Raw genomic sequence first — 72,089 nt, forward strand, 5'->3', positions numbered from 1 at the left:
GTATTTCAAACGTTGTTAGTACTTAATATCTAATCAATTTTTCATCAATCTTAACTAATAAGCTATTATAGACATAAATCTTGGCTAGTAACTATATATTTTCATTTTCATTACTGAAAAACTATAATAAAAGCTGTTTGAGAGGACTTTTCTGATCTTGATTGTATCTAACACTAGTCCCCCCTTTCGTAAACACAATTATATCATGCATATGTCAAAAAATGGTTGCCACTTCATCAATCGGCTTTCTTCAGACCAGGTTTGTTAGTCTCGACATAGTGGCAAACTCGTGCAGTTTTGTAATCCATTCTGCTGAACATTCAACTTTTCTTTTGGGCATTTAGGTATGCATAAAATCATTCATGCATAATTTTGTTTAAAAGATATTGGGGGGAAATCCAAAGAGCTACTAAAAAGGTATCATTCAGGAATTTGGAACATCCAACTTTTTTGCTAAGGGGACATTTAGGTATGTGTCAGGCTGCTATCTCGGTTTCGTTATTGCCTCTGTCTCTGCGTTGTATTGTCTGCCCCCCAAGGTCGCATACCTAGGCCTGGGAACCCAGCTCCTGGGAAACTGTATTCAGCCTGTACGTGTAATCACCCGCTTTTCCTGCCTTATAATATCTCCCAGCTAGTGAGCCTCTCATAGCTGTCATTTTATTCGTTTGCACTGTATGCCTAATTGACCAGTAAAAGCCATCTGTTTGGACTCTATATGACTTTGTGGTGATTTCTGGTTCTGTGGGCCAAGGGCTGACATTATGACAGCTATCTCTTCACCATTCTACTAGCCAGGCTGGAGCCCAGGGGGGTTCGCCTGCCACTTGGATGGGAGCTATGCAGCTCTCCAGGTGATCTACACCCTGGAGCCCTTCTCTGAGGATCCTACTCTGTTACAAGACTTAATCGCTGAACTTTTCCGGACGACCCGAGAGGTTTGCCACTTGAGGGGACTGGTACAGAAACAGTGGCAATCTCTTAAAGGACGTCTCTGGATGTTAACGTCGGAGGATACTGATGCTCGTCTAGATCTTCAGGACTTGGATCAATTACTGGACGATGCCCGATTGGCGACTGAGGATTTACAAATATTAACTGGACTTTTGGATAATCTTATTTCTCGAGAAACTCTTTCTACCATGGCGGGAGCCCCACCGGAGGGTTTTTCCCTGATCCCGGATGCAGCCAGCTGTCAGGCTGAGGCCAAGCGAGTCGCTATTAGCACCGCTCTTCTCCTTGTGGAATGTACAAAGGACACCCCGGTAGCCACCTTGGCTCAAGTTTTGACCTCGACCTTCGGAGCCGAGGCACCCGCACTGGCGGTTCGAGTACAACCTCTGCTGGGCGGGGAACCCGACCCCATACTCTCACTCCTGGAGACAGAACTTTTGCCGCGCATTACGGCAGAGACTGCCCTGAGACTTGAGAACGCCAAAGTTCTTGCGGATCAGCAAGCCGCCGAAGCGGCTAAGGTCGCAAGAGAGAGAGAGGCTGCGGAAGCAGCCAGGGCGGCTGCAGCAAGGATTAGGAATCAGGCGAACGTGGACACGCGCCCTAAGGGCAATGTACTAGGGCTATCAGGTCTGTCCTTTTCCCCGGCGTTTGTCCCGCCGCGCGCGACTCAACGCGCACGCCGTTTGGCTGACCGACGTCGAGACTCAGAAGAGTCTGAAGACGAGGATTTATATGGGGATAGCTCTCAATGGGCCACAAGCTTCCGGACCAGTAAGCCTCATCTTACTGGTGGCCCAAGTGAGGAGGCTCATTTCTTAAGAGCCCAGAATCGGGAGCTCTCCGACCGTGTTGATCAACTCCAAGAAGTAATGGAATGTATGCTTCAGGAGAACAGGCAATTACAACAAACCCTGATAGCTCTGAGACAGCCCGTTCCGATACCGGGTCAGGGGGTACCCGTACAGCCACCCGCTAATGTGCCTGCTCCACCCTTGCCTCCTGGAGCTCCTGTTGCTCCTCCGCCCGGACCACCCGTGCAACCACCCGCTAATGTGCCTGCTCCACCCTTGCCTCCTGGAGCTCCTGTTGTCCCTCCGCCCGGACCACCCGTGCAACCGGGTCAACCTGCGCCCGGCCCTTGGAAGCAACTCAAATTGAGGACTACGTATGACGGATCTCTTGAGACTTTGCCTTGTTTCTTGCATCAAGTGGACAGTTATATGCGAGAACAAGGACAACTTTTCCCCACGGAAGACAGCCGGGTGCGTTACGTAGCTTCCCTTCTGACAGGTAAAGCGGCTGACTGGATGGTCCTCCAGTTTGACACCCGCTCTCGTGCTATTCGTTCCCTCAACAACTTCATGACTGCCCTGAGAAGGAGGTTTGAGGACCCCTTCCTGGGGGAAAGAGCCAAAACGGAACTCTTACAATTAAAACAAGGCTCTGCTACAGTTCGAGAATTTGCCGATGAATTTCAACGACTGGCAAGTAAAATTGTAGGTTGGCCCGAGACCACCCTGATCCATCATTTCAGGGAAGCCTTGCATCCTGACGTTCTGAACTGGTCTTACATGCGAGGCGATCCCGATACCCTCGAAGACTGGATCCTATTAGCCGAGGAAGTGGAAAGCCGCCGACGCTTCATTTCTCTCGTCCGTCAAAAGCACAAGGAAAAAGGCACCCAAAAGCCTCAACCCAAGACACCACTGCTCGTCCCACGAAATCCCCCACGTCCGCCCCAGGAACGTGAAGCCCGATTTCAGAGGGGTGCCTGTCTTACTTGCGGAGAAATGGGCCACTTTGCAGCCGTTTGCCCACGCCGCCAGGAAATATTTCGTCCCAGCACGACAACCCGCGCCCGAGGTCGTCCACCACGCAGAGGCACCGCGGCCACCCGCAGCGCAGCTCCGGGAAGACCCACACCCTCTGCACTCCATGCCGGGGACCCAGCCTCCCTGCCTACTACCAACGACCCCGCCGGGTCTCGGATTACAAGTGCCCCATTGGGGGACGATTTTCCCTCTTCGGATGAGGAAAATCCTTGGATTTCTCCAGCCTTAAACCTGGAATCTCCCCTCGACTTTTCAAAAAACGGCTCCGGTCTGTGGTGAATGGAGCGTCTCCACAGACCTCTCAGGATCTTCCTATCAAACCGAATGCTCCTACCAAAATTAAAGACGTGGACTCCACCGTCTACGTGGATGCAGTTTTACAGCAACTTAACGGTGGCCCACAAATCCCCGTCAAAGCACTAATTGACTTCGGTTGCTGTCGCACTCTCATAAGCGAAACCACTTTTGCTGCACTCAGAGCCGACTCTGAGGCTTTACCCGCCCCCGTCCAATTTGCCCAAATGGACGGAAGCCATTTCCAGGGGGGTCCAGTTGATCACCGCACCATAGGGGTGGCAATGGGAATTGGTTCCCACTGGGAACAAATAGACTTCACTATAGCCCCTATCCGATTTGAAGTGGTCTTGGGAATTAACTGGATTAAAGGACATAGTCCCAGTATTGATTGGGAAACAAACACTATCTCCTTCGCTAGTCCCACCTGCGGCCAGCATCGGCAAAACTTTGCTCTGCTATATCCGCCCGTTCCAGCATTAACCTCTACTGCCCCAGCACCACCGGCTCTACCCGCTGTGTACCGGGACTTTGAAGATGTCTTCGACCTTAAGGAATGTGATGCCTTACCCCCCCACCGGGCCTCTGACTGTGCGATTGAAGTGGTAAAGGACTGCACATTAACCAAGAGTAAGATTTACCCTATGAGCGCTTCTGAGCGCACTGTCCTCCGGGACTTTTTGGACAAAAACCTCGCCAGAGGGTTCATTCGCCCTTCGAATGCCCCAAACTCGGCCCCCGCGTTTTTCGTCCGGAAAAAAGAGGGCGACCTTCGCCTGTGCATTGACTTCAGAAAGCTCAATGCGGTTACCCAGACCAATGCCTATCCTATCCCATTAATATCCGATATTTTGGGACAATTACAGGAAGGCCGTGTGTTCTCTAAATTAGACTTGGTGGAAGCTTACTACCGAGTCCGTATCCGCGAAGGGGATGAGCACCTCACTGCCTTCTCTAGCTGTTTCGGAATGTATGAATTCCTTGTGATGCCGTTCGGATTAAAAGGGGCCCCGGGGGTCTTCATGCAACTCATCAATGAAATCCTACATGACCTTCTATATCGTGGGGTGGTGGTCTACTTAGATGACATTCTCATTTATTCGAAAACTATGGACGAGCATGTGGCTCTAGTCAGGGAAGTTCTGCAACGCCTGCGCAACCATCAACTTTTCGCAAAACTTGCTAAGTGCGAATTTCACCAAAGCAAACTCACGTTTTTGGGATACATCATCTCCCACCAAGGTCTTCGCATGGACCCCGCCAAAGTCCAAGCCGTCCTCGATTGGACTCCCCCCACCAACCGGAAGCAAGTACAGCAATTTCTGGGATTTGCAAACTTCTATCGAGGATTCATCCCTAACTTCGCCCAGGTGGCTCTACCCATTACGGACCTACTGAAAACTAAGGGAAAAGTAAGCTCGGCTGCCTTGCCCTCCGCGAAAATCCTATGGACTGAGCAATGCCAAGCCGCCTTTCTGGCCCTCAAACGCCTCTTCACTTCGGAGCCGGTGCTACAGCACCCAGACCCAAATCAAATGTTCATTGTGCAAGTCGATGCTTCCGATGTAGCCATGGGAGGGGCTCTCCTCCAGCAAGGACCGGATGGTCTTCTTCACCCTTGCGCTTACTTTTCAAAAAAATTTGCGCACGCTCAATTAAACTGGCCCATCTGGGAGAAAGAGGCCTCCGCAGTTCATCATGCTCTGACTCTATGGCGACAATTCTTGGAAGGGTCTAAAGTCCCCTTTGAGGTTTGGACCGATCACAAAAATCTAGCTGCCCTCACGGGGTCCCATAAGCTATCAGCGAAACAACAACGGTGGGCGGAGTTCTTTGCGCAGTTCCGTTTCACCCTGAAGCACGTCCCTGGGAAACAGAACGTTCTTGCGGATGCCCTCTCCCGTTTACCACAATATCCGGTAAAACTCGAAAGACCCACCAACTCTCTGTTCACCCCTATGCAACGTGGGGCTCTACCTATGCTGGCTGTACAAACTCGATCCCAGCATCAGCACACCTTACCCAACGTACAACTTCCGCCAGCTCAACCGGCTGCCCAGCCGCCACCGCAACAAACCGGAGTTCCCGCCCTTCCTACCCCTCCGACCGCCCAGCCGCCTGCAGTCTGCGCGCCGCCACACGTAAGCACTAGCCCCATAACTGTTTCTAAGATCTCCATGGCCGACGGGGGGGCCCCCTCCAAAATCCCCATCTCCGAGTCCTTTTTAACTGTCCTTCGGGACCAGTGCCTTTTAGAACGTTCCGCTCATACCCTACCCCCTGGTGTTTTGGAACAAGGAGGATCCTGGTACAAGGACTCGAAATTGTATGTCCCCAAGGCTCTCCGAAAGGACGTTTTACATTTAGCCCATGGAGCCAAAACAGCTGGGCACTTTGGGTTTCTGAAAACCCTTCACTTATTGCGCAGACAGTTCTGGTGGGGGGGAATGCGTTCCGACATTGACTCCTTCATCCGCAGCTGTCCCGTTTGTGCCGCTGCGAAACGATCGCAGGGCAAACCCCCGGGACTGCTACAACCTCTTGAAACGCCCAGCAAACCTTGGGAAGTGATTGCTATGGACTTCATGACTGATCTCCCTCTCAGTGGGGGTAAAACTGTGTTGTGGGTTGTTACTGATTTGTTTTCTAAGCAAATACATTTGATTCCATGCGCAGGGATTCCCTCTGCTCAGAAACTGGCCCGCCTCTTCGTGACGCATATCTTTCGTTTACATTCGTTTCCGCGTAAGATAATTTGTGACCGCGGCAGTGGTTTCGTTTCTAAGTTTTGGAAAGCTTTCCTCAAGTTGGTGGGAGTGGAACAAGGGTTGTCTAGTGCATACCATCCTCAAACTGATGGTCAAACTGAACGTGTCAATGCTGTACTTGAATGTTATTTACGCTGTTATGTTAACTACCACCAGGATAACTGGGTAGAACTGTTACCTTTAGCAGAATATGCCTACAATAATGCCATGCATCAATCCACAGGTTTTAGCCCATTTTTTGCTGTGTATGGACAAGATTTCAGTCCCATCGCTCCTACAGATGATATAGAGGGGGAGGGGAACCCCGACATTGCCTCCTGGGCACACGCCCTCCGTACCACTTGGCCCTGGCTCGTTAGCAACCTCGACCGAGCCAAACGTAAATACAAAGCACAAGCTGACAAACATCGCTCCCCCGGGGGTGATCTGCAAGTGGGTACTTTGGTTTACCTTTCCACCAAAAATCTCCGTTCCACCCAACCGTGCCATAAGCTCAGTGCTAAATACATTGGCCCTTTCCCCATCACCCGGGTCATAAACCCTGTCACGGTGGAACTGGCTCTCCCCAAATCCTTGAGGCGTGTGCATCCTGTTTTCCACATTAGCCTCCTCAAACCCCATGTTGCTTCTCCACGGTGGCATCCGGACCCACCTCCTGCGCAACCCATCATGGTGGGGGGGGAGGAACACTTCGAAGTCTCCAAGATCCTTGACTCCCGTGTTCACCATGGCAACCTGCAATACTTGGTCCGTTGGAAACATTTCCCCCCTGCCTATGACGAATGGGTACGCGCACGGGATGTCTCCGCCCCCGACCTCGTCGACGCCTTTCACATTGCTTACCCAGATCGGCCAGCCCCCTTGCGAACTGGGAGGGGGCCTTGAGGGGAGCAGAATGTCAGGCTGCTATCTCGGTTTCGTTATTGCCTCTGTCTCTGCGTTGTATTGTCTGCCCCCCAAGGTCGCATACCTAGGCCTGGGAACCCAGCTCCTGGGAAACTGTATTCAGCCTGTACGTGTAATCACCCGCTTTTCCTGCCTTATAATATCTCCCAGCTAGTGAGCCTCTCATAGCTGTCATTTTATTCGTTTGCACTGTATGCCTAATTGACCAGTAAAAGCCATCTGTTTGGACTCTATATGACTTTGTGGTGATTTCTGGTTCTGTGGGCCAAGGGCTGACATTATGCCTAAAATCATTCATGCATAATTTTGTTTAAAAGATATTGGGGGGAAATCCAAAGAGCTGCTTGTGTCTGTGCATGGGGTTATGAGAGCCCAATAGATTGTTTGGATTTTTGTTCTTTGAACAGCTGTTTCTACCTCATTACAGCTGGTAATTAAATTTAATCTCCGAGTTCAGAGGCAGTAACCCTCTGGAATAGCAGTTGCTGTTGGGCAGACATCACAGGAAGGCTGTTAATCATGCCTTGCTTACGGACTTCCCTGAAGAATCTCACTGGCCACCACTGGAAACAGAGTACCAGGCTAGATGTACTCTTATGGTTCTGAAGCATATGCTAATACCCTGATTCTTGTCCAATATCCAGATTTACGTGCAAAATTGAACACAGTATGCACACACAACACCACCCATCTGGTCAGTTCTCGCAATGGAGGGATGTGAGCAGTGGGGTGCCTCAGGAAACTGTGTTGTGACCGGTGCTTTTCAACCTGGTTATCAGTGACCTGGAGTTGGGGGTGAACAGCGAGGTGGCCAAGTTTGTAGATGACACCAAATTATAGGGTGATTAATAAAAACGGACTGTGAAGAGGTCCAAAAGAATCTCTCCAAACTGGAGGAGTGGGCATTAAAATGGCAAATGAGATTCAATGTGAGCAAGTGTAAAGTGATGTATACTAGGGCAAAAAATCTCAACTTCATATATACACTGATGGGATCTGTGTTGGGAGCGACAGACCAAGAAAGGGATCTTGGGGTGGTAGTGGATCACTCAATGAAGACGTCCACCCAGTGTGCGGCTGCTGTGAAAAAGGCAAATTCCATGTGGCCATAATTAGTCAAGGAATAGAGAATGAAACTGTTGCTATCATACTGCCCTTGTACAAATCTGTGGTGAGACCACACTTGGAATAATGTGTACAGTTCTGGTCACCACACCTAAAAAAGGATATTACAGAGCTTGAGAAGGTGCAGAAAAGAGCAACCAAAATGATTAGGGGGCTAGAGCAACAGCCCTATGAGGAGTGGCTGAAATGCTTAGGGCTGTTTAGCTTAGAAAGAAGATGGTTAAAGGGAGATACGATAGAGGTCTATAAAATTATGCCTGGTATGGAGAGTGGACAGGGAGAAGCTTTTCTTCCTCTCTCATAATACCAGAACATGGGGTCATCTGCTGAATCTGGAGCGTGAGAGATTAAAAAGAAATAAAAGGAAGTAATTCTTCGCACAACATATAGTTAAATTGTGGAACTCCCTGCCCCAGGAAGTGGTGATGGCTCGGCAGCCAACTTGGGAAGCCTTAAGAGGGGAATGGACATGTTCATGGAGGAGAGGGCTATCCATGGCTTTTAATCAAAATGGATATTGGTCATGATGCATACCTATTCTCTCCAGTACCAGAGGAGCATGCCTATTATATTGGGTGCTGTGGAACACAGGCAGGATGCTGCTGCAGTCATCTTGTTTGTGGGCTTCTTAGAAGCACCTGGTTGGCCACTGTGTGAACAGACTGCTGGACTTGATGGACCTTGGTCTGATCCAGCATGGCTTTTCTTATGTTCTTATGACAACTCCTTCAAGGCAACTGTCCATCACATCATCCTCTGAGCATATTTCCACAAGCTGTTGCTAGGCCTATGGAATCTTAAGGTTATTCTTCATGTTTTAGAAAATGGTATAATAATATTAAAATTTTAATTAGCATTTACAAATATACAAAACTAGCAGTTTCTGTGTGTATGATGGATAGAATTGCTAACTAAACTGAAAAAAAACTCCTGTCCCTTTAAGTATTCGAAATGAGTGGTATGCTCCCTGTCCTTATATGCTACAAAACACAATACTATCATGAACCCATGTGTGCACTCTGGTCATCTTTGCTCTCACTTTCTGAAGCTAGATGAGTGGCATCCCAAGAAAAGGCCTTCTTGGTCATGGCAATTAAACTTTGGAACACTCTCGAAGGAGATTTGTCTTTCTTCCCTTGTCATTGTCTTCTGCCCATGGGTGAAGACTTTTGTTTTGTTTTGGGTACCCTCATAGTAAACTCTTTTTTGGCCTTCTTCCCTGGTGTGTGTGTTCATATGTTTTTATTATATGTTTTATTGGATTGTTAAATGTTTTATATATGTTTTAAATGCTTTTTAATGTTTAAATGTTTAATGCCTGATGTTTGCCACCTGGAGATTATTTGGGTGGAAAGGCGGCATATAAATGTTTTAAATAAATATGTCCTAGGGATGTATACAACAGCCCATTCCTGAGCTTTGGGGCTGAAAGTGCTTAGGAGGCATGGAAGGGCCCACGCTGGCGTCCGTACCCATTGCACTGCCAAGACTGGCATGGACGCTGGAGTTGGGGCTCTAATGCTGGCCCCCTTGCACTGCCATGGCAGCACTGTCATGTGACACTGGTTTGGCCTCACACCGGTGTCCCGGGGGGGCATTCCCGGGGCATTTTGAGGGACAGAGCTGCCAGTAGGCAGCTTCCTGACCTCTTTCAGCCCGGGAATGCCCCCTTCAGCATAATTTTTTACCTGAAAAAAGCCCTTTTTTCTTCCCGTGGCAGCTGCCAAACGTCTTTGAAGGCGCCATGGAGCTGCCACAGCCACGCCATCCACGACTGTGGTAGTTTTGAGGAATGGGCCAAAAATGTTGTTCTTATTTTTCATTCCTTTTATTTCTACTTTCCCGCCTGTATGATAAATACTACATGTATTCTTTTTATTTATTCAATAACTTTTGGTTGCAAAGAGTAACCCCATGTACAGCTGTAACCCAATTAGGATGGAATTCTCAGGGTCTGTAATTCTCCTCAAAGGTATCTTTCATACAAAATGTCGGGAATTTGGAGGAAAGTGTCCCCATTTTCTAGGCAATATGGATAATCCTTGTGTATGAGTTTACTTAATTTCTGAATGGATGCTGGGGGTGGGTGTAGTGAGGACCTGCTCCCTCTTTTGTTTGATAGGAGCAAAGACGGCACATTGTAGTCTACCAGGCCACCCATGGAAGTTTCCCCCCCCCCCGTAAGGTTGGATATTTCTGACCAAAATAAGTGCTCACCATTTTTAAAAGGCCATTTAAACTGTAACTTATTTTTATCTTACAATAATTGTCTGAATTATTATGTTTAAATGTTTTACCAGCTTTGCTTGCTCTGACCTTCACTAAGTATTAATCTTCAAGAATCAACCTGGCACATTCCAGCAGCTCATCAATTTTAACATCCTCAAAAGGTTAGCCTCCAAAGCCTCTCCAGCTCCTTCTGCAAATCTGGCAATCTGGATTGTACCCTTTTGCTGTAGTATCAGTTGGTCTTATTCCACCCAAGCCTGAAAGAATCAGCTGGCTGCATATTCATTGTTGATGGTGCATAGCAAAAAAAAAAAAGTTATCTTTCCTTACAGATGCCTCGAATACAAACATAAAGAGAGGTGATGTGATCCTCCCTTACTCACCCAGAGACCCTACAACCTCTGCCCCACAGGTTCAAGGTTATAGGTAGGTCAGGCAGACACAGTTTTCCACCCATCTTGTCTCTTTTAAAATATAGAGTCCTGACCCTGTCACACACCAGGTCCGCCTTCTCACTCACAGAGACCCCACCAGACAGTCCTCTTTAACCCCTCACTCAGACACTTCACAGACTTATTGGGGCTGGGACTCAAAAGCTGCTGCAGTCACACGCTGCCAACACTTATTCATACCTGTATCTATGTGTCTCTGTGTGTGTAGAGAAAAAGACCGAGACTGACTGATATCTTTGTGTGTGTGTCTCTGTGTGTTTTCTTTCCCTGAGACCATACACACTCAGTCCCTTGGACTGAATGAGGTATGAATGAATGAATGGTTTTATTTGCATTTAGCCATAGGCCATTACAAACATGTCAAGGATACCACAGATATATAACTAGGTTAATAAAATTCTGGATTAATAATAAATATACACAGTAAAACTATGCTAAACAACAAAAAATAACAACTAAAAATTGTGGTGGTGTCCCAATCGGTCAATGGGACCACTGAATCAGGTAGAACAAAGGTTCTTCATGCTTGAGCTATTGACAAACAAACAACCAAACTATTGAACCATAGTTCTATTCTGGCATTTGAGATTCTTTGTTACAAGCTGGCTTTCTCCAAGTCAGCATCATGCTGTTGTTTTGCTACATGCTGGCTCAAGCTTATTGCTTCTTTCCCAAGCCAGGTCTGACTCTAATTGCACTAATGGGTTTTTAACTGTCAGCCTCTCATCAACACTCTGTCAGCTCCCATTGGTTGCTCTTAGGCAGAGGCAGAACTTAATCTGTCTGTCACAGATGGCTGTGAAACAATTTGAGGTGCCAGGTAACATTCTTAAGGTTGGATACCAGGACAAAATGACTTAAGCTGCAGTCAAACACTATTGGTCATTAGCGACAAAATACTATATGATTTAATTTTTAGCTTCTAAATCATCTTTTAAATTATATATTTACAAACATAAATTGGCCAATTCTGTGTGCTCTTAAATGTTTCCTCTCTTCCATGTGCACTGCATATTGGTATGTGCTGCCTGGTAATCAGGTGATTGCATTTAACCAGGATGCAATCTACCTTCATTTTCATATTTCATTCCATTTGCCAAAGAAGCCTTAGGCAAGGCTTCTGATGCGGCACACTGTCAAAACAGTGCTGTACGCCATGATGAAGTACAGTTCTTTATGTACTTTATGTACAGAGTAATCAGAGGAAAATTACATTTTTTTCAAAACCTTTCCTTAGTCACAATACCTGTGACTAGTAGAATAATTACTTTCATTAGAATACACGAAAATAGCTGGGCCACACATTTAAAATATACTGTGGCCATCAATAACAGAGACTGCACAAATAAGTCAGTTTTCTTCTAATCAGCACATAGTATGGTAGCAACGTAGACTGCAACTTTCATGGAAAATATGTATATAGACTTCTTAGAAGCAAACTAGGGGCATATCAACCTCACTTAAACACCATCTGGAACTGGTGAGGGTCCTGGCCTGGGGCTGGCCTACCGCGGCGCCCGTGGCCAGACAGCAGCCGGTCCTCCAGGGCTGCCTGGGCCACGGCCGCCTGGCCTGGGCTGCCGCCGCCTGGCCTGGGCTGCCCCCCTCCCAGCTGCCCTGCAAGGTTGGCCAGACTGTGCAGGGAGAGAGGGAGGCCACCCTCCCTCCTTGCATGTTGCCTGAGGGGGAGGGGGTGGCAGCGGTGAGTCCGGGCCCATTCCGGGCAGCGCTTTGGAGCATGCCCCCCCTCTCACCCGTGCGGGGGCTGGTTTCGGAGGGGGGGTGCAGGACAAGCCTCTCTCTCCAGGCCCCGGTGCGGGGAGCTGCTCTTGGCCCTCCCAGGGCTGCGGGTGGGGTGCCTGGGTGGTGCCTCCCCAGGGGAGCCCATAATGGCTGGGGGGGCTTCAGGTGCGGTCCTTCTGGTCCCGCCTCGCAGCCCTCGTCTGAGCTGGGCCTGGGGATGGAAACTCCCCTCCACAGCCCCTGTTTGGTTTGGCTCTTGAGGTGGGTGGGGGTGGGGCTCTTGAGTGGCTGGCCTCACCTGTGGGGTTCCAGTTCCCAGAAGGGAAACAGCTGGGAAGGGGGCCGTGGCTCAGTGGCAGAGCCTCTGCTTGGCACGCAGAAGATCCCAGGTTCAATCCCCAGCATCTCCAGTTAAAGGGACTAGGCGAGTAGGTGATGGGAAAGACCCTGGAGAGCTGCTGCCGGTCTGAGTAGACAATACTGATTTTCATGGACCAAGGGTCTGATTCAGTATAAGGCAGCTTCATGTGTTCATGCGAAGCCATGTGAACAAGTGTAAAGTGATGTAATAATTAGTGTAATTATGCTTTTGGCCTAGTAAAGTATTCAGGGCTGTGTGCAGATATTTAAATAAGGGAAACTGAAGTTCCTGTTCTTAAAGTTCCTTTAATATGTGATGGATTGTAATGCAATAATTTCTTTCTTTGGAGATTTTTTGGGTAATAAACATTTGCAAGGTAAAAGAATAATATTGCTGATTGAAATTCAGTGGTATTGTGCACCTCCCCATATGAGCACCTCCCCATTTAGGTAAAAATCCATTCACTTTCTCCAAGTGCCCCACAGTTTGTGGAATCTCTGGAATCATTTCTCAGTTTTGCATTGTGTCTCTAATGTGAAATTTGGAGGATATGCAGTTGAGGACAAAATACTGTAAAAAACTGAAATTAGGAAGAGAATTAAACACAGTGGACAGGCATTCAAAATATTAAGAAATAAAATAACTGCAATGGTGTCATACAAATGTTCTCCAGCCCCATGTGCTGGTAATGCTCATTCAGATAGGAATGGAACCACCAGAGCATAGGGCCTCAGTTCTCAACCTATCCAAGCAATTCAGAAGGACAGCAAAGCTGATGTTATTTGAAACCTCTGCAAAGTTCAGAAGAAGTTTTAGCAATGCACTGTCCCTGTCTAGGCCTCTGTGAATGACATCCATGAGGGTGAATAAGATAGTTTCTAAGCTGGTTTCCATTTCATAACCAGGTCTGAAACCTAATAGAAATGGGCTTAGATAATCCATTTCATCCCACCTAGAGTTATATAGCTGCCACCTGCTCATCACTTGGAGGGCAAGCAACCAGCCCATAATCATTCAATTCTCAGGATTTTCCAAAGTATTTTATTTATGTATTTGGACAATTTATATGCCAAAACACTGCCTGCTTGAGTAGCTTAGGGACCACTTCCCCACTGATCATCTCCATGCTCATTTCCTTGTAAGCCAAGAGGAGCAAGAGTTGAGCAAAGATGTGGTAGGCCATGCCTCTCTTTTGACATCCTTAAACTACAGTAGTTGAGAAGTCACCCAACAGAACCCGGCCAGACTATGCTATAGAAGCCTTCTCAGATTGAGCTGTCACAACTATGTAGTCTAATTCAGCACTGCACAATTTTCAGTGCATTCCTGAGGTTGGGGTCCAAATTGCCCTAGGAGGCGGCATGAACCCTATGCCGGTGTCTGTGCCACTTGCACCATGCAAACTGTGCCACTTGCACCATGCGTAGAGACACGCTGGCCTCCCTGGATTGCGGCTGCCAGTGCATCCTCCTGCCGGTGTACTCCCGACTTAAGTCTTCATGCCGGTGTCCCGGGAGGTGTTCCTGGGGCGTTCTGGGTGGCAGAGCTGCATTTAGGCAGCTTCCTAACCCCTTTCAGCCTAGGAACACCCCCTAGCACAGGGGTGGGGAACGTCAGGCCCGGGGGCCATTTAAGGCTCGCACAATCATTTGGTCTGGCTCTTTGTGGGTCCTGGCAGATCTCTAGCTCAGAAGGATCTAAGACTGGTGATCTGCACCCTCCCGCGGACAGGAATAGCCTCTGTTCAAGGCAGATGTGAGTGTGTTTTGCTGAGAAAAGGAACCTTCCCCCCCTTGCAGAAGAGTCATTAGCTATGAAGTTGCTAGGACCACCCAAGAAACTGTGTTAACCCTTTCCCACCCGGGCCATGTAGAAACATATTGGCTAATTTTTAAGCTGATAATTTTGTATGGCCTGCGAATGATGTTATAAATATCCCAATGGCCCTTGGTGGAAAAAAGGTTCCCCACCCCTGTCCTAGCGCAACAGTGTTGCTGTGCCACTTTTTGCGTGGTACAGCATCACTGTTCACAATGGGGCATCCCCCCCATTTTGGGGTTTTAATTCATAACCCCCTTTTTTTTCTCCCACTCATTGGAGGCACCGTGGTGGTACCATGGCCACGCCATCCCCAGCCACTGCTGCTCCCAGGAATGGGCTGAGTGTCTTCAAAATACATCACAAACTTGTCAGATTAAGCTATTGAAACTTCTCTGGAAACACTGCCAAGAATCACATTCAAAAACTCCTTCATTACCTAGAATAACTCAGCTGGACAGCTATCTGCAGACTCACAGTGGTGGTGAACAAAGAGTATTTCACTGCCACTGAATAGAAACAATAGTAATATTTGTATGGATGGAGTCATCTCACGTATATCTGTGTTACTGTTATCTGTGTTACTGTTATCTGTGTTACCGTTACAGGCCCATATGTCCTACTGTCAACCATCCATTATTTTCTAATGGCTTGGCCAGGCTGGCTGTAGGAGTGGCAGCCCTCACACCAATGCAAGCCCAGACTGGGAGGAAGAGGAGTAAGAGAAGAAGAGAAACAAATATAAGCATAAAACAAACGGGATTAATGTTGAAATAAAAAAATGAATTTTAAAAAATAACTGACAGCATTTTTGTGCACATGCCTAAAAACATTTTGCTTTTTGGGAAAGGCTTCAAGCTTTGATTTGTTTAACCAATAGATCAATCAGCTAGCTGCCTTAAGATGTGCGCCTTGGCCAAGCCGTCCCTGGCCGCCTAAGGCTCAGGAATGAGATGAAATTCCCTGAGACTTTAGGCATACCTGTTCCCTTGTTATCTATTCCTGCCTCCCATTTGAGCTCTTTATTTTTATCTAAGTGGTGTGTCTGCATATCCCTTTGCCTCAACAACATTTGTCTGTTAAATAAGGATTATTTTCTGACAGTATTTTTATTTTGCTGGTAAATCCTTTTTCAACCAGGAATAAAACTAGAGAAAAAGCTATTAGAATGACAACAATGTTTTTTAGAGATGAAAGCAATTCAGGCCCTACTCCAATGGGTGTTTATTAAATTTTTTAACCAAATGCTCAAGTAAGTATGGTCAGGAATGCAACAGGGGGTATAGATTTATCTAACCCATTTACAGTTACCCCAACTGCTTTTAAAAGGTAATTGCAGAGAAAAAGCAACAGCATGAAATCTGACTCGGGAACAGGGAGGTCAGTCTCAGAGACTTTTGTCCCTGCTAGCAAGTGACTCAGATGATAAATTGCTAGCTGAAATTAGCAGAGTGGTGCCTGCTAGGAAGTGATGCTGTCTTGTTCAGTACATTTTAATTAAAGGAAAATATATATATATAAAATTCATTGTTAATGGAAGAGTGTTGTGGGTGAAAGTGTAAGGAGGTGCGAAGTTTGGCTGCAGGACTTTACAGAAGCTGTAAGGTTCTCTAGAACCTTTTCAGTCACAATTTTGTTAAAATTGCTTAATCTAGTTACAACCCACTTGTAACAATTCAAAATAACCTGTACTTAAACCTCCTTGGTTCTTGTAGGTTATCCGGGCTGTGTAACCGTGGTCTTGGAATTTTCTTTCCTGACGTTTCGCCAGCAACTGTGGCAGGCATCTTCAGAGTAGTAACACTGAAGGACAGTGTCTCTCAGTGTCAAGGGTGTAGGAAGAGTAATATATAGTCAGAAAGGGGTTGGGTTTGAGCTGAGTATTGTCCTGCAAAAGTATTGTCCTGTAAGTATCAAGATAATGTGCTAATGAGGGTATGGTATGTTAATATGGAACCATTGTATCCTGAAGTGATCTGTTAATGTGTGTAATCCAAAACTAATCTGTATGGCTATTGTTGAATGTTGTCTTTGTCTGGAGGTTTTTCAGGGCAGGAAGCCAAGCCTTATTCATTCTTAAACTCTCCTCTTTTCTGTTAAAGTTGTGCTGATGTTTATGAATTTCAATGGCTTCTCTGTGCAATCTGACAAAATAGTTGGTAGAATTGTCCAGTCTTTCAGTGTCTTGGAATAAGACCCTGTGTCCTGTTTGTGTCAGTCCATGTTCAGCCACTGCTGATTTCTCAGGTTGGCCCAGTCTGCAGTATCTTTCATGTTCTTTTAGTAACACTGTCCTTCAGTGTTACTACTCTGAAGATGCCTGCCACAGTTGCTGGCGAAACGTCAGGAAAGAAAATTCCAAGACCACGGTTACACAGCCCGGATAACCTACAAGAACCAATGAACTCTGACCGTGAAAGCCTTCGACAATATTTTAAACCTCCTTCTTTGGAGGTTTTTAAGCAGAGGCTAGGTGGCCATCTGTCAACAATGCTGATTCTATGACCTTAGGGGAGGGCAGGAAAATTTACATCAATGTTTGACTCTCATGGCCCTTTCTTGCATGCCCAGGGTAGTGCCGATCACCACTTATCTAACTATGAATACGCATGCCAGTCGGATTCATATATCAAAGATTCTAGAGAATTCATTAAATATATTGAACAGTTCTATACACCAGATAGATGTATTCTGGCAACAGATGATGTATCAGCCCTATACACCAATGTACCTCTAAATTTAGCACTCAATATTATTGAACAACTTTTGCAGGCACACCAGGACCAACACCCTACCTCACATTTTCTTCTGGACTTATTGGACATAGGTTTCTTGATCAAATATATGTTCAAGTTAAGGGTATTTTGATACGGTCATCATGTGCACCCTCAGGGGCCAATATTTTTCTGATTTATTTTGAACAGCCATTCATATATAACAACAATCATTTTGCTAAACATCTTATAGGGTATAAGAGATTTATTGATGACTTATACTGGATGATGTAATTTCTTTTGAGGCATTTATGAATTGGATGAATTCATGCATGACCTCTGTTCAATTCACGAGATAGTGCAGTTTCAAAGAGATAGCATTTTTAGACCCTTTGGTGTATAAACAATCAAACAATACATTGGCCATTCGAATATACAAGAAAAGCTTCCAATAGGAATTCCCTTCTCCATTATAAATCCCACCATCCAAATCACTTGAGATGTAATTTGCCCTATGGACAGTTTCTAAGATTGAAACATAATTCTACTACCCAGCAGGATTTTGAGACTCCAGCAAGAGAATTGACAAGAGCATTGGGATATAGAGAATACCCGGAGTCAGTAATCCAGTCAGCCAAACGAAAAGCCCTCCTTATGGAGAGGCATCTTTACTCATGCAGAAAATTAGGACCCAGACAAATTCGATGGTAACTACATTGTACTATACCCACTTGACACATCACATACAAAAAAAAATAATTAAAAGACACTGGCATATTATCCACGAAAGTATCCACGAAAATTGGTTCAAAATACTGCAAAGGTGGTATATAACACCTAATGATATACAGAACATGAACAAACAAGCATCCGGCTTATGTTGGAAGTGCCACAAGATTAGAGGCACCTTCTATCATTGTTGGTGGTCATGTGAGTCAATACAACATTTTTGGAAAAAAATCCATGCAAATATAGAAGGTATTGTAGGATAGCGTATAGAGTACGATCCCAAAATATTCCTTTTGAACAAAATACCAGACAAAATAAATAAGGATCAGCAAGATGTAATCTTACAACAGCTGCAAGAGTTGTGATAGCGACGATGTGGAGAACAAAAAATCTTCCAGAAGTTCAAACATGGATCGATAAAGCTCTGGAATACATAACGATGGCGCAGCTAACGGAAGCATTAAATGATAACTCAATAGAACAACAACAGGAAAAATGGAAATCCTTTTATGAATACATCAAAAACAAGAGGTAGTGTTTAGTTTATTTAAACAATAACTTATTTCAGTAAGAAATTAATTTCAATCTGTAAATAACCTGAAAATACAGTCCTACAACCTAAAGAGGGGTAGAAACAATTTAAGATAAATTGAATCCTAAATATTGTTCCCTTCCAGTTTTTTTCCCTGTATATCTATATATGATTTAAAAATTTTTTTAAAAAGACACTGGCATATTTTATGAGGGATCTCTGGCTGTGAAAATCCGCCGGTGATGGGGTGTCACACGTGTGTTGAGGCCAGTCAGCTGCTCTCAGAAGGTCTCATTGCTTCCATCCATGCAGGCTGTACTTCCACAGCCGTCATCTTCAAGAAGATGCTATTCTGCAGATGAAGCTGGGCCAGGAGCTGTTCCCTAAACTCAGGCAACTCAGGCTGTTACCGCACTTGTATTCCCAGCGATGTATTAAGAGTATTAAAACGATGTATTAAAATTTATAAAAAATACTGTTCGCACTTTGTTTGGCCCCTTTAGCTGTTAAGACGTCTTCCAACCATTTATAAGCCATGGTATCCAAAAACCCCTTTAAAGCGATGTTTTTAATAACATTTTCAAACTCTTAATACATCGCTGGGAATACGAAGTGCGGTAACCCCCTCAGATGGCATGCAGGACAAAGCTCTTGAGATATTCTTACCTAGTTTACACCTAGTTTATTAGATCCCTGTAGCACCTAATTTCTCCTTTGGCTCATAGTTATTTTAGGGAAATCTGCCACACTGATCCCAAGGAATGAGAAGAAGAAAGTAGGCATATTCATGCTGTTAGTGGGGTACCATCTATTGCAAGCTTTCAGGTTTTTGCAGTTTTTTCACACAGAGCATGTGCTGAACAGTGGGATCTGACACCATTTTCCAATGCGATTCCCCCACAAACTCCAAAATAATATTAATTATGTGTTCTTATGTAGATGATTACTTGTTATATACCTTGGATGGAGTTTTAATTCAAATAATCGCCTGTACGTAAAAAGCTCCCTGAAGTAATTTGGGTTTAGTATAATATCGTTAGGAATCCTGTTAGGGCAAAACTGTGCTCTAAGATGATGCCATTGATTTGTGTTAATTCTCACTTTGTTCAATTAAATCTTTCTGCCACATACTCTTCTGCAGTTCCAATGGGCACAATTACTTCTCATCTTGTGCTCATCTTGCCTATCTCTTATTCAGTTCCAGCTGCTGAGAAATCATTGCTCTATTTAATCTTTAGTGTCTAGTCCACATCTGGGAGCTTAGGATCTCACAGTGTGCTAAAAATCTATATGAAGGTAAAATTCTGACTATCTAGAAAATTGCAATGTTCAGCCTCTGAACAGTGAAGAATCTAAATGTATTCAAGGCTTCCTTTGGAGGATCCACATCTGGATCTTGTCATAATGAAATAGACAATTTTGTTTACTTGGGAAATGCATGCCTCCTTTAAATGTGCTTGATTCTCTATTTAGTGAAGAAAAAGAGTAAAGAAAGACCAATTTCCCTTTCGTTCATATTTAAAACTCCTGAACTGTATATTTATGCTGCCTGCTGTTCATACCCCAACCAATGCCTCCATTCACACCAGATTGTTTTTGTATCTCCTGCACATGTTCAATGAATATTCATCAACTCTATTTTATAGCTTGCAGCTTTTGCACCTAGCTGAACCAAGCAAATTGCCATTGAACCAGACAGAAAGTTTCAAAGGGGAGAAGGGTGGCAAAGAGTCATGAACATGCCAATGAAGAAAACAGTTTGTGCAAAGTAAGAAACAAGTGCAATGCTTTCTTTCCTCTTTCCTGGAAATATGAGAAAGGAAAATGATGTGTTAATTATTTGGTGTCAGGAAACAACCAACAGTTGATGGCCCAGAGGGCTGTGCTCCAGGTGATTGCAGAATGGATGGGTCAGTGTGGTTCATTTGGCATCCATTTCAGTAGAAGGTGATTAGCAAATCTACATAAGATAGAGTCAATCTGGGGAAGCAATCCATATGTGGAGAGAGTCAGCAGCACAGCAGAGATTGGGAGTCTGGACCAGAGCCAATAGCTTCAATTTTGTATATTGTCCAGCTGCATCAACCCCATTGACTTCAATGGCATTTAAGGAGCCCAATAATATAAAGATTGCAGCTGCAATCTGTGGAGAAAATGCTGGTTTCATAGGTCGCCTCCATTTTTAGCTGCTGTTAAATATTAACTTCAACACAGAGATTAAAAGTAAAACTTTTTGAAAAATATGTGTCCATTGAAAATCTGTGATTTTGGTTACCATCACTACCAGACAATATGATAAAAGAAACATAAACAGATTATTTTAAAAAAATCAGAATCCTGTTATATCTGTGAAGGAAGGATAATACATAAGAAAATACAAAAGTTAGCATTACTAATAGTTTTTTTTAAAATTTAAAGTGCTACATGATATGATGTGACATTTGTAACGCTTATCTGAAAGCAGTGTTTCAGAGTTAAAGTTCTGAGCATGATAGAGCACTGTGTGATTTCTATCAAAAAGCTTATTCTAAACAGTGGTAATCATATTCTGTCTGACATAGGCTTTGTGTGCCTTGAAATTAAAGTAAGCCAGGTTTATTTGCCCCAGGTTTATTTGCCACTTAAAGTGAATATTCTCACACTGGCAGCAAATCTTATTCTTATTCAAAACCAAGAGTTCTTTTCACATTTCTCAAAACCAAGGTTCCATTTTTTGTCAGCGTGCCTCACTCTGGCCTACTTTTCCTTTGCAAAGATTTTTTACAGCAGTCTTTTTGCCAGTGACATCCATTAGTCAGTCTTCAGGTACACTAGAGGCTGTTTCATGGCCTTATTTGAACATGCAAATTATTAGAGCATTCCTTATCATATCAAAGAGGTCACCTGAAAGAGAACACTCCTCTTACATTTGGTGTAAAAAATGATTCAATTTGTTTCTAGTATATTTTGAAAATTCAATAACCAGTCAGTTCCCTGCAGTGCTGTCCTTTTCAGTGGCTTTTAAATTGTACTTTCCATTCCATTCCCATTAGGCAACATTTAGTATGATGTTTCCACTACCGCTGCTATACTAATGGGACACACTCCACATATTTTTATCTCTCCTGGAGTGACACCTGAAATAATGCAGGCAAAAATAGTAAATAAATAAGGTCTGCTGAAAGGATTAAAAAAATCATTTCTGGATATGTGGTAATTGCGATAACAGGAATCATTTTTGTAGGGCTATTTACTTCTTTCAGCTTCTTTGTTATTTCTCAGTTTATATCTTTTTTTAGTTCATTTCCTCTCTCTTTTAATATTCTGTGTCTTTTAGTAGCATATTCTTTCTGCCATGATGGTGTTGCTGTCAGTTTTTTAAACTTCTTTTAATGGCTTTTAAATTGATATTCAAGATTTCATTTCCCTCTGTGCAAAATGTATTTTGAAGAGCCTGAATAAACATTTGTGATAAGAATTTGATTATTGTTGTGATTTTTAAAAAGGCAGACTCTACAGTAATGAAAAAAATGAACAAAATTTTGCGGTACCTTGAAAATTAACAGATTAATGTGGCATAACTAGTGGACAGGCAGATTCATTTGTGGAAGAGGAGAATAGAATACAGTTTTATGATAAATTCTAGCTTGGCAATGTCATACACAGGTCTTGCTATGAAATCTTTTCCTAATGAAAATGAAAAAAGTAACTGCATTCTTCTTCCTTTTGTTTTTTGTTGAAGATTTAGCACTATGTTTTTTCATTCTTAGTAGCATTTGGGGCCTTTACTGTCATGGATTGAGATAAAGTTTTTAGTTTTATGGAAGAACACATTGACAAATAATGAGAGCCATCAATCCTATTGTTCAGCCTAAAAGAAAATACAGAGTATTGGGATGATTTTGTAAAGTGGATTTTAAGGAAGCTTAATAGACCTGCTGTTCTGCCCCCTTAGGTTGTTTCCCCTCATTTGGATGTGCCATACCCAGGGCCAGATCTAGGGAGGCAAGGGGAGGCAGGTGCCCCCGGTGGTGGGCAGAGAGGGGGTGGTAGCAGGAGGTGGGGGAGGCTCAATTGCACAGAAGAGATGGCTCGTTCTGCAGCTTGTGAGCCCCGTTCCCCCAATTAGGCTGCTGCTAGGAGGTGGGGGGAGTGAGAGGGAGACCTCAGGCCTCAGAAAAGAGTCACAGCCTTGGTACGGCAGGAGCTGCAGCTGTTAGGTGATACTATAGTGAACGAATAGGAGCGGGAGCTAAATGTTCCTGAGATGTTCAAAGATGTCAAGTTCTATGCAGTGGGAGACTTAGACCCCCCCCCCCAGGTAACCTTCCTTGGCTTCACTAATTTCCCTCCTTCCCTCGGCCAAGGCACCCTCTGCTCTTCCACCTGCAGGACCTTCCAATTCCTTGTTTCCCCCCTTCAAGGACTGAGTGTTGTCAGTAGCTGTGGTAGGCTTTGGGCACATGAGACTTTTTTGGGGGGTTAGGGCACGTTATAAAAACTCACAGGGATAGAAGAGTTTTGTAGGCTGGTGACCGTTAATGGTTTTGAATGCCTGATGCGCCCCTCTTTCCTGCCCCCCCCACCTTGTACTCTGCTGAAGAGCTGCAAGCCCTGGAGCAGCCTGGAGTTGAATGGGGTGGAGGGGAAGAGGACAGGCTCTTCTCTCCCCACCCCCTGCTGCTTTAAAACTGGGAATTGTGTTATGCTTGGCTTTGCCAAGGGCCACAGGTCAACCTACCCCCTCATCTTATAGGGTTGACCTTCCCCAAAGAAGCCTGATTTTATACCTTGGGAAAGGTGCGGGAACAATAATGGAGCGTTATGTGCCATCAAGTCACTTCTGATTTATTAATCATCATCATCAAGTCTTTATTGCATTAGCAAAAAAAAAAAAAAAGCAATAGTACAGAATAAGGTGAAAATTAAATATTTCCCATAAAATATTAAAATGCAAACACAAATTCATCATTAAAATATATATCAAATAATAGGAAGGAAAGATCTTACAATTCAGAGACAAATAAAAGATGACAAGTGACCCAGAGTAGAGCAATTATTGGTCAGAGATATTATGGTCTTTTTATGCTTCATGATGCCAGCAGCAAATCTTGCCATTTGAAAAGTAATGGATTTGTCTCTGTCTTTCAATAATATGACTAATTTTGTGGCGTTGCCCCGCATACCCAGCATTCCTGTCACCCATGAACCATTGTGAAGGACTGGAGCAGCATCATCCAGAAGGCATGCTGCACTGGAAAAAGACCCAGAGTTCCTGGCATACAGAACTGGACAAAGGGAAGTGTGCAGGACTGGAGCAGAACCTTTCCAAGGACATGCAGTGCTGGATGCCAAGGACAGGAAGTGACTTGGACTCCATCTTAGAAGAAGTTTCATGCCACTGGAGAAAAGAACCTCTTCTCTTCACCTTGTCTCCCCCAGACCTGTGGAAAAATGATGCCTCCTCAAACAATGGAAAGACTTTGCTATGTTTTGCATAGTCATCAATTCGGCCTCTCTATCAAGATCTACCTGAAACAATCTACCTGAAGACCAGAGCCAGAACAATGTCACACCCTGTCACACCCTGAATTCCTTTCTGGGATAGCCTGAAAGCTCGCTAATTCCATCTTGTAGGTCCTTTCCACCCCTTACTTACACGCAGATAATTAATGGCTGATATCAACTAGCCATCAAACCTCTATTCTTCTTGAACTGCCCCAGCTCCTGTCTTTTCTCTCTATAATATTCCAACACTTGAGAAGCAACCAAACCTTTGTCTGAGTGGCAATGACCAGTCATTCTCAGCCTTCACCAGGCATTGCCAACTGCAGGGAGACCATACCTCCTCCTCCTCCCTTCCTTGGGTATAAAATATCTCCTTTTGCCACAGTAGCTGGCTGCCATTTACGCAAGATGTGAGCCCTACACCTGGAGTGCAGTCCTTTCCCCCCATTCTGGAACTTCGCCGTTCTGTAGGAAGGTTATAGCCCGCTTAGGAATCTCAAACCTTTACTTTCTTAGCTCTGTGTGTTGGGAATTGTTTGTGTGTGTGTGTGTGTGTTTTTTACCCTACTTTTAATAAAACCTTAAAAATCAGAAAAGCCTCCTCATTATTGGGTTGCTCTCCATCTGGCATGCTGACCTAGGGGCAGAATTGGTTAAAAGTTCCCCACGCCAGCCTCTTGCATAGCTCTATCTCTCTCTGTGTGTAAAGTGCCATCAAGTTGCAGCCGACTCATGGCGACCCCTTTTTGGGGTTTTCATGGCAAGAGACTAACAGAGGTGGTTTGCCAGTGCCTTCCTCTGCACAGCAACCCTGGACTTCCTTGGTGGTCTCCCATCCAAATACTAACCAGGGCCGACCCTGCTTAGCTTCTGAGATCTGACGAGATCAGGCTAGCCTGGGCCAGCCAGGTCAGGACATAGCTCTATCTAGTCTCCAGCTAATTTCCCCCAATAAAAGGAGACCTCTGTGCTTGGAGTAACAATTTCTCCTGATCTGACTTTCCTGGAAAGCAGGATAATATGGTCTGCAAAAATCAGTTACGTTCATCCTCATATCTTAGACATTGGAATGTGATGTGGCATAGATCCTCAATGGACTTTTGATCACAGGAGCACTCTTTTCCTATATGGGATCCCACTGAAACAGCCTTCCAAGACTGTGAGCGGTAAAATATCTTAGCGTGCCCTGGTGAAGGCCTTTCTATGCTTGCAGTTCCTTAAACTGCAGAGTCAGGGGGGAGAGAGAGAGCTGTCTATAAAGTATTGATGTTCTCAAAGTGCCTACAAGACCTATACCTGTTTGAGCACTCTGATATAACAATCTTTGTTTTATGAGATGCATTTGAAGAAAGTTTGGCTGCATAGTATCCGAGGGTCCTCAAATATTCTAGTGAGAAGCCAAGACTAGCCACCAATCTCAACACAGAACTTTGCCATGAGTTATTCTTCATCTCTTCATACGCTTATTAATCAATGACTTCCAAAACATGCTCTTGTTAACAACCTTGGTCAGGTTATGCAAACCGAGAGCTGTGGCTTCCTTTAATGAGTCAATTGATCTCATCCTGAGTCTTCCTCTTTTCCCATTGTCTTCAATGTTTCCTAGCATTATTGTCATTTCTAGTGAGACTTTTCCAGTGACTAAAGTACAGTAGTTTCAGTTTAGTCATTTTAGCTTTTAGCAGCATATTTACCAGGTAAAGCTTTTCCTGAGCTATAGCTGCAAAGGAGTGTGAGGAGTGTTTGGTGTTTCCCATGTCAAAATTATGTGTGCTGTATTTTAAAAAATGTTTAGGAAAATGCTAGGCTGAAAAACTTTCCGCTTGGGTTGGGTTTTTAATGTGTGCAGAGGGATTGAGGGAATATTCAAACATTATAGATAGATAAAATAATGTAAAAGTGTAAATATTCATTAACAGTTCATAGAGGTCAACATAATTTATTCTATCATGTAAAAGAGTTGTTGATTATATATGTTAATTTTATAAATATATATATAAAGAAAAATATGTATATAATATACGGGGGTGTCATTTTTGCACTTTTGTCCCCCTTCAAAAAATGTAGATCTGGCCCTGGACATACCAAACAGAAGAACCAGACTGGTGTATTTCCTAATAAGATTATCGCATGGAGATGTCAGCACATGGATGCTATTTCCAGCTTCCTTCACACAAGTGTTGATGAGTTAACAAAGTATTGATGACTAATGTGCTAACAAACTCATAGAATGTGGTTCTACGTAACTTTAGTTTATTCAATTTTTCTTATTTTTGTTGTCTGATAAACAACAATGATAAACCTTGCCATTTCTACAGCAAAAACTGGTCCACTGAAGGATGTTGATTGAACTGAAGACTTATTTGCCTCATCAGTGAATGGTACATCGCAATCACTTTATCTTGTCAAGTAATTCCCACTTGTTGGTCAAATGATTATTTTTTTCTGTTTGCTTTTCTCTCTGGTCATAGTTTTAAACCCAGTCATCCCCATGTAAATGTTAGTTTTTACTGGTTTATAGGACACTCTTAAATATGATATTCAGATGGTTCTTTCTACAAAGAAGAAATATGGCTGTGTGTAAACATTTAAGGCCAGTTAGAGAGCTGTCATTCAGAGAATGCCTAGTTAGGTACAGCCTTTTAGGTCAGACACCAGTCATTAGTCAGATAATTATAACAATGTTCAACTGCAATTAGGAACGGTAAAATGACTCATGGGAGATGTAATCACCTTCATTTAGATGAATCCCATAACGTTAATATTAAAGGGCCATCCATAATTTGTTGTCCAACATGGACCTGCTCTTTCTGCTTCGCGTTCATGGCAAAAATTGAGTAACAAGCAACTACTGTAGCTTTCCCATCAGATTGGAGATGGCTGATGAAATCGAAGAGATGCTAGGCAAAGCCACGCTTTTCATCTGCATTCTGACAGTTCCAGCTGTGTAGCTCTCGGAGCCTGCTTAATGCTATATTTCCAGGTCTTTCTTCAAATGCATCTCAGACAATAAAGAAGCGATGATTTCAAGTGCAGCATGAATATTTACTATGGATACATTGTTTGAAACCTTCATTAAAGAAATGTCAGGAAGCCAATCCTTTAAGTACAAAGAAGATTTTTTTCAAGCAGTCTTGAGGAAGGATCAGCCAATGCTTGTACTTTAATAATCACGCAACACAGTCTCACAGCAAAAGGAATTCTGCTTTGTTCACCAACAAGCTTCCAACTTCAGCCTTTGATTAATACCCAGAATAGCCGTTCAAAACAGTGGTATGATAGATTGAAACTCCCTGTTTGTAGTCCAACATTCTAACTGCTACACCATACACAGCCTTTTGGTGTGGCTCAGGACTGTGATTCTATAGTTCAATATAAGTCATTTTAGCAAAAATGGCATAAGGCTGATGAAAAGGATGGCCATTCTCCCCCTTTTTGTCCCTCATATGTGGATACTGCATCTAAGCCTAATATAGGAAGAAGTTAAAAACACACACACACCCGTCTTGTTTTATATTTTATGATGAATGGAAGATCTACTCTTAATGATTAACTTAAAAACAACTTTAAATCAAACTGTACTCTGCTCCTCCTCCATTGATTTTTTAATCTCTGTGGGAAATTACTGACTCCTCTAATTGGCTGTTGAAGTAATTACTAGGCTCTGACATTGGTGTCCTTTTAATTAGGAGCTCTACTACATCAGTAAAGATATTATGTTGAAGGGGTAGTCTGAGTCTTTGATCTATGGAACCTCAGGCGGAGCCTGCTGTTGCGCTTGTGGAGCACACACCTTTCCATCCTGGTCCAGAATTAGTATCTATGGGGAGATCCTGGAGCTGATTGCTGAGCAACAGAGGATCAGAATGACTCCTGAGTTTCCGACTCCTGTGGGTCACATTCTTCCATGCACCCTCCTCCTGAATTGCTTGCGCCTCCATTTGTTAATATTCCTTACTCTCCTTCTCCTGTTGCCCCCTAAAGAGTGCTTCATGCATTCTGTCCATGAACTCTTCACCTTCCTTTATAAAATGGAATGTGGACAAACGTGCCTCAAGTCCCTGTATCTTCTCCTCCAGCAGGGCTACCAACTTCACTTGCTGCAAGTGTAATTATTGTTACCCTCAGCTAAGAATACAATCATGCCACAAGACCTTGTATGTTACAGCTTCAGCTCCCTCACTAACCACACTGCTGTGATCCATTGCTGAAGTTGTTCAGTGGCTTTCCTGCACTTCCGTGATAGCTCTCTTGACACACTGCCTCTCAAGACACCCTGCTTGAGAAGCAAAAATACTCAACAGATAGAAAATGTAGAGACTTGTCAGCTGCCTACAGGGCCCCCAGGCTGGGCCCCCAGGCTAAGAGCCACAGAGAAAGAGCCCTTGTGCTCTCGCCCTTCGGCTCATGCCTCTGGCAAGAGGAGCCTTCCTAATGAAGAGCTCTCAGTCCCACCCCTCAACAGGCAACAGCAGAGGGCGGAACCAGCAATTAACCCAAACACACTTGCCCTCCTCACTCAGGAAACAGCAACTAAACAAAAGAACAAAGGGAATTACTCAGAAACCCCTCTCTAAGCACCCCTGCCCACTCACTCTCACACACTACCCTCTCATACACACCAGCAGAGAACAAACCCCCTGCTTGCACTGGCCTCTTTAGAAGTCTGGGTCCTGTTCTCAGTCCCACCCCTCAACAGCCAACAGCAGAGGGTGGAGTCAGCAATTAACCCCAAACACACTTGCCCTTCTCACTCAGGAAACAGCAACTTTTTAGAACTCTGGGTCCTGCAGACTCTCAGCCAGGTGTACTTTGGTTTATTATTTATTTCTTTATTATGTTAGATTTCTATCCTGCCCTCCCTGGCCGAAGCCAGGCTCAGGGCGGGTAACAACATTAAAACCTGGCAACAGGCCCAATACATTCATTAAAACAAAAAAAAAACCATCAAATAAAACATTCATAACAATCAATTAAAACAACAAAACAACAGATGGCACAACAATGGTTACCGCTAAAACTAAGTGCAATCCGACAATCCTCCTCATACCTCACAACCTAATTGAATAACATGGGGGGGGGATAGGGAGGCCAGCACAGATGGCATCGTGGCTGTCTTCAGATGTTGCAGGCCTGGTAGAACAGTTCAATCTTGCAAGCCCTGCGGAACTCTTTAAGGTCCCACAGGGCTCCGATGTTACTCGGAAGGGTGTTCCACCAGGCCGGAGCCAGGGCTGAAAAAGCCCTGGCTCTTGTTGAGGACAGTCACACACTCTTGGGGCCAGGGAAAACCAGTAAATTATTATCCCATGAATGTAATGTTCTTTGGGGGTTGTTAGCCAAATTGCCCTTTAACTTGGGGAATTAGCAGGCAAGATGGCAAATTACAATATTATTTTTATAGCGGTATCGAAACCAGAGCCCGTAACTGTGACCTTTAAATAAAGACAGAAGCAATAGATTTCCAATTAAAAGTGTTTATGTCTCTCATTCAAATCAATGATGCAAACACACATACAGAGAATTCTAGGAAGTTTAAAGAGAGGAGTTCAAGCACAAATAGGAGTTGTTGAGGAGGGGTAATATCTACCTTCAGATGCGGTGTTGTCCAAGTTCACGTAGACTAAGACAGATTGAAAGTTAAAACCGAGATGGGGGCAGGGGTTCCCGTAGACTTGACCAGCAAGGCGGGAGGGAGCGTGGTTGGGCTGTGCAAAACCAAACCGACAGAGTAACGGCAAAGGTGCCAGGAAAGACCTAAGGTACCATAATGGGCTGGGGGCACCCCAGTTATACTGTTTTTCTGGGGGCGGGGGAGAGGTTTTTTTCCCTTCCTAGGTTCCCAGGTGACAAAAGGTGACAAAAGGATTAATCTGTGGGGTGGGGTAGTGAGAATTTGGAAATCTATTCTGATTCCAATGGCTTTTGCAACCCGGGAGGAACCAGGAGATCTTCTGCTGGTGAGTAACGTTCTGGAACAAAAGACGCAACCTCTGCAAACGTCTGAGAAGCTCTGCTGCATAGCTGGAGGAACGTCTCATCTTGATATCAGGATCGCTGTTGTCGGCCCATTAAGCTGTGGATGTTGCAATGGGGGGTGTTTGGCACTGACTACGTGACTGTCTACTTTCCATGACATGGCTGCAGCTGGAACAGACGTTGTACAGGAACATGGCTTCTCTCAGGTTCACCGGAGGCTGCCCTTGCATCTGCTTCCTAGCTGCTAGCTGCACGGCGCTCGCAGGAGCGGCCGAGTCCATTACAACGGAGCACGCAGTGACCGTCCCGTAGCATTTGGGGTGCGCGCGCGGCCAGAACAGTAGTCGAGTGCCCACATAGCGGGTTGCCAGGTCCAGTCCAGGAGTTTTAGGCGGCCCATATGCTATCAGGGTGTATCAGAAGAGGCGGTCCTAAAGATACGAGGGTCCCAGACTATGTAAGGCTTTAAAGGTCAAAACCAGCACCTTGAATCTGATTTGATATTCCAACTGGAGCCAGTACAGTTGATGTAGCACTGACTGTATGTGTTCCTGCAGCGAAGTCCCTGTAAGAAGTCTTGCAGCAGCATTTTGTACCAGCTGGAGCCTTCGGATCAGCATTAAGGGCAGCCCTACATAGGCCGAGTTATAGTAATCTAGCCTAGAGGTGACCGTTGCATGGATCACCATGGCTAGATCAGCGTGGGAGAGATAAGGCACCAACTGCCAGGCATTGACCACAGCTATGACCTGGGTCTCCATAGACAAGGAGGCATCCAGGATCACCCAAGCTCCTGACGGCAGGCACAGGTGTCAACTGCACACCATCAAGAGCCAGGAGTCAGCATCCCACCCCTAAGCCACCACGACCGAGCCACAGGACCTCCGTCTTCGATGGATTGAGCTACACCGGTTTTTCTGCAGCCATCCAGCCATGGCATCCAAGCACCTGGCCAGTGTGTCCAGGGCAGAATCCAGATGGCCGTCTATCAACAGGTAAAGTTGGATGTCATCAGTATACTGATGACAGCTCAGCCTGAAACTCCTTACCAGATGTGCAAGGGGGTGCATAAAGATGTTGAACAACATACTGGAGAGGATCGCACCTAGAGGCACCCCACACACCAAGGGGGATTGCATCTTGAGGCACCCACCACACAGATATCTATCTGTTTTGCCATGTAGTCAGTTTAGTGCTTTCCATCCTGTAGCAAAATATGTCTTTTCTATTATTTGTGTATGTGTATACATTCTATTATTTTTGTGTACACACACACACACACATATATATTCATTTTTTAAAATATGGTGGGACACCAAATAGTTAAAACTGGATATATTATAACACTTAAGGCTAAAGGGAAGATGACTGGGGAAGGCACTGGCAAACTACCCCGTAAACAAAGTCTGCCTAGTAAATGTCGGGATGTGACGTCACCCCATGGGTCAGGAATGACCCGGTGCTTGCACCTTACCTAAGGCTAAAGAATGATTTGCTGGGAACACAATAATTTACTTACTGGGGACTTCCGGGCGGAGACTGAGCTAGCCAGACACGAGTTCTCTCGCGGATCCCAATTGCTTCCGAGGAGACCCCCCCAGGCTTGGGGGGAGCGGGCTGAACAGGAGAGATTCTCCATGAAGCCCCCCCGGACCATCTCCGGGGCTCCAACTGCCAGCAAAACGCCTTGAGCGTCTGGTGAAGAAGGTCGCAGCTGGGGGTGAGTCTACTGAGACCATGGCGGCCATCCGCTCCACTTTTTCCTCCCCCCCACTTCCGTTTTTTAAAACAACCTTTTTACTATAACAAAAAACAAACTAATAAACCAAACCAATCCAGAACTCATCCTAATATTAAATCAAGTCAGATTACCTGCTGAGGGGTCGCGTTTTGAGCGAAGACAGCTAGACGGGAGAAGAGAGGAGGAGGAGGGGGGGAAAAACTCTCTGCGGCTGAATAAATCGGGCTGGAGGCTGGAGACGGCTTTAAATCTTCCTTTCCGTGATCGTTCCTGCAATCTTCCGCAGGTCTCTGCGCGGCTGCCCTGAATCTGTCGGCCCACCCGGGTGCGGGTGGACGGACGGGGCCAGGGCGGGCCGTAGGAGACCAGCCAGAGAGGCGGCGGTGGCGGTGGCGGCGCGGCGGTGGCGGTGGCGGCGCGGCGGTAGCAGCAACAACCCCAGCTGAACATCCCGACCTTCCTGTTTCATTTCTGATCCCCCCCTCACAGCAACATCGTTTTAACTGGATTTAGCTCCGCGCCCCAGCATCATCTTTTTTCTTCTCCTTTTTATTTTTATATTTTTTTTTTGCAAGGTTCTGATTACAAGAAGAAAAATGGCGCCTGACTGGTAAAATTAACTTTCGTTTCTCCTGTTGTGAATCTAATGAACGCTTTGCTGCCCTCTTGTGGACGCTGAATTAACTGCAGTTAACCCTTTTCATCCATCTCCACTTAATACAATACAGAGACATTGGTTCTATTTTTTTCTATTTGATTTTTACAATTTAATTTTCAAAAAAAAAATAACAATTAATTCTGACACAACTATAGCTAAGTTTTATGGAAGATAATCAATGAATTACCAGTGATACTCTACATGCTGTTTAATCTTACAACTGTAATGCAACATAATTAGCCTTATTTTTAAAACTACATGAATTAACTCTGTGATCTGATTTAATATACTGAACATAGTAAACCAATGAATTGTTAGACTAAACATATTATATTTTTAGGTTGTGGGGGTGGAAGTGGCTAGATTATCATAATTTTATAACGTGTGAAACAGGAATCGACAACTTTTTAGGCTTTTCTTAATCTACTATGAGGAAGAGATTTACAAGCTTCGCACACCGACAATCCCAGAAGCTGAAAGGTAAACAACAAAAAAAATTCTTAGAAGAATTTGTAGTCTCAGAAGAAGAAGAACAAGAGGTGCATGTTGCAAAATTCAAACCCACATTAGAGATTACTCAAGATACAAAAAACAAAAGTCTGGTCATGGCAAAAGAAACCCAAGGTTTTTTCTTACGTACACAAGAGATGATATCGGATTTGAAAACTTCTTTACAGAAATCAATACAAGACTCAGAACAAAAGGTTCTCCAAAGTATCTCCAAGGTCGAAGAGAAACTTGAACTCAATTCACAAGAAATTGCTAGAATTAAACAGAAGCAAGAGGAAATTGAGACATCAGTAACACATCATACCACAGAACTTTTGGAACAATCAAAAATAACTCAAGATCTTTCAACCAAAGTTGACGCTCATGAAGTGAGGCTTAGAGATAAGAACATTAAATTTCGTGGGCTCCCTGAACATTTCGGGAAAGAAACCCTAGAATCTGACATCAGGACACTTCTCCACGACAACTACGACTTTGAAGAAGACGATACTCTCTTGGAATACTGCTACAGAATAAACTCATTCTATGCCACCAAGTTTAAAAAACCAAGAGATATACTGGTGAGGTTCGCCCACAAAAGAACCAGAGACCTACTGTTGAAGACACAAAGAGACGACCCACTGATTTGGGAGGGGAATTCAATACAGATCCTAACCGATCTTCCGAGAAGTGTCCTAACAAAAAGGAAAGAATATAACGATTTGAAGCAAGAATTAGACAAGCGACAAATTAGGTTTCGTTGGCTTATTCCATATTCATTAGAAATTTCCCTGCCGCAAGGGAAAAGGATAATTCACGATCAACTCCAAGCCAAAGAATTACTTGAAGAATTAAAATCTCAAGGAGATATAGATCCAAAAGATTCTGAAGACTCCCCAGGAGAAGGTCCCAGCAAATCTCAACCAATTCAGAAGGGAAAAAAAAACAACCCCTTGAGAAGCGAGAATTAAGGAAAAACAAGAAGGCCTCCGAAGGAGATAAATCAAACCAAGCAGCTGCCTTATAGAATAGAATTCTAATTCCATTATGAATCATCTCCAGATAATATCACTAAACATCAATGGCCTCAACTCCCCCAACAAAAGAAAAAGAGTCTTTCATAGTTTAAAAAAGCAAAAAAAAGATATCATCTGTCTCCAGGAAACCCATATAAAAAAAAATCATGAAAAAATTCTACATACAAATCATCTTGGAACTTCTTATCTGGCATCGGCGAAAGTGAAGAAGAGAGGTCTTGTAACTTATATCAACGAGAAAGTTCTGACGGTAAGAACCCACATAGCAGACCCGGACGGACGTTACCAGATTTTAATTCTTTCTGGACCAGATGGTGTCTGTTTTACAATAGCACATATCTACTCTCCGAATACTGCCAAAGAAACTTTTTATGAAACACTGTTTAAGAATCTCGCTGAACACCATCAAGGAGAAATTATAATGATAGGAGATTTCAACGCAATCGTGAATCCTACGATTGACAAGACCCACAGCAGCACATCTGGGAAGTTTCCGAAGAGCGTTTTTAAATTTATGAAAGAATTTGATTTAATTGATATATGGAGAATGAAAAACCCGAAAACAAAAGATTACACTTTTTATTCAAATCGTCATAAATCTCACTCAAGAATTGACATGTGTTGGACCTCTAGATCAATGACAACAAGTGTGGAGAAGATACTTATCGCACCCAGGATATTGTCAGATCATAACCCAATCGAATTGACCTTAGCAAGAGGTAAAATTGGGATCAGAAGATGGCGGTTGAACGACCAATTACTTCGGAACAAACATATACTTGAACAATGTAAGCGTGATTTGAAAGAATTTTTTATTTTCAATAAAACAGAAGACATGTCTGATCTTGTTATATGGGATGCAAGTAAAGCTTTCGTAAGAGGGAAAATGATAGCCTTGAATTCCAAAAAAAAAAAATAAAGACAGAAGAAATTCAAAGAATTACAAGACCAATTAAGAAGGCTGGAAAAGAAAGCTCAACTCAAACCAGACAAAACCATTTTACATGACATCAAGATGACCAAGCACCAAATAGAGTTGATAGAAACAGAAGAAATTAGAATAAAAGTTAAATATGCCAAGCAAAGGATTTTCGAAAGAGCAAATAAGCCTGGTCGTTTTCTAGCTAGCCAACTTCGACAACAAGAGAAGAAAAGGAAGATAATTGGAGCTAAAGCTGACGGGTTAACCTACAACAAACAAGAGGAAATCGAAAAAATATTTTTGGAATATTATAAGCAACTTTATTCGAAGGACGAATTGCGAGAACAAGGACTCTCAACTTATCTAATTCATGCACAATTACCCAAACTCACATCAGAAGAACAAGAGACACTTAACCAGAAGATAACAACTCAAGAAATTGTAGATGCCATTAATAACTTAAAAATAGATAAAGCACCTGGACCTGATGGGTTAACACCACAATACTACAAACTGTTAGAACAACAATTAACTCCGGTCCTACTTTCTCTTTACAACGAGGTAATCGAACACGGCAAGATTCCTTTATCATGGCAAGAAGCACATATTTCACTAATCCCGAAAGAAGCTGCGGACCAGTGTTATCCCCAAGCTTATAGACCAATATCATTATTGAACATTGATTACAAAATCTTCGTCTCCATAATTACCAAAAGATTTCAAAAATATATCAGAAACTTGGTACATCCAGACCACGCAGGTTTCATTCCTAAAAGACTCATGAGAGACAATGTGAGACTGGTTCTCAGTGCAATAAAATATGCAAAGTCAAAATCAATAAAAACAGCAATGATATTCTTGGATGCAGAAAAAGCTTTTGACAATGTTTCTTGGCACTTTATTGATAAAACATTACAACAAATGGACTGTGGAGAAACCCTACTTAGAGTCTTCAATTCGATATATTCGGTGCAAAAGGCTCGTCTTTTGATTAACGGTCAGTTGTCTACAGAATTCGATATCGCAAAAGGAACCAGACAAGGCTGTCCTCTTTCTCCATTTTTATTCGACTTATCAATGGAGGTCTTCTCTAATTATATAAGAAACGATCCAAACATTAAAGGTCTATCAATGAAGGTAATGAAGAACATAAAATTAAAAGTTATGCAGATGACGTCATCTTAATTTGTCAAAATCCTGAACAAACACTCCCGTACGTTTACAATCATCTTTCCGAATATGCAAAATATTCTGGGTATAGACTTAACAAAACAAAGACGAAAATTTTGACCTTTAACTTAACAGCAGATGAAGACAAACATATTGAAGACATTACTGGATGCCGAATTGCCAAAGGATCAGTAAAATATCTAGGTGTCAACATATCCTCACAAAATAACACACTTTTAAGGCTAAATTACTTAAAAATCTGGGGTGAAATTGAAAGAGATTTGAATCTATGGTCAAAGATGAACATTTCATGGTTAGGAAGGATATCGACGATAAAGATGAACGTTCTTCCAAGATTAAATTTTTTATTTCAATTTTTGCCGATTGACATTCCCGAAAGGATATTAGAAAATTGGCAAAAACAAATCAATCGATTCGTATGGAATGGGAAAAAACCAAGAGTAAGATTCAAAGTCCTTCAAGATGAGAAGAAAAGAGGAGGGTTAGCAATGCCCAACTTTAAACTATATTACCACGCTGCCTGCCTATCCTGGATAACAGAATGGATTAAACAACCTAAAAGTCGGCATGTCGTCTTAGAACCCGCGGATTTGGGACAAGGCTTCCATAAAGTTCTGTGGGACTCTAAATCAAAAATTCAAAAAAACAAAGTACAAGAAGATTGCGATGTTAAATTAGCGTTTTTGAAGGTCTGGAAAAGATACAAAAAGAGAATAAGTCCGTCTCCACCTTCTATAATGTCACCAACTGAAGCCTATCATGACAATGTCAAACTAAAACCAGGTGTTCATTTTACCTACAGAGATATGATAGAGCCTACGGGAGAAATCAAAAATATGACCAAATTACAAGAAAAATTTCAAAAGTTGAATTGGTTAACTTTCCTGCAATTGAGGTCAAATTTGCAAAGACTGTTTATATCCACATCCATTCCGTGAACTAACTGAATTTGAGCAGCTAATATCTAAAAATGATTCACATATATTAGGAAAAATATATAAGCTCCTCCTGAAATATGATACAGAAGAAGAACAAGTGAAGACTAACATGATAAAGTGGATGCAAAATTTTGGAGAAATGATTAATACCGACTCCTGGGAAAAACTTTGCTCCTCTGAATTGAAATACACAGTTTCTCAAGAAGTGAAAGAAAACTGGTATAAGACCTTCTACAGATGGTACCTGACTCCAAATATGCTTTCTCAGATGGCAAATCCTGGGAAAAAGGGTGCATGTTGGAAATGTCAAGAATCTGACGGTTCCTATTTCCATGTTTGGTGGACTTGCCCTAAGTTACAAATATATTGGAAAAGAGTTCATTATGAACTACAACGGATGTTAGATACCAAATTTATACTTGATCCAAAATTTTATTTACTCAGCATAGTACCGCCAAGCCTACCTCAAAAACAACATGACGTTTTCAAATATGCCACAACAGCTGCCAGAATAATCCTAGCAAGGACATGGAAACAAACTCATATACCAGATATTGACAATTGGAAAGAAAAACTGTTAGAATATGCAGCAATGGCAAAAATGACTGATGAACTGAATGCTAAATCCAGTGAATCTTCCGAGCAATTTCAGGAGAAGTGGGCATCTTTTTATTTATATATGAAGTCTAATTAGCACGAATAAGGGATGCTAAAATACTATATAACCAACTTTGCTTAAAAAAATTTTTCCTCTTTTTTTAGCTAAGTTAACTGTTAAACAAGAACTATAATTTTTAAAATACCAGAGATTATTTAGAAGTAAGAACAACATACCAAAGTCATTCTGTAACCATACTTTATTAGAAATCATCTTACAATACTGTTTTGTTTTTACTATGCTAACATTTACCCCTTTCCCTTTTTCCTTTCCTGTACCCTTATTGAAAGAAAATAAAAAAAATAAAAAAAAAATTACTTACTGAAAAAAGCTAATCTTTCTATTAAATTTCATTATAGGCCAATTTACATCCTCTATTTGCTGGCATTCCTGTTGTTTTCCAAATGTTTATAAATATAATTATTTTTGAAAATATCATCCATTCCATTTCAAATTGAATTAGAATGTATTGTACATGAATTAACAGAATAATCTGTCACAAAAAATTATGGAATACTGTGAACTGCTGAAGCTTTTTTCAAGTTATTCAATATTTTGAATTATAAGGTGTCGTGAGTCAGCCTTGGCTTCCTGCCCTGAAAAACCTCCAGACAAAGACAACATTCAACAATAGCCATACAGATTAGCTTTGGATTACACACATTAACAGATCACTTCAGGATACAATGGTTCCATATTAACATACCATACCCTCATTAGCACATTATCTTGATACTTACAGGACAATACTTTTGCAGGACAATACTCAGCTCAAACCCAACCCCTTTCTGACTATATATTACTCTTCCTACACCCTTGACACTGAGAGACACTGTCCTTCAGTGTTACTACTCTGAAGATGCCTGCCACAGTTGCTGGCGAAACGTCAGGAAAGAAAATTCCAAGACCACGGTTACACAGCCCGGATAACCTACAAGAACACTAACATCACTTTCCTGTTTTGCGTGATAATGAATTTGAAAGTTTGTATTAGGAAACCTGCTGTTAGAAGGAGGGAGCAATGAACAGTAATAAGCTTGAAGGCTGTGTTTCGGTGTGCCAGGTTTTCATCTACTATGAAAAGCATGGGCTCCATCAAGTGGGCTTCATATTGGGCAGGGATTGTGTGTAAGAAATCTTCATTGACAGAGCCAATGCATAGGACAAATGGGGTAATTTAGACTAAGGACTGATTCACATAGTAGTGGTTTTATCCATATAAATTGTGTAAGTGGGTACCTAGCCTCATGGAGAAAAGTTACCATGAGTTATAGAACAACATACATGATGACCTGGGATTTATCACTGTGATCACTTTGCTCTTTTAACTGTACAGTCTCATTGTCTTCTTTTGGCAAATGAAAGTTGACCTGTTGGCCCCCTAACTGTTCCATCAACCTGTTATGCCATGAGGTGTATACAGCGAAGGCTAACATGGAAAGCAGAGCACTGATGCCCAGATGCCGGCGCAGAGCCTTCCTGGCCTCCTAAGGGCTTTTGCCCTTAGAGCTCAGGAATGCACTGTTACAAACTGGAAATTTGAGATTTGCTTGCTTGAATCACAGTTAGAGTGCAAATTGCAAGCAGTAACTCAATACTTGAAAAAGCTTGCTTTTATCATTCAAAATTATTGTCAGTGATATTACAAATGTTCTGCGCAAGCATGTTTTTGTACTGCTTTTCTGTAGCCGTCCCCCGATGTCCACCCTAAAGAATATTATTAATTTACAAAAGAGTTGCTTTCATTAGTCGTCTTGATCCTGCTTCAGGGGATAGTAGTGGGAAAGCTGAATGGCTTGTTTCTAGTATTCCAGCCTTGTCTCTTTTGCTTGTCTGCCATCCAAAGCCTGGTGTGGTCCTCAAGTGTTCTAAAGTGGTTTGCAGCTAGCTGCTAACCTTAAAGCCACCATTGGCACAACTTAAAGCCGTCCGGTCCGGGGAAGGAGGAAGCACGTCTCAGATAAGCTCCCGATTTTTAAGCCATTAACTCTAAATCATTCTAAAGAAACTGTAATGACTGGGTTATTTTAACTTTTTAATGGAGTCTTGTTTTACAACTGAACCTGGAAAGAACAATTTTATCTTGCTAGCAACTGTGGGGAGTTACCCGGAGCTTCTTAAAAATAATTAAGCTGCCGACATCCTGTGTGGAAGACGTGGGAGAAGAGCAGGAGAAGAGTGGTTGATGACAAGTTTTTAACTTTATTTACTAACCTGCTTGGCCAGTGAAGCTTGTTTCCTACCTCCTACCCTATAAATATCTCCCAAGGCCAAACGTGAGTAAATATAATTGGCAAAATCACTTATTTCACCTCTGGAGAAATGAGCTCGAAGAAACGACAACGCTCTTCTCCAGAGCAGCTGGGTCACAAAACTGAAAAGCAGCTGAAGTTAGATTACTACTGGAAAGAAAAGAACCGGGAATCTACTCCTATACCACTTAGCAACAAATATGCAGTGCTAGAACCCCACCCCTCTTGAAGATGAGAATGCTACACTTGATACTTCAAGAATTACCATCATTACAGGTGCGGAGGAGGAATGTAATCAGAGAATGGAAAAGCAGCCAAGTGACCTGGATATCCTCATAAAGCAGACATCCCTTATAACAGAAACCATAGTTAACCTTTATACGAAAATTGACGAAATTAACTTGAAGTTAGATGAACTAAAGGACTTAAAGACTGTGCTAAAAACTACTAGGATAGACTGCCAAGGAGAAGGGAGAGACAAGGCAGGAAAAAGTAACTCCCTGGGAAAGGAGACAAACAAATCCTGTTATATGAATACTAAACGAAAATCAAACCCTTCACAACGACCCCTTATAATCAATGAACGAACTGAGAATGACAGAAACAGCCGCAGATTACAAAGGAACCAATTAGCCTTCCTTATTGGGAACCATGGGTCAAACTACGGCCGATGGAATAACAAAAGGGCGGTACTGAACTCTTTAAAAGAAATAATCCAGGATGGTCTCAGGGAGGGTGAGATTCAGGAATTATATTGGCTCCCCAGTAAGAACTTCTATAAAAGACTCCTGATCACCTTCCGATCAAATTGGACGACATCTCTGCTTATGAGTAGAAGAGACTCCCTCATAAAATACCAAATTTTTATAACAAGAGTTTTTAAAGATAGTATCTGCCCTCCCCTATTCAAACTAAGAACTAAACATCCATTTAAGGGAGCCTTCACAGCCTTCACAGCTACTGGAAACACTCTGAAAAGGAGAGATGGAGAAATACCAACTGACCTTGGATTAACAACAAAAGCAATTAATAATCAAAAAACACCAGAAATGGAACTCCAGGGGCCTGATAATAGAGAGAAAACAACCAGCCAAACCCTCTGCAACCATTTAATTACTGACAAGCCTGAAGCAAATACGTCAGAAATGGAAATCCAGGGAGAATATTTATCAAGTAGCCCCTCCACTACACAATCCTCAATTCCGCCCCTAGAATCATCATACTATTCAAATACGAATGGAAATAGCGGACCTTCAAAAATAACACCGACCTCACCCTATAAAGAGGACAACTCGCAAGAAAGGGAAGAAGTCCAAACCACTCATAAATACCAACCTAGCCCCAAAAAAACTCCCATCAATGTTAACATTTATGAAACAGCAATACAGGAGGAAATAGAAATTGACTCCCCAACTCTCTTTACAACTATTTTCTGCAACAGGGATGAACAATCCTCAGACCATATCAAACCTCTTTCTCAAGAACTGAAAGATGCTGGTGAAAAAGAAACAGTAGAAGGGGATTATCATCAACCCCCTATAGAAGCCAACACATATATAAATCAAGTACCTCTTACTCCGCTTAATAACCCATGTGGTCTATCGGAAACACCAGATGACTGTAGCCCGACTGTTACCACCTTTCCCCTACAACATTCAAAAACAGAGGACTGACTATCTGAAGTAGGAAATGGGAAGAACTTTTCTATCATTTCATGGAATATAGCAGGATGGAAAAGTAAATGCGGAGACCAGGACTTCACGGACTATTTAACCTCATTTAATTGTATCCTTTTACAAGAGACATGGTCAGAAACGGACGTGAATTTAAAAGGCTTCAAGTCATTCAACCTCCCAGCTACTAAACCCAGGCAAAAGGGTAGATGCAAAGGTGGTCTTTCCATATTATTCAAACTAACCTGTAATTGCATACCCTTGGATCTCGGACCCTGTGCTTCTATTGCCCAAGCTATTAGCTTAACTTTCCCTAAGATTCAATTAATCATAATTAATGTCTACCTTCCATCAACTAATGAAATCCTCGCTCAGTGGGATTCCCTCTCTGAGTTTATTACATCTTTATCTAAAAGACATCCAACAGCAGTCTTTGTTATAGCTGGTGATTTCAATTCTCGCTCAGGCAACAACCTCGATAAAATAATTTCTCGGCTGGGCTACGATGAAAATGACCCTTTACCCTGGCCTTTGACTTTTACTCGCTTGTCTAAAGATAAAATAATTAACAGAGCTGGCCTTAGACTCTATGAATTCTGCATAGCTCAAAATGTTATCATTCTAAATGGCCTTGGTCAATTTCCCAACTCAGATGAATACACTTTCAGGGCCCCTACTGGCTGTAGTGTGATCGATTATGGACTATGCTCACTTGAAATATTAAAAAATGTGAAATGTGCAAATTTAGCATATCGCACTGAGAGTGACCATCTTCCCTTAGAAATATTTATCGATCTTACCCAAGGGAAAAACTATAACGATAAATGAAGCGACAAACCGGGAGGAGAAAAACTGAAACGGATCACATGGTCCATGGCAAATGAGACAGCAATGTTTTCCTTACTATACTCTGAGACACTAACTGCGCTGAGAGAGAAAATAATGATTGCAATTACTCCTGAAGAAACTATTTCAACTTATTTACAAATAATTAACCAATGCAAATCTAAAGCTGCACCCATAAATTGTTCAAGACCTAGAACACATTCCTGGTTTGACACCGATTGTTTAACCAAGAAAATACAGTTGAGGACCATATTTCATGATTACTGTATGTCAGGGGACCTTGTTCACTATGCCAAATACCAAATGCAAAAAAAAGCTTTTCGAGAGCAGATTGGGAAAAAGAAAGAGATATTCTTCCAAAATGAATGGAACCAACTATATTTAGCTTTTACCACAAATAACAGCAAACTATTTTGGAGGATGCTTTCCAGTAACATCAATAAAAATCAAAACCCACCAGCGTCAACTATTTCCCCCCAAACCTGGATGGATTACTTTGCTTCCATCTATGCGGATAATGATTGCCCTACACAAACCAATATAATCCCAGCTGCCCTTACTGACTCTCTTTACCCTTCATGGGAACCAGTGAGATCAGAGGATTTAAAAGATATAATTTTGAAATTAAAATCTGGGAAGTCTCCAGGTTTGGACGCGCTGCCTCCAGAACTCTTTTAAAAAAATGCAGACTGGTGGGCAGATCCACTAGCAAAGCTATTTACTACCATCAACAGTTCTGGCTCTATTCCTGAAGACTGGCTAAGTGCAATAATAATACCAATCTATAAAAAAGGAGGATTAGACTGTCCTGAAAATTATCGCCCAATCAGCCTCTTGAACATTATATCTAAAATCTATGCTAAATATCTAGAACAACGACTAGTTAAATGGACACAGGATAATAAAATCATTGGCCCTGAACAAATTGGATTTATAAAAGGATGTTCCACAGTGGACCACTGTCTCCTTTTATCTTGTCTAGCAAAAAAATATATGAAATCGGGCACAAAAAAGTTATATGTTGCCTTTATAGATTTAAAAGGAGCTTTTGATTCAATTGATCGGAACCTTCTGTGGAACAAATTAGGGTCCCTGAACATAGACCCCCGCCTTTTATATCTCATTAAACAACTCCACACAGGTACCTTTTGCCAGGTCAAATTCTCAGATGAAGGCCACTTAACACCCAAAATCCCTACCTCAAAAGGAGTGAAACAAGGTTGCGTTTTAGCCCCACATCTTTTTAATCTATTTTTAGCTGATCTTCCAAAGATTTTTAACTCAATTGATGGTCATTCCCCTAAGATTGGAAACCTGAAAATTCCACTGTTACTTTACGCCGATGACGCCGCTATTTTATCTTTTACAAGGGTCGGCTTATTAAGACACCTACAACTGTTCACTGATTATTGCAAACATAACAAATTGCAAATTAATTATGCCAAAACCAAAATTCTAGTTTTCACCAAAAGCTGGCATCTTTCAAAATGGTCCATCGACAATGTACCAATGGAGCAGGTCAAGACTTTTAAATATTTGGGTCTCACTTTTAACTATAATTTAACTTGGACAAATCACAGAAATAATGTCATCAACTTAGCTAAATATTCAGCATCACAGATTAAACGATTTTTTTACTTAAAAGGGAACCAATATGTACCTGCAGCTATTCATGTTTTTACAGTTAAGATTTTGGCGCAACTACTGTATGGAATACCTGTCTGGATAGAAGCACTGAATAAAAATTTGGAAGCTGTACAGACTTCCTTCCTCCGCCAAATACTAGGACTTCCTAGTTGCGTCCCATTCCAATCTATCCTTAGTGAAACTGGAATGATGACTTTAGAGACCAAAGCTTGGCTCTCAACTTTTAAATATTGGATTAAGATTCATTTTTCTCCAAATGAAAATCGTCTTACTCCCTTTTTATTAAAAGAAGCTGCAGATACAGAGTGGTTCACGCTTATCCCACACAAACTGAAAACCTTGGGATTAGATATAGACAACTTATTGATGCTGGACAGCCAAACCATCTTCCAAGTTATTAAGCAAAGACTACTCGACCATGAAAGACAAACATTCTTGCCTGCAACTCCTTTATCTTGTTCTTCATCCAAATTGGGTCTTTCTGCCAATTTTGGACTCCTCCAGGATTACTTCTACTTTCTAAGTGATCCTTCCCTCCACAGGGCCTTTATGCTAGCTAGACTAAACGCCTTTCCATCGGCAGTTCTATTCGGGAGATTTAATGGTACCCCTTTGGAAAAGAGAATTTGTAGCTGTGGCTTAAACCAGATAGACTCCATTTATCATATTTTATTGGAATGTGAAATGCTAGCGGACCTACGTACTAAATTTTTAATGCCATCAATTTTGGATAGGAACTCTCCCCCCCACTCTCTGATCAGACTTTTACTGAACGGGTATGATCCAGAAACTACAGAAATAGTAGCCATGTTTTTGAAGCAAGCTCTAATGATAAAAATCAAACAAAAAATATAATAGCTGCTATTCCGGTTACTTGTAGAAACTAGTTTTCTATATATACCTTATATCCACTGTACTCCGGCATACCTCATTTTATTCATATCTATTGCTACAGATTGCGATATTGATGTTTTATCATTTGCCAAATTCTGGAATACCTTGTACAATTTGTTATGCCAATAAAGGTTTTTGAATTTGAACTTAAAGCCACTCAAAATACTGCTCATTTGGAATTATGAACAAATCACCAGTCTGGTTGTATGGTCCAACTCAACGGAAAATAGGCATTGTATACCTGTTTTCAATCTTTGAGGGGAAAACACATAAGAACATAAGAGAACATAAGAAAAGCCCTGCTGGATCAGACCAAGGCCCATCAAGTCCAGCAGTCTGTTCACACAGTGGCCAACCAGGTGCCTCTAGGAAGCCCACACACAGGACGACTGCAGCAGCACCATTCTGCCTGTGTTCCAAAGCACCTAATAGGCATGCTCCTCTGAACCTGGAAAGAATACACATGTATTTAGAGCTCACATCATCTCTATACTAATACCAAAAGGGAGACAGTTCAAACCAAGTGGAAGGTGAAGCGATAAACCTCCTCTCCTTTTCTTGCATATCCCTGAGATAAATCAAGTTCACATAAGACTGCAGCTTGCATTCTGTGGAGAAACTGACACATACGATTTTCAACTAGTCTGTTTGAACCACGAGTAAGGACTTGAATCTGAGCCTTCCCAGCCTGGCTCTAACTGTTACACCAAGCTGGCTGTTTAGTGTGCCTGCTGGCTGTATAGTGAACAATTTCTAGTGTTTTATTTGCATTCCTTGTATTGTAATCATCTTCTCTTTGAGCTTCATAATGATGTTAACTTGCTACATCTTTTTTGTGTTAATGAAGGATGTTCTTTAAAATGACCATGAGCTGTCTCAGTGGCCAAGAATCTGTTTCTTTTGGGTGGAAATTGTGTTACCACCAAGTAAATTATTGATTCTGTACCATGGTGCCAAGTGGGAATATGCCTATTGCATGGTGGATGGGATACTGTGTATATATATATATATATATATATATATATATATATATATATATATATATATATATATATATATATATATATATATATATATATATATATATATATATATATATGTCTCGATTGGGTTAGCAACATTAGAGAAAACAAATACTAATTTACTATTCCCTTCATCTGTCATTGTCAGTCACTCTGCTGATAGGTTTTGGTTTCTTCCCATTCACATCCCTGCCCATCCTTTTAGGGTACAAAAAGGCTAATTAGACTGTCAACAGGAACACATCAGTATGGAAAAGAATTCTTATGCTAATTGTCTCTCCTTACACAAAATGGATCCCCCACATAATTTTTCTTTAAAATAACAAATAAATAGGTAATCAATACTTCAGTCAGACAAAGTGTGTCCTTTTGTCTCTAATCAAAATTTGCCACACATGGTAATGAGGATGAAATTGTGGAGTGATTTTATTCAGTCAAATGAAGACCAATCAACATTAATTACTGGAAAATAAATAGCATTGTTGAAGGAAGGCTAATTGCAATAGGTGGCTTTGGCAGTGAATGATTGATTGCTGTGTGTGTGTCTCTGTGTGTATGCACATCCCATAAAAGGTAATACGGAAAATGTTGATTAGGAGGGCTGCCAGGAAAGTAATGGTTTTTAAAGTGATAGGCATTATAAGTTGGACCTTACAAGTTGGACCTTACAACTGCTATATCTACTATTTTTCGACTCTACTGACAGTTTGCTCCCGTCAACTTCATTTTTAAGATGGTTTGTAAATTTGGCAGTGTTTTTTTAAATTTAGTCATTATTAGCTCTCATGGTTTTATTGCTAATATCTTTGCTTTAAAGGACTTCCTTGTTACCTGTAGGCAGCAGGTGGAATCTGTTATCTTCTCATTATTATCTTTACTATTCAGCTCTTGACTGGCATTCATTTTCCCTAGGCATGAGTTTGCTAATACAGAAAAATAAAATATGAATATGTTAGGCAAAATCCATGCAAGGCTTTTGATTAGCAGTCTTTCTCTTCATGTTTCCTCCAGTTTGATGATGATTGTAGACTATTCTTACTCACTAATCTATGTCAGTTACTTTGTTTTTCTTAAGCATATGATTTTTCAATTCCAATGATGTGCTTATGGTAGTTTGGTTTTACAGTGCTGATTTATTTTGAATGCAGTTCTCCTGGGATTGTGCTTTCATCTCACATACTGAGGGCTGATTTGGTTTGTTTTTTGATTGCAATATTATTCTAGAAGTGAAAAAACAACAGAGGAAGAGTTCTTCCCTTAGGTGGAAAACTGTTCTTATGATTACATGCAGCATGCTCATTTTCAGCAGATGTTCTTTTGTGGATGAACTGCTCTATTCCCTTGTATGTTGGAAGGATTTTTTTGATTACTTTTGAGGTTTTTATAAGATGTTAAATGTAAGTTAGTATGACAAAGGGGAGCCCAAAAAGATTTATGGGGGAGGGGAAATCCCAGCTCAAGACTCCTCTAAAAGCCAGCTCTACCTTTCCCCCTTCCCCTGGAACCAGGGTTGACTTTTTCCTCAACCTTGCTCTGCCATAGTGGGCTCTCCTTTCCCCCCTGCACCACCACAGGCTCTCCATTCTTCACTCACTGTCGCTCCAGGTTTCCTATTAATGTTGCTGCTACCACCACCACCACCACTTGGATCTCCTTTCCCCAGCTTCTGATCCCCACTCCTAATTTCCTTTTGCTCCTCATAGCTATGTTACTCAGAAAATTCTCCCAGATTCTCCCCAGACAATAATTTCTGCATGTGGGCAGATGGCATTATCAAGTTGGATACTCCTAAATTAAGGGCTTAAAAAACAACAACAAAGTGCAACCCTGGAGGTTTCCTTGCATTTTCAGACTGCTAAACCATAGCTGTGGCAAGCCCTACTGCAGGGATGGGGAACCTCAGGCCCGGGGGCTGTATGCTGCCCCCAAGGACATTTTTTGTGGCCCTCGGGAGCTCTGGGGCCCTGCCGCAGAGGCGTGGCACAGGGCGGCCCTCCCTGAGGGTGTTCCTGGAGCCACAGCTTGCAGGGACGCTGCAGCACCCTTTGGACCTCCTCTCGTCCACTGACGGCTGTTGGTCGGCGAGAGGAGGGGGAGGGACGCTTCCCCCAAGGCTGCCCCCTATAGTCTCAGCATGCAGGAACGCCGGGGCACACTGTAAGCCCCTCTCACTGCCTGTCGGCTGTTGAGCAGCGAGAGAAAGGGGGGGGGAAGAGGCCCGCGGCTCCCGGCGGCAGAGCATGCAAGCAGGAGCCGATTGGGCTTCAGGGGGCCTTTTGTGGACTCTGGGGGGGGGGAAGGCATGGAGCCTAGGGCCAGGTCGCGTGGGGCCGGCAGGTGTGTGTGTGTGTGTGTGTGTGTGTGTGTAAAGACTTTTCTCTCTCCCTTTCTTTCTGTCTCTTTGTCTGTCTCCCTCCATCCTTTTCTTTCTCCCCCTCTTTCCATTTCTTTCTCCCTCTCTCCCTTTTCCTCTTTCTCGGTTTTCCTTCCTTCTTCCCTTGCCGATCGACCACAGGCTGCACCCCCCTGGCGCCTCGTTTGCTCGGGTCCTCCGCTGACTGCCCTCCCGCCTGGGAGGGGGGAGGACTGGGGGAGTGGGGGCACCCTCCAGGCCTTCTCTGCATGGCCTCTCCTGGGGTTACCAACCTCCAGGTGGTGGCCGGAGACCTGGCAACCCTAGCCTCTCTCCCCCCACCAGGAGATCTACACCTGGAATGGCCCCCGAATGATGTTATAAATGTGCAAATGGCCCTTGGCAGGAAAACGGTTCCCCACCCCTGCCCTACTGTATGGATTTTCTTATCCATATGGAGAGAAGTTTTTGGCTATTGGATATAGGGATGCTAAACCCTGGTAATAGAATGTTCGATCAGAAGCATATCCTTATGGTGACAGAAGGGAGTAAATTGTGACCTTGCTTTAACATAGTTACATTGCAACAGATTGGTGCATGTGGATGATACTGAAGTGAAGTAGCACAGCAGTGAAGAAGCAAGGAGTTCAAATAAGGGTAGAAATAAGTAGGTGCAAAAACAACAATGGTGTGTGAGAACAAAATAATGGAGCAATGCTATGGCCAGTTTTTCATTTAATGCATCATAGCTTTGCCTCAGTCTAGTTTACTCCAACTGAAAATGTGGAAGGAAAAGATAACCTACAGATAAGAACTCCTGGCAAGGTGTGGGAAGGTGACAAATTTATCTTGCAGCTAACACACATGGTAGATGTTGGAGTCAGACTTGAAGTAAATTATATTGACATAGCATTGCAGGTAGAACAGCCTCACTTGTCTTTATTCCCTGCACACTTCATAGCCTCCAAGGAATGCCAAAGTGCAATTTGGCTAAAGAATAATTCTTTTACTCGATTAGAGCAATAAGTAATGGGCCTGTGGTAGAACAGAAAAAGGATACAGCACTTTTTCAGATAACATGTCCTTGAAGTCTTTTGTAAACTCATGACACTCCCTTTGCACTGCCTTGTTTTGAAGGTATCCTTCATACTATTATTAAATGATGGAAGGTCATATTGCTAGTGATATAATGTGCAGGACTTTCTAAGAAGCAATAAAACATCTCAAGTAAGGAAACTTTTTCTCTCTCTGAGAACTACAGTTACCCCTGGAAAAAATCAGCTTTTCGATGGAGCTGTTAGTAAAACCGATATGGAATTAGTAATGCATTTATTTATAGCTGTAAGAGTAGAACTAGAAATCCTTAGATGCTCCATTTATTGAGGAGATGGTTGTAAGGTCACAGAAAGTAACTAACAGCACAGTCCTTAGCCACGTCTCTCAATGGTTTAGGCTACCAAGACTTATGCCAGCGTAACATGGCCATATGGCAACATAACTTGAAGATGCACCATGGTGAGCTGGGACCTTGCCAGTTCTGCACTGATATAACCCTGACATGTGCATACAACTGGGTGGTGTCAAAGGTATCAGAGGGGAACTGGGCTTAGTCCCTGCCACTGTGTCAGCATAACTGAAAGGTAATTGAAATGAAGTCCAGGAATAGAAAGCGATTGATTTTCAGTGGTTTTCTAATTATACCTGGAAAGTTTAATAATGTTTCTGAGTTCTAAGGTTATGCCAGCAGCAATCCTGGCATAGCTGGAGCAATTCTCACATTTATTATATTTAAAGGATTTCAGTGCCACCTTTCCACCCAGATAGCATCTCCCAACAGTAAAATATATAAGACATATAAGAAATTAAAACAACATTTTAAATAGAGTACATATAAAATATTTAAACAGTTCTGAAAAACACCTAACACACCTAACACAAGCAGGGAGGAAGCGAATAATAGTTATTGGAGGCCTGCCCAATGAAACAAACAAGGGTTCACCCACTGGTGGAAAACAACAATGGAAGGAGACTGATGAATTTCCCTGTTCCAAAGTTTTGGCACCAAGAAAGCCCCTTTCCAGGTTGCTACCCATCTAGACTTAGCAGGCAAGGGCACCTGAAGTGGAACCTTGGGAAATGACCTGGGTAGACAGGTAAGTTCTTATGAGAGAATGTGGTGTGCTGGCCCCACCTTTAGGTGTGCTGGCCCCAGGCCATATAGGGCTTTAAAAGTCAATACCAGTGCCTATAATAGAGGCAAGAAGCAAATTGGGAGACCATCTAGATCAGGGATGGGGAACCTCAGGCCCGGGGGCCGTATGCAGCCCCTGAGGACATTTTTTGTGGCCCTTGGGAGCTCTGGGGCCCTGCCGCAGAGGAGGGGCGTAGGGCGGCCCTCCCTGAGGGTGTTCCTGGGGCTGCGCCTTACAGGGGTACTGTGGCACCCTTTGGACTGTCAGCTGTTGGTCGGCAAGAGGGGAGGGAGAGGGACGCTTCCCCCAAGGCTGACCCCTACAGCCGCAGCGTGCAGGAATGCCACGGCACATTGTAAGCCCCTCTCGCTGCCTGTCGGCTGTTGAGCAGCAAGAGAGAGGAGGGGGAAAGAGGCCGGCGGCTCCCAGCGGCAGAGCATGCATGTGGGAGTCGATCCGGCTTCTGGGGGGGAAGGCATAGAGACTGGGACCCAGTTGCGCGGGGGCAGCATGCGCGGGTGGGAAGGCTTTTCTCTCTTTTCTCCCTCTTTTTCTGTCACTCTTTCTCCCTCTTTTTCTGTCTCTTTCTTTGTCTCCCTCCGTCCTTTTCTTTCTTTTCCCCCTTCTCCATTTCTTTCTCCCTTTCTCTCTCTTTCTCCCTCCCTCCCTTTTCCTCTTTCTCTGTTTTCCTTCCTCCCTTGCCGATCGACTATGGGCACCTTGTTTGCTCGGGCCCACCACTGGCTGCCCTCCCGCCTGGGAGGGGGGGAGCAGGGGAGCCCTGCAGGCCTTCTCTGTGTGTCCTCCCCTGGGGTTGCCAACCTCCAGGTGGTGCAATCAAAGCAAAGACAAGTGCCCCAAACGCGGGTATTGGAAATCACAGGCACTAACGGCAAAAATCAAACACAATATGCTGATACAAAAGCTGTAATGTGAGCACAAGCACAAACACATCAACAATCCAATCCAATTAATGCTGCGTAATTATACATGTGTAAAATCCATCTGGAATTACATCAAAAGTCCATATATTTCATGGGTCTTCAACGTTGTGTAGTGAAAGCCAACGTTGAAGACCCATGAAATATATGGACTTTTGATGTAATTCCAGATAGATTTTACACATGTATAATTACACAGCATTAATTGGATTGTATTGTTGATGTGTTTGTGCTTGTGCTCACATTACACCTTTTATATCAGCATATTGTGTTTGATTTTTGCCGTTAGTGCCTGTGATTTCCAATAACCTCCAGGTGGTGGCTGGAGACCTGGCAACCATAGCCTCTCCCCCCACTGGGAGATCTACACCTGATATGGCCCCTGAATGATGTCATAAATGTGCAAATGGCCCTTGGCAGGAAAAAGGTTCCCCACCCCTGATCTAGATGGACCAAGACTGGACTGGTATGGTCCTATAACTCTCTCCAGACAACATTCTGGCTGCAACATTCTGTACCAACGGTAACTTCCACCCAGTGCCAGGTAGAGCACATTGCAGTAATCTAATCTAGATGTTACCAGGTCATGTACAACAGTGGCTAGATCTTTCCTACTTAAGGAGTTAGTTCACCAGGTGAAGATAGAAACATCATGGGAGCTTTCATGCTGTCAGGCTTCAGCAAATACAGAGCTTTTCAGGTAATAGACCTTCAATCCAGGCAGAGCAGCGATTCAAAGATTTATTTCAGAAAGCCAGTGATTTCAGTAAGAGACACGCAAGGCTGGAATACATGACAGGGGGAGTGTGGATACATTTATAGGGCTGATACAATAGGGTTACAGGAACAAAGAGACAATGTAGTCGTTTCCTGCCGGTAACGACTTAAGTAAAACTGAAACAGAAACAATTATGAACAATCAGTGGAGGAGATGGCCGAGCTCTCGGCTTTGTGCGCGGGACCCAATATCAGATCGAAGATTTACACGGGTGGGTCCCAATACAATAGTAAATCTCTGGCCAGAGGTCTTGTGCAAAACGGGGGGGGGGGGAACGAGTGCACGGAGAACTCCATTTTGTTTGTGGGGAAACCATCTTGTTTGAGGACGGAGCTTTCAGAAGCCCTATCTGACATTCCGCCTCTCCAAAGACCCCCTCCCCGGGTTCCCAGGCTTGTCAGGACAACTCCGATGGAACTCGGTGATCAGAGAGGGAGCGTTCACGTGTTCTGCCGCAACCCACTCATCGTGACTCGAGTTCAAATGTTTCCAGTGTACCAGGTACTCCAGCAGACCCCTCCGCAGCCTGGAGTCCAGGACCCTAGAAATTTCAAAATGCTGTTCTCCCTGCACCATGATAGGTGTTGCCTCTGGGGGTTCGGGGTTCCAATTAGGGGCGGGAGAAAAGGGTTTCAGGAGGCTAATGTGAAACACGGGGTGTACCCCCTGCAGAGTCTTGGGGAGGTCCAGTTCAGCAGTGACCTCGTTGATTACTCGGGATATAGTAAACGGACCCACGTACTTTTGGCAAAGTTTTCTACAAGGACGCAGGGACTTTAAGTTCTTGGTGGAAAGGTACACCTTTTCCCAAATCCTTAAGATTTCACTGAGGCGCTCTGTGTTTGTCCGCTTGCACCTTGTACCGTTCCTTAGCCTGGTCCAACCGTTTAACAAGTCCCGGCCAAGTATTTCTGACGGTGTTAGACCAAGCCGATACCTCCGGAGGGTCGCCTACCGGAGGTAGAGGGACCGCCCCCAAAGGGTCGAATTCCATCCCATAGACCATCTTAAAGGGACTCTGTCCAGTAGTAGAGTGCACAGAGTTGTTATAGGCATACTACGCCAGGGGCAACAGGTCGACCAAATTATCCTGGTGATAATTGGTGAAGCAGAGCAAGTAGCATTCAACGACAGCATTCACCCTCTCTGTCTGCCCACCTGTCTGGGGGTGATAGGGAGACAATAAACCTTATTGTACCCCAACAATTCCCAAAAACGCCTGCCAGAATTTAAACAGGAACACCGAGCCTCTGTCGCTCACGATCTTCCAGGGAAAACCGTGCAGACAGAAGATCTGTTGAACAAACAAGCGGGCCAACTTGTGGGCTGAGGGCAACCCCTCGCACAGAATAAGGTGGATCTGCTTTGAAAACAGGTCCGTGATCACCCAAAGCACGGTTTTCCCCTGGCTAGGGGGAAGATTGGTCACAAAGTCCATACCAATCACCCGCCAGGGAGCCTCCAGGGTCTCCAGGGGTTTCAGCAGTCCAGGGGGCTTTCCCATAAGGCGTTTATTGGTAGCACACGTAGGGCAGGACCTTACAAAACCATCAGTGTCCTGGCGCATCCCTGGCCACCAAAAGCGCCATCTTACCAGGTGTAGGGTCTTAACGAACCCAAAGTGACCCCCCGGAGCTGTGGCTCCATTCTAGCACCTCCTGGCGCAGCTTCTCGGGAACATAAGTCTTTCCTTCTGGGGTCCCAGTCTCCTCCACCCCAAGGGGACCCTCCCCTCATTCCTCACGAAGAACCTCCTCCCACCTGGTCCTTGCGGCAGTGGGCAGATCTCCAGGGACCCCCTAGGAGCAGGGGGAATTGTGAGTCCCCCTCTGCGGGAGGATTGGAGGAGGCGGAGCCCGCCGCCCGAGTCTGGGCCCGGGTCAGAGCCCCCCGGGGGAGGGAGGCTTCGGGCGCTTCCTCTTGCTGGAGGTCCGGTACAGGTGGGGTGACCACCGCCCGGGTCTGGGCCCGGGTCTGAACCCCTAGGGGATGGGTGGCACCGCTCGTGCCGCCTTGCGGAAGAACCGGGGCAGGTGAGGGGGCGCCGCTCGGGCTTGGGCCCAGGTCAGAACTCCTGTGCTTGCCCCCTCCGGGTCCAAGCCTAGCTGTTCTGGGGTAAAAAGGGACCCAAGTGGCCCCTCGACTCTGCAGTCATACTGCGGTATGTGGGAGAGACCATCAACCAGGCAATTCTCCCTCCTGGGAACATGCTTAATGGTGAAGCGGAATCTAGAAAAAAAATCCATCCTCCTCAGCTGTTTGGCTGAGAGCCTCCTCTGCCCCAAGATGGCCTCGAGGTTCCAGTGGTCCATCCAAACCTCGAACGGCACCGCTCCCCCTCTAAGAACTGGTGCCAAATCATGAGGGCTTGTGTGATAGCCATGGCCTCCTTCTCCCCAATCGGCCAGTTGAGCTCGGCCCCAGAGAATTTCTTGGAAATGTAAGCGCAGGGTCTGAGCCACCCCTGAGCATCCTTTTGCAGAAGCGCTCCCCCCACTGCCTTGTCAGAAGCGTCTACTTGCAGGACGAAAGGCTGAGAACAGTCGGGGTGAGCTAAAACAGGCTTAGACGTGAACTGGCTCTTAAGGAAGTCAAACGCTGCCTGGTAGCGGTTGTCCCACGCCACCTGGTAGTTAGCGGCCATGGCCGCCTGACCCCTTCCCTTGGTCTTAAGGAGGTCAGTGTTCGGGAGGGCTATCGGCAAAATCTGGGATGAATCCCCGATAGAAATTTGCGAAGCCCAGAAATTGCTGAACTTGCTTACGGGTTCGGGATGTGTGTGTGTGTTTCCCAGTCTCGGACCACCTGGAGCTTCTCGGGGTCCATGATTAACCCATTGGGAGACACTACAAACCCAAGGAAAGCAAGGTTGTCCTGATTAAAGGCACACTTGGACAGTTTGGCGTATAGATGGTGGTCCCTCAGTCGGTGCAGTACCTCCCGCACCAACTTCCGGTGTTCCTCCGGATCCCGAGAATAGATTAAAATGTCATCCAAGTACACGATGACCCCCCGAAACAATAAGTCATGTAAAATTTCATTGATGAGTTGCATAAAGCAGGACGGAGCTCCAGACAACCCGAACGGCATCATGCTAAACTCAAAAAGACCAAAACAATATGGAAGGCTGTCTTCGCCTCGTCCCCCTCCTTAATCCAGACCCGGTAATAGGCTTCCGCCAGGTCCAGTTTTGAAAATACCCTGCCTTCCTGTAACTGACTGAGGAGGTCAGGGATGAGGGGGATGGGATACACATTCTTTTCAGTTACTGCATTGAGACTCCTGTCCAAAGTCCCCTTCTTTACAAAGAAGCATGTTGAGGAGAATGCAGCCTTGGGCGGACGGATGAACCCCCTAGCCAGATTCTTGTCCAGAAACTCCCGCAACACGGCCTTTTCCAGGGGTCTCATGGGGTAAACCCGGGCCTTGGAGGGCTTCATGTCTGCAGTGAGCTCAATGGCACAGTCCTTGGTGCGATGAGGGGGTAGTAAGTCACAGTCCTTCCCCTCAAATACGTCCATAAAGTCCTGATACTCTGGGGGTAGTGTCACGGGGGTCGCTGTCGCGGCAGTCACCCTCCCCCCATCGGGCATGTCCTCCCGGCAATGCCACCGGCATTGTGGGAACTCAAATACTATTTGACTCTGCATCCAGTCAATGCTGGGGTTGTGACCTGCCAGCCAGTTGCTTCCCAGAACCACTGGGTAAGCGATCCCAGGAGCAATGGTAAGGCTGATCTGTTCCCAGTGATGACCCATCCCCAACAATACTGGGTCAGAGCGCAAATGAACGGGACCCCCCTGTAGGTCGCTCCCATCCATCTGGTGGAAGCGCAAGGGCTGAACCAACTCCACAGCCCCCAACTGCAATCAGTCAAACACACCCTGGTCTATTAAAGTCCTGGAGCAGCCAGAGTCCAAAATGCCCACTATTGCAATTGGATCCCCTCCCCGGGGATTCTTTAACACCACTGGCACCAGTAGAGTCTCTCTCACTCACCCAGGTCAGAACCGGCTCGTTTTCTTGCAAAGTAGCCTTCTGTGCTGGTTCAATCACAGGAAGCTTTCTTCGTTTTTTGACGGTGAGGCTTCTCCGGAGCAGCAGCGATGTTCACACGGAGTAGGCTCCAGGTCTGCGCTTAGGGCCGCCACGCTGGGTGGGTATTCCCTCTGCTCTCCTTTGGTCCGGAACTCGGGGATCGGTCGGGATCGCTCTATCTGCCGTCTGTCCTAGGGATCCGTTGGTACACTTGGCCGTGAAGTTTCCCATTCTCCCGCAATGCAAACAGGCCCCCTCTTTGAAACGGCGCACCTTCACTTCCGGGAACCTGTTTCAGTTCCCCTCACCATGGTGCGCCCCCGCCACGGCATTCTCCCTGGTTGGGCCTCTGGGGGGGGTTCCCTCCCCGGGCGATCCTTGGCAAACTGCAAGGTAAGCTTTCGGTGCTCCACTTGTCCTGCCAGCCGGATCCAGCCCTCCACTGTTTCAGGGTAGCCCAGAGTCAGGCAGCCCTCCAACACTTCCCATCGCAGTCCCTCGCGAAAGTGTTGGACCTTGGTGGCCTCACTCCACTCCCTTACTTTGCACGCCAGGGACTGGAAATCTTGGGCATATTTCAGTACTGTACGAGACCCTTGCCTCAATTTGCGCATGGCGATCTTGGCCCTCTCCGCCCGGTGCGGGTCCTCAAACCGGCGGTGCAGGGCTTCCAGGAAACCATTGAGGGGGTGCAAAAGTCCGGGATTAACTTCCGTTGCTGTTACTGCCCACTCCACTGCCTCCTTCTCCAGAAGTCCGATGGCGTACCGAACTCGGGCTTCTTCGGAGGGGAAAGTCTCACCCTGGTCCTTCATGAAGCCAGAAAGTTGTAGTAAGAAGTGGGGTAACAGGGTGCAGGATCCATCAAAGGAGATCTTCAGGTCCCGGGGGGCTATGCATGGAGGATGAACGGGGGGGAGGTCATAGTGACAATGGACAATCGGACTGTTCCTGCTAGCGCCGTCATCTCTCTCCTTAGGGTCCCCAGCTGGTCCTGAAGCTCCTGGTTCTGCCCAGTCAGGTAGTGGTTCTGCTCCTGCAGGAGACAGCGTTTTTCTTCTCGGGGGCACTGGATTGAGGTGACTGTAGCTCGGCCTCGGAGTGGTTCCTCGTCCCTGGAGTACAGGTCCTCCAGCGGGCCTCGATATAGGAGATCGAAGTTTGGCCCCGTGATTGATTGGTGGATGTACTGTCCGGCGATCCGCGGCGTCCCCTCGGCAAGTTCTGCGGGGTACCTTCCTGGGGTTACTTCCTCCCGGCTTTGATCTGCTCCTCTCGAGGCTGCTTCCTCCGGGGGCAGGACCGCTTCCTGCTGTTCCGACAGGCAGAGGCGTTTGTACCGCCGGATCAGTTTGGTGGATCGGGTTGAACTGGGGAACATCTTTCCCAAGAACTAACTAGTAGAAAATAAAAAAGATGGATTCCAGCCTAATGTCAGGCTTCAGCAAATACACAGCTTTTCAGGTAATAGACCTTCAATCCAGGCAGAGCAGCGATTCAAAGATTTATTTCAGAAAGCCAGTGATTTCAGTAAGAATACATGAGGCTGGAATACATGACGGGGAGTGTGGATACATTTATAGGGCTGATACAATAGGGTTACAGGAACAAAGAGACAATGTAGTCGTTTCCTGCCGGTAACGACTTAAGTAAAACTGAAACAGAAACAATTATGAACAATTAGTGGAGGAGATGGCCGAGCTCTCGGCTTTGTGCGCAGGACCCGATATCAGATCAAAGATTTACACAGGCGGGTACCAATACAATTGTAAATCTCTGTCCGGAGCTCGTGTGCAAAACGGGGGGGGGAGGAGTGCATGGAGAACTCTATTTTGTTTGCGGGGAAACCATCTTGTTTGAGGACGGAGCTGTCAGAAGCCCTATCTGACACATGCTTCTAACTAGGGATGCAAGGACAATGTGTCCAATACAGGTAGGCAATAAAGGGCCTCATATTGCAAAGTGTGATTGCTTCAAGTATGTCTTCATGCTCCCCATGCACCTATTATGTGTAATGTTTCAATAGTCCTCTCACCCTCAACAGCTGTTAGCAGTAAATATGACATCATCTAGAGGGGTAAGGTCTTGCAATATGACAGTATATGATCATGCTGTCAGCGTGATGTCATGCCAGCACAACCAAACCTTCCAGTGGGGGAGTGCAACCAGAGTCCTGGGTTACTACTAGCCACTCTACTGTAACTTTTGCTACTACAGGCCTTATGGTGCCTATTGCCTTACAGAATCATAGTCATATCAATAATTGTGGAAAGGCTGAAGAAAAAGATTACAAAAGTCATACATCAAGATCAGACAGGATTTATTCCAAAAAGACAAATGAGAGACAATGTACGCTTTGTAGAACATATTAAGAACAAGAATAAAAAAGCCGCACATCTTTTTAGATGCAGAAAAAGCTTTCGACAATGTGGAAACGTTGAAAACTCTAAATATGTGAATTGGATCCATAGTACTTACAAAAACCAAAAAGCAAAGATATTAATTAATGGGAAATTAACAGAAGGATTCCAGATCCATAAAGGTACAAGACAAGGATGCCCATTATCTGGGCCCAGAAACAAACTGGGAGCCAGTATAGATAGATTAAGGCTAGAATGATACAGTCCCTATGACCCTTTCTTGTCAACATCCTGACTGCAATATTCTATACCAATTGAGGTCAAACCCACATAAAGCACATTGCAGTGATCTAATCTATAGGATTGCCTACCTCCAGGTGGTGGCTGGAGATCTCCTGCTATTACAACTGATCTCCAGGCAACAGAAATCAGTTCCCCTGGAGAAAATGGCCGCTTTGGTGATTGGACTCTATGGCATTGAAGTCCCTCCCCTCTCCAAACCCCGCCCTCCTCAGGCTCCACACCCAAAATCTCCAGATATTTCCCTACCTGGAGCTGGCAACCCTACTAATCTACCAGGTCATGTAATACAGTGACCACATCTTTTCTGTCCAGGATAGGCCGCAGATGGCTAACCAGTTGAAGGTGATAAAAGGCACTCCTGGCCACAGCTGTCACCTGTTTATCCAGCAGTAGGCTTGGGTCCAACAGCACTCACTACAGCCCAGAAGGGCAATCCCATCAAGAACAGGTGACACTTTAAATCCTGGGTCAGACTTTCCACCCACCAATAGCACTTCTGTCTTGTCAGGATTAAGGTTCAGTTCATTAGTTGGCATCCACCCCAAAATGGCCTCCAGAAACCAGTTAAGTGTTTCTGCAGCCTCCCTGAGATCTGCCAAAAGTGTGAGATAGAGGTGAGTGACATCTGCATATTGATGACAACCCAGCCCAAATCTTTGGATGATCTCACCCAGCAGTTTCCCCTATGGTAAAGAGCACAGGGGAGAAAATTGAACCTTGTGGGACCCCACAGCCCAAAGGCCAAGGTGCTGAGCAGCAGTTCTCCAGCACCACCTTCTGAAGTCTTTCTACTGCAAAATAGAGCCTGCTAGTCCTATCCCTGAAAGATGGTTCAGAACAAGTTCTGTGTGTGTGTGGCTGGTTTATTTCCCCCAGCTCTGCTAACATGGACCAACAGTCCTTGCCCCTTTCCATGTGGCCTTCCTTTGGATTTTTGATCAGCTCAGTTCTGTCTTCTCTCAATTCTCTTCCTCATGCTAAACATACCCTTTCCTTCAACCTTTTCTTGTAGGACTTGTTTCCCAGACACCCGGCCATCTTTGTTGCCTGCAAACCTATTCTAATTTGTTTCCATCTCTGTCCATGAGGGACTGAAAACCTTCCTTATGATATGGCATAGTCTGTTGTGTATTACAAGGATACTCAAGAGACACGGTTATTGGAAAGATCTGAAAGGGTTTCTTAGGGGCTTAACGCACGGCCAATTTGTCTCGCTTTTGTGCCTTAATAGTAGCGAATCTCCATGGTCCACACGCACGACCGTCCAAGGGCTGCGCATCGGACCCACCTTAGTCGCGAATTAAGGCAAAAAAACCCAGGTTAATCAATCCCTGGTTTATAGCGATCTTTTCGGTTCTAATCCGCTACTTTTTTTTAATTCCGCTACATTACCGGAACGCCGACGTGCGTGTAATTACTCAGCTAGCTCGCTATTAATGCTCCTTACCGGTCTCCTCCGTCCCGCCCCCTTCCCTGCGCGAGCAATTGCCGCTTCCCGTCCCCCGTCCCGCCCCCTTTCCTGTGCGAGCAATTGCTGCTTCCGGTCTCCCGTCCCGCCTTTTTTTAATTGACAGGTTGAGACGATGGTATACCGGAACGCTGGCGTTCAAAGAAAAAAAAAAGGGGGAGAATCGCCCTTTGATTGGATAACTCCTCAGCCAATCCTTGGGCGATGTCACTCCCCTGCTATCCCGTATTGCGAACTATCCCACATTATATGGTTGGTTCAAACGCACGGGGAGCCTCCAGCAGCTACTTGTTTCAGACTTAATGTGGGATAGGCTGGCGTCATGCGTTTGATTATCCAGACTTAAATATTGTGGGATTAAAATATTGTGGGATAACAGAGGAGCGAACCAGGAACATTCTGCCCATGCGTTAATGCCCTTAGTTAAAGTGATTCAAAACATCTTCTGATCCTCTGGCTTTTGACACCACTGTCTTTTATGCAGTCTCCTCCGTCATACAGATCCTTGCCTGTCTGCTCCTGCTGTTGTTGTCACTGCAGTGCATCCTGTCTCCTGTCCTGTGAGCTCTTGACCCAAAGAACCAGAAATCACCACAGAGACATTTAGAATCCAAGCAGATGGCTTTTACTGGTCAAATAGGCAATACAGTGCACAGAAGATAAAATGACAGCTATGAGTGTCTTGCTAGCTAGTTGGCAATATAAGGCTTGAAAACGGCGGGGGATTACAAAGCATCACCAAAGCCTAAACAGAGCACACTTTCCCAGGCTTTGGTATGTGGAGCTGTCCTTGAGGTCTGCACGGTTCAGCAAAGGAACAGAGGCAACATAGAAACTGAGATAACAGCCTGACATCCTGCTCCCCTTAAGGCCCCCTCCCATTCTGCAAGGGGGCTGGTCTGTCTGGGTAGGCAATGTGAAAGGCGTTGACGAGTTTGGGGGCGGAGACATCCCGTGCACGAACCCATTCGTCATAGGCAGGGGGGAAGTGTTTCCAGCGGACCAAGTATTGCAAGACTCCATGGTGTATGCGGGAATCCAGGATTTTGGAGACTTTGAAATGTTCTCCCCCCCCCACCATTATGGGCTGTTTAGGAGGCGGCTCCGGGTGCCATTGCGGGGAAGCAACATGGGGCTTTAGAAGGCTGATATGGAAAACGGGGTGCACACGCCTCAGGGTTTTGGGGAGAGACAGTTCCACAGTGACAGGATTTATGATGCGAATGATGGGAAATGGGCCAATGTACTTAGCATTGAGCTTATGGCACGGACGGGTGGAACGCAGGTTCTTGGTGGAAAGGTATACCAGGTTACCCACTTGCGGGTCCCCCCCGGGGGAACGATGCTTGTCGGCCTGCGCCTTGTATTTGCGCTTGGCTCGGTCAAGGTTGCTAACCAGCCAGGGCCATGTGGTGCGGAGGGTGTGTGCCCAAGAGGCAATGTCGGCATCCCCCTCCCCCTCCAAACCTTGTATCGGGGTGATAGGACTGAAGTCCTGTCCATACACCGCATAAAACGGGCTGAAGCCTGTGGACTGATGTACAGCATTATTGTAAGCATATTCTGCAAAAGGCAACAGTTCTACCCAGTCATCTTGGTGGTAGTTGACATAACAGCGCAAATAACATTCAAGTACAGCATTGACACGTTCGGTTTGACCATCCGTTTGGGGATGGTATGCACTAGACAACCCCTGTTCCAATTTGAGAAAAGCTTTCCAAAACTTAGCAACGAAACTACTTCCGCGGTCGCAGATTATCTTGCGCGGAAACGAATGTAGTCTAAAGACATGTGACACGAAGAGGCGGGCCAACTTCTGAGCGGAGGGGATCCCCGCACATGGAACCAAATGTATTTGCTTAGAAAATAAGTCAGTGATAACCCATAATACAGTTTTTCCCCCGCTGAGAGGGAGATCCGTCATAAAATCCATAGCAATCACTTCCCAGGGTCTGTTGGGTATTTCAAGTGGTTGCAGTAGACCTGGGGGCTTGCCTTGAGAACGTTTCACTGTGGTGCAAATAGGACAGCTGCGAATAAAAGAGTCAATGTCAGAACGCATTCCCCCCCACCAAAATTGTCTGCGCAACAGGTGAAGGGTTTTCAGGAACCCAAAGTGTCCAGCTGTCTTTACTCCATGAGCCAAGTGTAAAACGTCTTTTCGGAGCGCTTTGGGCACATACAATTTTGAGTCTTTGTACCAAGAGCCTCCTTGTTCGATTACACCAGGAGGCAGGGTTTGATCTGAGCGTTCCATAAGGCATTGTTCCTGAAGGGACTTTAAGAAGGATTCGGAGATGGGGACCCCCCCCCCTTGGTCATAGTGGCATCAGGAGCAGTCATGGGGGTTGACGAGGGGGAAGCGCTTACTTGAGGTGGTGTGCAGACTGCAGGTGGCAGGGCGGCCGGTGGAGCTGGAGGAGCGGGAGCGCCGGCCATCATGAGTTTCGGTTGCGGAGGCGGCTGGGCAGCCGGTAGGGCTGGAGGAGCTTGCGCTCCGGTTATTGCGTGCTTCCGTTGCAGCAGCGTCTGGGATCGAGTTTGTACAGCTAGTACAGGCAGGGCTTCTCTTTGTGCGGGTGTAAATAAAGAGTTTGTTGGCCGATCGAGTTTCGCCGGGTATTGAGGTAACCGGGAGAGAGCATCTGCGAGAACGTTTTGTTTCCCAGGGACATGCTTCAGGACGAAACGAAACTGAGCAAAGAATTCTGCCCAACGCTGCTGTTTTGCGGACAATTTATGGGACCCCGTGAGGGCAGCTAGATTTTTGTGATCGGTCCAAACTTCAAAGGGGACTATAGACCCCTCCAGGAATTGTCGCCATAGAGTAAGTGCATGGTGAACGGCCGATGCCTCTTTCTCCCAAATGGGCCAGTTCAATTGGGAGTGCGCAAACTTCTTCGAGAAGTAAGCGCAAGGGTGAAGGAGACCATCCGGTCCTTTTTGAAGAAGAGCCCCTCCCATAGCCACGTCGGAGGCATCGACTTGCACAATGAACATTCGATTCGGGTCTGGGTGCCGTAGCACGGGTTCCGAAGTGAAGAGGCGTTTGAGGGCTACAAAAGCGGTTTGGCATTGATCAGTCCACAGTATTTTAGCGGAGGGTAAAGTAGCCGAGTTTTCTTTACCCTTGGTTTTCAGCAGGTCGGTAATGGGTAGCGCCACTTGGGCGAAGTTAGGGATGAACCCGTGATAGAAATTAGCAAAACCCAGAAACTGTTGCACTTGTTTGCGGTTGGTAGGAGGGGTCCAATCGAGAACGGATTGGACCTTGGTAGGGTCCATGCTAAGGCCATGGTGGGAGATTATGTATCCTAAGAACGTTATTTTGCTCTGATGAAATTCGCATTTAGCCACCTTTGCAAAGAGTTGGTGATTGCGCAGGCGCTGCAGAACTTCTCGGACCAAAACTACATGCTCATCCATGGTTTTTGAATAAATAAGAATGTCATCCAAATAAACCACCACCCCGCGATACAGCAAATCGTGGAGGATTTCGTTGATGAGTTGCATGAAGACCCCCGGGGCCCCTTTCAACCCGAAAGGCATCACGAGGAATTCAAACATTCCAAAACAGCTAGAGAAGGCAGTGAGGGGCTCGTCTCCTTCGCGGATGCGGACCCGGTAGTAGGCTTCTACTAAGTCCAACTTGGAGAATATACGACCCTCCTGCAACTGCCCCAAAATATCTGATATTAGTGGTATAGGATAGGCGTTGGCTTGAGTAACTGCATTGAGTTTTCTGAAGTCAATGCATAGGCGAAGGTCGCCTTCCTTTTTTCGGACGAAAAATGCAGGGGCTGAGTTTGGGACATTCGATGGGCGAATGAACCCTCTGGCAAGGTTTTTGTCCAAAAAGTCTCGTAGTACAGTGCGCTCGGAAGCGCTCATAGGGTAAATTTTACTCTTGGTTAGTGTGCAGTCCTTTACCACTTCAATTGCACAGTCAGTGGCCCGGTGGGGGGGTAAGGCATCACATTCTTTAATGTTGAAGACATCAGCAAAGTTCTGGTATACATCAGGGAGGGATGGCGGTGATGGGACTTCGGAGATTAATGCCGAAGCGGGTGGAGACAGCACCGCAACTTGCTGTCGGTGCTGGTCGCATTTGGGGCTGGCAAAGGAGATCGTGTTCGTGTCCCAGTCTATACTGGGACTATGACCTTTAATCCAGTTAATTCCCAGGACCACTTCAAATCGGATAGGGGCTATGGTAAAGTCTATTTGCTCCCAGTGGGAGCCAATTCCCATCGCCACCCCTATAGTGCGATGATCAACTGGACCCCCTTTGAAATGGCTCCCATCCATTTGGGCAAAATGGACGGGGGCTGGTAAAGCCTCGGACTTGACTTTGAGTGTTGCAAATGTGGCTTCATTGATGAGAGTGCGAGCGCAACCGGAGTCAATAAGTGCCTTGACAGGCAGTTGGGGGCCGCCTTTATAGTGTTGTAACACTGCGTCCACATACACCGTACTTTCTACTTCTTTCACCTTCGTCGGTTTCGTAGGTTTTACAGGAGAAACTGCGGGGGTCTGCGGGGACGTTCCATTCACCGCAGACTGTGACCGGTTATTAGACAGGTCAAGAGGCGAGTCCAGGTTTAGCACTGGGGTATCCTGGAGATGATCCCTGTGCGAAGATGGAGAATGATCCCCCACTGGGGCACTTATAATCCGAGACCCGGAGGGGTCTGTAGAAACAGGAAGATCGGGAGAGTCTCTGAACAGAAGTGCAGAGGGTGTGAACCGACCTGGCGTTGTACTGCGGGCGGTCACAGCGCCTCCGCGTTGAGACCTTCCCCGGTTTTGTGAGAGGTCAGGAAGCGAGTCCAGGGTTAACGCTGGGGTATCCCAGGAAAGATCCCTGTCCGAGGACGAAGAATTGTCCCCCACTGGGGCACTTGTAATCCAGGACCCGGAGGGGTCTGCGGAAGTAGAAAGTGCAGAGGGTGTGGGCCAACCTGGTGCTGTACTGCGGGTGGCCGCGGTGCTTCTGCGTTGAGGTCGTCCCCGACCTGGCGTTATACTGCGGACGGCCGCGGCGCCTCCGCGTTGAGATCTTCCCCGGTTTTGCGAGAGGTCAGGAAGTGAGTCCCCCAATGGGGCACTTGTAATCCAGGACCCGGAGGGGTCTGCAGAAGTAGGAAGTGCAGAGGGTGTGGGCCGTCCCGGTGCTGTACTGCGGGTGGCCGCGGTGCCTCTGAGTTGAGGTCGTCCCCGAGCTCGGGGCAATGCATTCGGTCGAGGGAGTTCCAGGCGTTGAGGACATGCTGAAACAAAGTGGTTCATCGCGCCGCAAACGAGGCAAGCTCCCCTTTGGAATCGGGATTCGCGATCTCGAGGAGGCCGTGCTGATCTCTGCGGGCAGGGAACGGAGACTTTGGGGGGAGGCTTTTGGTCTCCCCTCACCTTGGGTCGCTGACAAGGTAGTATCTCTGCCGAGCCGGCAAAAGAGATCTTCAGTTTGGGTAGTCTCCATGGAACTGGAGGTAGTACGGGTGCTGGTGTAGATCCAAGCAACGGGACCCCTGGACTTCCTGGGGGTGGCAGGACGGGAGCTCTGGGGTCCCCTGGCGCCACAGGCACTGCTAGAGTTACTGGCAACATGGGCGTTCCGCCCAGAGGTGCCGCAGGTTGCTGCGGTTGAGCCTGATCCGGAGACCCTGGTTGTGGAGCTGGGGCCGAGCCATCCGGGTCGGCTTGTATCTGCTGCAAGCAGTCGTTGTTGTGAAGCAAAACGTGCATTTGACCCTGCAAGTGGCCACCCGGTCTATGTGTTCCCGATTGTGCTGTCGGAGCAAAAACATATCCTTGCCCGCATCACCTAAGCGACGGGGCTGGCTGATTCGGAAGTTTGCAGTCCAGAGAGTTTCCTCATAGTGCAAGTCCTCTTTGGTTCCCTTACGATCCGCTAAAACTTGATCCGTTTCAAGTTTGGTGGTCAGGGTCAGGGTCACTAGTGGCAGAGCTTCCTGCTCCCATGCCGACATAGAGCCGGCTTGATCCGGAAGATCCAGTTGCGGCAGGACCTGAACCGCTAAGGTCGCTGCGTTGACGCCAAAGACGGGGGTTGACAGCTGAGCAATCCCGGCCATTGAAGCGGTGGTCGAGGTCATTCCGTGGAGGAGCGCAACCATCCGTTTTGCCAGTACTTTTAACCCGGCTCCGCACAACCGGGCCAGTTGAGCATCCTCCACTAGACAATCTGACACTAGGAGGTCGTGGCGGGCGCTGGCCTCCACGCTACGCCCTTACAAGTCCAGTCAGGCGGCTACGTTCCACTTCTGCCCGATGAACGTAGTCTAGGGCGTCCCCAAAGGAAGGTATCAAGGAGGAGACCCTTCCAGAGCTCCTGCTCCGGGGAACAGATCCACCGGGACCGGGCTCACTCGGAGAGCTCTGTCGTAGCTCCCATCCGAGCGGCAGGCGAGCCACACGGGGCTCCAGGCACGGTAAACTCACTCGGAGAGCTTTGTCTTAGCTCCCATCCGAGTGGCAGGCGAACCCTCCTGGGCTCCAGCCTGACTGATGAAAAGGGTGATGAAGATGATAGCTGTCATAATGTGAGCTCTTGACCCAAAGAACCAGAAATCACCACAGAGACATTTAGAATCCAAGCAGATGGCTTTTACTGGTCAAATAGGCAATACAGTGCACAGAAGATAAAATGACAGCTATGAGTGTCTTGCTAGCTAGTTGGCAATATAAGGCTTGAAAACGGCGGGGGATTACAAAGCATCACCAAAGCCTAAACAGAGCACACTTTCCCAGGCTTTGGTATGTGGAGCTGTCCTTGAGGTCTGGACGGTTCAGCAAAGGAACAGAGGCAACATAGAAACTGAGATAACAGCCTGACATCCAAGAACTTCTCATCTTCTCTAATAAAGCAAGACATGGAAACTTACTGCTCTACTCTTCTTACCTTCTCTTCCAACAAAGCAACCAATTGCTTTGTAATATATGCTATCTTCAGGCAACAACTTAAAATTAAACATAGCGCACACCTTACTGCAGGGGTCAGCAACCTTTAATAATTAAAGAGCCAAACCACATCAAAATTCAGAGCAAGAGATCAAGAACTAGTCAATATAAGGAAACCTATTTGTATAACTGAAAATCTACAACTTAACATTACTGATAACTGTGAGGGTGATGGGGGGCAGAAAGAGAGAGTGATGGGGTGGGGGTCAGAAAGAGAGAGAGAGAAAGCATGGAGGAGGGAGAGAATAAGAAAAAGAGTGGCAGGAGGGAGAAAGAGTGAGAGACTGAAAGAAGTAGGGGGAGAGGGGAGGAAGCAAAGGTGGGGAAAAGGGAATAGCTGCTCTCACAAGTTTCTTGCAGGTCCCCGCTTGTGCGACAAAATTCAGTTGCAAGTCATCTATTGATTTAAGTGGATGCTGCACCCTTAGTCTCTTCTGTTTGAAAGAAGATATTCTTACTGCCCTTGACATAGGGCATACTGCATGGTTAGCCAGAGGCACCCTGTCTCTGGACTTTAAACCTGCATTCTAGTTCTGGGTCAAAATCTATTCCAATGGGTTATTAGTCTTAGCCAGAATGAGCGAGCACTCTTTGATGAGCTTGCTTTGTTAAATGGAATTCACAGCTTTCCTCAGACACATTCCTCATTTGATAGGCTGAATGTTCTTTGGTTTTCATCAGAAGACATTCTGTCCGTAGGTTGGCTCAGCACAGATCCTTCAAAGATTGTTAAAACTCTGAGTAGAGTACAGTCACATGGTTCTTCTGAAACTTGGTAGCCCTCTGTTCATCTAGCAACACAGTATTGAATTGTGCAGGAGGGGGGAAATCACTTTGATGCCAGTGGCAGATCCACATTATCTTTAAATCTCTCATAAATCAGCAGAGACTGAGGCAGTGAAGCAAACACTGAGAATGACATGGAGTAGTACTGAGGGTAAAATGTTCCATCTTCTGTTAGCTAGGTACTCAAGTTAATGGGGGACAAGTATCCATTTATTTGGATTTTTTCTTTTTGACAGCTTGTGCACGTTGTCCTCCCTTCTTCTCACCTTGATGTGCTGGTTGGCAGCAGCTGTGTCAGTTTCTTCTGTTTGAAAGAAGATATTCTTACTGCCCTTGACATAGGGCACACTGCATGGTTAGTCAGAGGCACCCTGTCTCTGGACTTTAAACCTGCATTCTAGTTCTGGGTCAAAATGCCCTACCTCTCATTTACTCTTCCACTTGTAAACTAACCTCACAACTGACAGTATTATGCATAATGAATGAAACACTGTGAGGATTCCTGTCGTATGGACAAAGGAGCCCAGGCACAATGGTAGCCCTTTGGAACTGCCTTCACTGTTTTTATGTTTTTCTGTGTTTGGAAGGTAGGTATGCAACCACCATACATTTCTGTTATGATCAGAGTTAGAGTTAGTCTTCTCTACCAGCCAGCATGGTGTAGTGGTTAGGAGTAGTGGACTCTAATCTGGTGAACCAGGTCTGCTTCCCTACTCCTACACATGAAGCCTACTGGGTGACCTTGGGCTAGTTACAGTTCTCTCCGAACTGTCTCAACTCCACCTACCTCACAAGGTGTTTGTTGTGGGGAGAGGAAGGGAAGGTGATTGCAAGCTGTTTTGAGACTCCTTAAAGGCAGAGAAAATTGGGGTATAAAAACCAACTACTACTCCTTCTCCTTCTTCTTATGCTTCATCCCCCAACACCCTTTTAGATATTTTGATAAGACTAAATCATTTCTGAAGGGGCCCAACAAGAGGTTGCCTAAGGGTTCTTTTAATGATATGTATTCAGTTTAAAAAAATCTGGAGTGATACCCCATGCCCATGGTGATTGGTCTGTACTGCTAATGCAATCAAATTTAAAGGATATTTGCTAATAATTAATCAGAGCTCAATTAACTGGCTGAACTGTGAGTTACATTTCAAAATCTTCCATGCAGTTTAGTCAGTACTAGCTAAATTAATAGATCATGGTACAGAAGGAATGAGACCCAGATGAAGACAGCTTTAAGTGCCCACATTCTAACAGCAACTCATTCGAAGTTATTTAAGATTCCATTCTGTACAAGTGATTTAGATGAGGATGTTCAATATTCTGGTGGAGCATTTACGAGCAAGGTTATAGTGAATACAAAAACCTACTTTTAAAACAATTCTGCATTTATATAGTTATCTCTTGGTTTACAGGAACTTTAGAGCTGCCCTAGAAACTAAGTACCCGAACAAAAGGAGGAAGAAAAGTGATTCCCAACAAAAAATAGATACTGGTAATGTGATTGCACTGTGGATATTTTAAAATGAAAAATACATGAGAGAAAAAACAAGCTTCTGGTAATGTCCTAATTAGGAAAAACCAATTTCAGTCTAAAGATTTCCTCCACTTAATGGACTTTAGTGTTGAAAGAACCTTACTGATGCATGTTGGTTTGTGTTATAAGTACTTTGCAACAACTTTATAACTTGTATTATTGTGCAACATTTAATAAGATGAAGTTATTGTATGATGTGCTATAATTAATACAGTAATTGTACCACTTTTTTTTCCAGCCATGAAAATTCTTTCATATCAGGGCCATGAAACCGAGTAGTAATGAATTACCTCCAGACATAATTATTTATTTCAACCTTGTGAATGGATGGAAAAGCGTTGAATGTTGCATGCTAGTTATCCTGCAAGGGGTCTATGATAGCAAGTTCCCTAGAAATAAGATCATTGGGTGTGGCCCTACCACAAGACCTAGTTTAGCAAGCATGAGGTTTGCTTGAATTGAGGATGCTGCGAATTTCACCATGAATATGTTCAATAGTTAAACTTACTATGTTCATAGGTGTTGGTCAAGTGTGACCAAATCACCCTGACTGCTCAGTTCATGCAAAACAGCCATGAATGCTGCCAGACTGGTATGCATGGAGTTTTTTGTTGTTGTTTTTTGCAAAACTGCTCATGCTGATTGAAACTGATTGGTAGCCATTAGAGTTATTTGGGATTACTTAGACAAAGACTTGAAAGGTAGGATTTCAGGATTTCTGGCTCAGGAAAAAGAGCAGACAGAGTGAAGGGTAGTTCTGCCTGGTAGTGTGGCAGAGTGGTTTAGTTTTATCTCTGGGACAGAGATAGAGTACCCCATTTATTAGGCCTGTCTCTGGGGATGAACAGACCTTGTACCATTTAGTCTGACTCTTGGGAAAGGGCAGGCTGGTGTGGGTGGAATCCTGAGTGTGTATGAGAGGATCCCATCTAGCGGCTAAACAGTAATTGCCTGTTTCTGTCTGAAAGCATTAAATAAAATTCTAACTACTCTCTAAAGTCATAACTGATTTAAATTTATAAGCCTCTGCCTGTTTATTCCTTTGTCTGCCTGGAGACTTGTGCTGCTGATCAATTCCTTGAGACGAGCCTGTAAATAAATAAATAAATCTTCTTGGTTGTTTCTGTTCAAATCTTGCCTCAGTGATCTCCATAAACTGCTTGCGCACTACAATACTTATCTCATGGCTGTAAACCCAGTCTATACACTTGCTGCCTTTAGAACACATGGTAACTGTGGGGAAGGTTTCTAGATTAAAGCAACCCTAGATCCCCCAAAAAGTCTTTTCAGTAGGGAAAAATGCTTTTCACAGGTACCTTTAAAGAGAAGTGATCAAATTTTATTATTTTTCAAATTGAGAAAATCCATCTTGTGAATGTGCCTTTACACATTGACTTACCGTATTTTTCTGTGTATAAGACAATAGTTTTTTCTTAAACTTTTTGGCCTAAAATTGGGGGTCGTCTTATACACGGAAGCCCGGCTGGAAGACGTTGCCGCAGGCCCCGCCTGTCAGCTGATGGGCGGGGTGGGCAGCGACTGGGTTGAATGCCGGCTGGAGTCCAGCCAGGGTGACCAGCCTCTTGCTCGTTCTCTTCCCCACCCGTCAGCTGATAGGCGGGGTGGGCGGCGACCAGTTTGAACGCCAGACACCGGCTGGCCAGGACGACCAGCCTCTTTTGCTGCTCGCTGACAGGCGGGGAAGAGAGTGATAAAGAGGCCTGTGGCCCTGCCCGGCTGGGGTCCAGTGTTCAAACCGGTCACCACAGCTGATGGGCGGGGCCAGCGGCAACATCTTTGGCCAGGCTTTTGTGTATAAGAAGACCCCCGAATTTTGGACCAGCGGACGCTGCCCAACAATAGGGGTTGTCTTATATATGGGGGCATCTTATATAAGGAAAAATACGGTAAATTTCAGTTTATGAGTATTAACACATCCTTCAATATATGAAATTAGTTTAATTCTCCTTTAGGATGGTAATTGTTAGAAGTTGGTTTGGATTTGAACGAACTGTGTGATCCTAGTTCTGCAGAGGCTGGAGGAGGTGGAGCTGCACCGCCTCCAGAGCAGCTTCCTGCCAGTGCAGCAAGCCACAAAAAAAAGGTTAAAAAGATTTTTTTAAGCCCTGTGGAACTCCCTATAGAGTTCTACAAGGCTGCACCATGAATTTTGCAGGTGTATCTTGACGTGTGCAAAATGGCACATTTTTACCCCCAAAGGGGTTAGGAAGCTGCCGCTGGGTACACAGCCCTGCCCCTGGGTACACACCCAGAATGCCGCCAGCATGCTGGCGTCCAAGAGCCGTACTACCACTGCAGTCCCTTAAGAATGGGCTGCCCATCTGCTTTGTTTTTCTTTGGCTGAGAGTGTGGGTGTTAGAATTCATTAGGCTCAAACACACAATTGGTCTGTTGTAGTGTCAGATAGGGCTTCTGACAGCTCCATTCTCAAACAACATGGTTT

Source organism: Euleptes europaea, chromosome 7 (assembly GCF_029931775.1).
Source record: "Euleptes europaea isolate rEulEur1 chromosome 7, rEulEur1.hap1, whole genome shotgun sequence".
In the NCBI taxonomy this organism is placed as follows: Eukaryota; Metazoa; Chordata; class Lepidosauria; order Squamata; family Sphaerodactylidae; genus Euleptes; species Euleptes europaea.